The sequence below is a fragment of the Phoenix dactylifera genome, chromosome 3, assembly GCF_051530095.1.
Source record: "Phoenix dactylifera cultivar Ajwa chromosome 3, Ajwa_hap1_PhDact_Kaust_v1.1, whole genome shotgun sequence".
Taxonomy (NCBI): Eukaryota; Viridiplantae; Streptophyta; class Magnoliopsida; order Arecales; family Arecaceae; genus Phoenix; species Phoenix dactylifera.
In genome coordinates, this window is record NC_143192.1 from 37,474,783 (window position 1) to 37,546,871 (window position 72,089).

The 72,089-nt window shown below is 41.7% G+C and overlaps 2 protein-coding genes across 4 annotated transcripts; both read left to right on the plus strand.

Moving 5' to 3' along the window:
• Nucleotides 1-4,340: 4,340 nt before the first annotated feature.
• On the plus strand, nucleotides 4,341-11,105 carry LOC103706099 (uncharacterized). 2 transcript variants are annotated; one of them, XM_088718220.2, is made up of 2 exons: nucleotides 4,341-6,691; nucleotides 6,928-7,155. In XM_088718220.2, exon 1 carries the CDS (start codon nucleotides 4,842-4,844, stop codon nucleotides 6,669-6,671), a length of 1,830 nt encoding a protein of 609 aa, XP_088574346.1. In that variant the 5' UTR covers nucleotides 4,341-4,841; the 3' UTR covers nucleotides 6,672-6,691; nucleotides 6,928-7,155. The 2 variants fall into 2 exon arrangements, with proteins under 2 accessions (XP_088574346.1, XP_088574347.1); XM_088718221.2 differs by lacking the exon at nucleotides 6,928-7,155 and adding an exon at nucleotides 10,962-11,105 and having other exon boundaries at nucleotides 4,686-6,691.
• An 8,226-nt stretch (nucleotides 11,106-19,331) lies between these two features.
• Nucleotides 19,332-53,052, plus strand: NODGS (nodulin/glutamine synthase-like protein). 2 transcript variants are annotated; one of them, XM_088718222.2, is made up of 18 exons: nucleotides 19,332-19,607; nucleotides 22,085-22,336; nucleotides 25,139-25,205; nucleotides 25,332-25,448; nucleotides 25,562-25,667; nucleotides 26,568-26,724; nucleotides 26,801-26,896; nucleotides 29,428-29,476; nucleotides 33,570-33,838; nucleotides 35,845-36,017; nucleotides 37,381-37,501; nucleotides 37,582-37,634; nucleotides 37,711-37,840; nucleotides 38,639-38,784; nucleotides 39,410-39,601; nucleotides 43,239-43,471; nucleotides 46,910-47,052; nucleotides 52,702-53,052. In XM_088718222.2, exons 1-18 carry the CDS (start codon nucleotides 19,443-19,445, stop codon nucleotides 52,762-52,764), a joined length of 2,532 nt encoding a protein of 843 aa, XP_088574348.2. In that variant the 5' UTR covers nucleotides 19,332-19,442; the 3' UTR covers nucleotides 52,765-53,052. The 2 variants fall into 2 exon arrangements, with proteins under 2 accessions (XP_088574348.2, XP_088574349.2); XM_088718223.2 differs by lacking the exon at nucleotides 19,332-19,607 and having other exon boundaries at nucleotides 22,249-22,336; nucleotides 25,102-25,205.
• The last annotated feature ends 19,037 nt before the right edge of the window (nucleotides 53,053-72,089 follow it).

The window sequence follows — 72,089 nt, forward strand, 5'->3', positions numbered from 1 at the left end:
GGTTGTCATGATCTTTAACTCTTGATTGTGAGATCAATGAGTACTATTGGAGCACCTTGCTCTGATACCACTTGTTGCCCAAGGTGACAAGCCAAGAGGGGGGGGTGAATTGGTTTCTTTTAATTTTAACTATCTTACTTGTGTTAAATGATGAGTTAGTGAACTTAAACAAATCACAATACAAACAACAAGAAGTATAGTGGTTCGGTGCTTTCCTTAGCACCTACGTCCACTCCCCAAGCGACCCCTTGGGAATTCACTATAATCCCGCGGATTACAGTTGGATTGTTTTCCGGGCTCACAATCCAAAAACCTTTACACTTTGGTTTTCCGGGTTCACCAAAAATCTATGTTGGTTTTACGGGCTCACCAACGAACCTATACAATTGGTTTTACGGGTTCACCAACAACCTACGTTGGTTTTACGGGCTTACCAACAACCTATGTTAGTTTTACGGGCTTACCAACAACCTATGTTGGTTTTACGGGCTCACCAACGAACCTTTACAATTGGTTTTCCGGGTTCACCAATCAACCTATTCCGTTGGTTTTGCGGGCTAACCAACCAACCTTTACAAGTAGTTTAATAAACAAAGGAAGAAGATTTAAACTCCTAGATGAGCAAATATAACAATATAATCTACAAAGAAGAGTTTAGAGAATATTTATCGCTTGATGTGACTTCTCTCTTCTTTGTCAAGGATGCTTCACTCTTCAAGGGTGGATGGAGCTCTTGATGACTCTTTGAATCTGCTCAACCACTTTCTTTTGATTCTTGAATGAAGCACTTGGATGAAGCTTGCCTTGCTAGGATTCTCTCTTGAATGCACTTGATGTATTTTTCCAAAGCTTGCTTCCTCTGATGAATACTCCCCCTTAAATACTTCTCCAACCTCCAAATAGTCCTTCCTGACCGTTGGATTGAAGAAACTAGCCGTTTATAGCCGTTGGGAGTCCAAAAAGCACTTCTGCACAACTAGCCGTTATGCTTCTGCCCGTGCTTGGGTCGACCCAAACTTTTCTTGGGTCGACCCAAACCACTGTTCATCAGGCTTGGGTCAGCTCAAGCTTTTCTTGGGTTGGCCCAAGCTTTTCTTGGGTCGGCCCTCTCAGAAAATTCAGAACCTTGAATTTCAGCCTTTCTTCACTTGGGTCGACTCAACCTTTCTTTGGGTCGACTCAAGGTTCAGTTGGGTCGACTCAACTTCTTCTTGGGTCGACCCTAACAGGGTTTCCAGAGAACCTTTTCTGTCTTCTGTTCTGTCTTGCCTTTGGGTCGACCCACTCAGGGTTTGGGTCGACTCAAGCTTGGGTCGACTCAACTATATCTTGGGTCGACCCTCTCAGTAAATCCAGAGAACCATTTTCTGTCTTCTGTTTGAGGATCTTGATATTTGGGTCGACTCATGCTTTCCTTGGGTCGACCCAACTCACTGTTCATTTGTGCCATTTTTGCAGAAGTGTGCCAAATGCTTTCTTGATGTGCCGGGGTCGACCCAATCATCCTTTGGGTCGACTCAATCCACACTTTGCTGCATCTCAAGGTTAGATTCATTCAAATAAACAATGAAATGTATCTATATCAATTTATACAAATATACTGAGAGTAACAGACTTATAAATGAAGTATCGATTTAACTTATAACATACTCTTGATTATTGCTTGTTAATCATCAAAATAACACTATCATCCTCAACATCAGCAAGCACGACCTTGACAAACACGACCTCGGCAGGCATGACCTCGGCAGGCACGACCTCGGCAGAAACGACCTCGGCACGCATGGTCTCGGCTGAGCAAAGCCCGATTGACCTCAGGCCGACCCCGACTCCACCAACAATCAAGCGGTCCGCCTAAGAAAAGGACCATCAAATCCTCCATATCTGGGATCAAATCTCGCAATCTCCGCCACAACGGCTGTCAATATTTGAATCCACGCAATCTCAACTGATCGCCAGCTAGCCCGAAATCTTGGACCATATAAAGTAACTCATTTACACCCAGATTTATGCAATCACACCTGATTGCGTGTAACCGCTACACCCCCTCCTATAAAAAAGGAAGGAACTCTAAGGATAACATCTTTTTCTCGGGCCAGAAAACACCTCTTCATTATCTCCATTATCTCTAAAGCCCCTCTCTAACTTAAGCATCGGAGGGCCTTCATCGGAACCCCAAGCCAAAGGCTTTTTGCAGGTCCACCGAAGACATCCGTCCGCCACCGCACTGCAGCAGAAGCTCCTCTTCCTCAGTTCGCAGTCACCCCCGGGTCTATTTTCCAGCAACACAAACCATGATGGTGTTGTAGTACAAATGTTGAAAAAAGAAGGATAAGAGGTGGTTGTCCATTGAAGAGTTCCTGCTTTTTCTAGAGGAGTCAACATCAGGTTCGGGATTGGAGGAGAGAGAAGCTCATGCTGTCTACCTGGGCTACCACATGTGGTTGGACAGGAACGCCCAAGTCATTACCGCACGTAGCAGAGTTCATTAGGATTGCTGAGACTTCACTTACTGGGTTGGCCAAGGACATCTTGGGCCCCCTTCATGCTCTTGCAGTGCCCAGGTATGTGTTTGTATCTTGGATGCCCCCACCTTCTGGCTTCCTAAAGGTGAATTTCGATAGCAGTGTGACGGACGGGGGAGAGGCGGAAGTGCAGGTTTCATCATGAGAGACCATGAGTCCAGACTTGTGGCGGCAGGAAGTCAGCAGATCTTTGATGTCTCGATAGTGTGTGCCGAGCTCAGAGCAGCCTGGGAAGGTACCTTTTTTGCCCATCGGATATTGGGTGCGGACCGACTTATTCTTGAGGGCGACTCGACCACGGTGATCGGATCGACTGGGTCCGAGGTCGGGGGCGTGCAAGTGAGGATAGGCCGCTGTTCCTCGATATTCACAGACTACTGCAGGAATATGATGGTCATCAGGCCACACATACCTACAGAAAAGCGAATGGAGCGGCTGATTGGGTTGAATCCTATACAGCCCACCATTCTGGTGGTTTGGTGTGGAGGGACCAGGACATAGTGTCGGGTTCTTTATTTGCTTTGTTGTTTTCTGATTTTATTAGCCATATCCACATCTGTAGGGTGTGAACCGCCGTTGTACCAAAAAAAAAAAAAAGGATAAGAGAAGAGAATTGTATTTCTGCCTATTGATTACAATGTACAGAAGCAGTCTTTATATAGAACTAGGAGGCTGACAAAATTTGGAAAGGTCGACGAAGCTTGGCACAATCAATCACAAATCAATCAAGATGAAGTTTGGTAAGGCTAACTAAATTTGACACAATCAATCGATTAATGAATTCTAATAACGGAGTTCAAAGCTTGATCTCTGCCACTTAGGGATTCTACGTAACTTGCATGACATCCAAACAGCAGCAAGTGACAAAGGGTTTGCATCAATGCCCATAATACCAACTACAACTCTCCATAAGGTTTTGAACAAGGAGCACTCAAGGAAGATATGATCAACGAAGTCTATTGGGTCGTTGCCAAAAAAAAAAAGAAAAAAGCCTACCAGGTCATATCCGAGCTTCCAGTTGAGATATGCACTAGCATTAAGCTTGTTCTTGAAACATCTACATCCCGACCAATCCATCCCCATCTATATCACGATCAATCCATCGCCTCAGTGATAATCAGATCCAACCACTCCCCTTTGATGTTTCCAAGAGGGAAACAGAGAATATGATACTAGCATGGTAGTGCAACTCTGGTACAACGGCCGTGGAGAAGCGCAGCCTCCAGTTATTATTATTATTTTTTTTTTTTTTCTGAGTCACACGATGGAGAGATTCCACCGCAGGACATTTTTTCTCATACTTACTGAAAATCATAGGTTTGCTCTGGTACTCGTGCAAAAAAATATCGGGCAGGCCATCACAACCCCGTACACAACCCAAATTAGCCCAATCTGATTTGGCCCAGGCTTCGGGGTTTATTTTGCGGGCTCGAACTTGTTAGCTTCAAATGTTGGGCCGAACTTCGAGCTTTTTAGATGGCGGCGGAAGGGAGGAGGCACGATTTTAAGAATTGTAGATTGGGAATGTAATTCAATAAAATTATAAAAATATTAAAAAAATATTATATATATATATATGATATTTATTAATTTAAATAATGGGCTTGGGTCGGGTTAATATAAATCTGAGCCTAATCCATTTGAAAAACTGACTGCAATTCTGGTCCGACCCAGACCATCAGGCTGAAAAATCAGATCCAGGCCTGCCCAAAATGCATCAGTTCCGACGGGCCCTGGTTTTTGAGCAGGCCTAATAACCATTAACCAGGTAGCCATCTTTTAATATAAATTGGTAGTTAAGGAACAGCTAGCATCGCATTAGCAGTACGGAGTCCTAGAATGCATCGTCGCATTTCTCTAAATTTTTCCGCTCCTGAACGGGCATCGTGCAGTAACGGTACAATTGAACGCGAGAGGTGCTCCGCTCAAGCGTAGCGCGCAAAGTTGGAGACAGCTGCCTCCACGCGGTAAACGCTAACCCAAGAAGCGAACTCCACACCCCGCTATCCCCCTCCTCCCCCTCTCTCTCGATGCCGAAATCATGAGGGTGATCTCTCTCTCTCTCTCTCTCTCTCTCTCTCATACCATGTGAAGCCGGCGGTCACAGTAGACAGCAGCTTCCCATAAATAAATCAAGGAGCATCCAATGCACCCAAGAGCACGTATAATAAAAATCACCCAGTGTCAGTGAGTCACGTGACATGCCCCCTCCCCTGTCCTCCCCTCCCCTCCAGATCCAGATCTAATGCACTGAAACCACCCCCCCACCTCCACATTTCTTGCCTCTCTCCCTGGTTTCCTCCCATCGGTAGAGAGATGCTGGGCCGGACGCTAAACTTGAGGGCCGAGCAGCTGGGTCCGGGCGCCCTCCGGGCCAGTGGCAACCTTTGCTTCGCCCTCTTCGTTCTGGGCGTTTTGGTGTTCACCCTCATCGCTGCCACTTACCAGCCTGACGACCCACTCCTCCACCCGTCCTCCTCCCATCTCACCTCCTTCCTTACCTCCACCTCCAATGCCACCTTCAGCTCCGACGACTCCGTTCTCCGCACCGGCGAAGACTTCCTCAACGTCTCCTCCTCCTCCTCTGTCTCACTCCAAGAATCCGACTCCGCCTTCATCCACCTCTCCGACCTTCCTAATACTACCAACACCGCCACCGTTACCGCTGCCGACTCCACCGCTGCCAACACCGACTCCACCGCCGCCGCCACCGACTCCACCGCCGCCACCGACTCCACCGCCGCCACCGACTGCGACTCCGCCGCCCCCATCGACTGCTCCGATCCGGAGATCTTCCACCTCATGATGCGCTACGCCATCGAGTCTTTCCCCGACATCCACTTCTACCGCTTCGGCAAGCCTGTCCCCGCACCCGCTGCCCCCTCGGGCGAGGGCGCCGCTGCCTTCGCGGCCTGCGACATGGCCTGGCGGTTCCGCCCCAGGGACGCCAAGCGCGCCACCTTCTACAAGGACTACCGCCGCTTCGACCTCACACGCAATCCGGCCAACTGCTCCGTCTCCGTCAAAAAGATCGGCGACTTCCACTCCGGCGTCAACGCCCGCAAGAAGCGCCGCTCCAAGGCTGGCGCCTCGCCCGCGGGGGACTTCGCGCCGAAGAAGACGGAGAAAGCATCGGTAGCTGCGGTGGAGGTGGTGCCGGTGGTAGGGGAGGCGGTGAACGACTCCCTCCCGGTGGTCGAGTCCGAGGCCAAGTTCAGCAGCGGCCGGTACCTCATCTACTCCGGCGGCGGCGACCGGTGCAAGAGTATGAATCATTACCTCTGGAGCTTCCTCTGTGCTCTCGGCGAGGCTCAGTACCTGAACCGGACCCTTGTCATGGACCTCACCATTTGCCTCTCCTCTCTGTACACCGGGACCGGGCAGGACGCTGAAGGGAAGGACTTCCGGTTCTACTTCGACTTCGAGCACCTCCGGGACTCGGCCTCGGTAATCGACCGACGCCAGTTCTGGACTGACTGGGGGAAATGGGAGAAGAAGAATGGGCTGACCCTCCGCTTTATCAATGACTTCAAGGTCACGCCGATGAAGCTTGCCGACGTTAAGGACACCCTGATTATGAGGAGTTTTGGGGATGTCGAGCCGGACAACTACGGGTACAGGGTATGCGAGGGGGAGACGGAGTCGGTGATCCAGCGGCCGTGGCACCTCATCTGGAAGTCCCGCCGGCTGATGGAGATTGTCTCAGCCATTGCCACGAGGATGAGTTGGGACTTCGATTCAGTTCACATTGTGAGAGGAGAAAAGGCGAAGAACCCCGAACTCTGGCCTAATCTTGATAGAGCCACTTCTCCGGATGCACTGCTTGCGACCCTCCGGGATAAGATTGAGGATGGCAGGACCCTTTATATTGCGACCAATGAGCCCGATACCTCATTCTTTGATCCCTTGAAGGACAAGTACACCACTCGCTTCCTTGATGATTTCAAGGATTTGTGGAATGAGAACAGTGAATGGTACTCAGAGACTAAGGAGTTGAACAATGGGGCTCCAGTGGAGTTTGATGGCTACATGAGGGTGGAGGTTGACACCGAGGTGTTCTTAAGGGGAAAGAAGCAGCTTGAGACCTTCAATGATCTCACCAACGATTGCAAGGATGGTGTGAATACTTGTCCCGCTTCTTCCTGATCCTGTGATGGAGTTAGATGGTAAGCTATAATTTTGGAGAGCTTCTACAGATAATTGCTTTAAATTCTAAATTATCACTAGCCCTTCAGCATCCTTGGGGAATTCATTCTTGCTGTATTAGTTTGTGGCATGTGTTCCGAGTACTAGAATTGCTATATATCTGTTGCCTAGGAACTCTAGTGAGATTGCTTAGAATAGCAGCATTGTTATTACTAGTTATTGAGTGGCCTCTCTATTTCTTTTGTTGGTGTTGCAGCTGCTGAAGTGTTGGGCTAATCTTCTACTTGATTGTGATGGAACTTCTGCTCTACTTATGTTGTAACAAATGTTTAAGCCTGTTACTTGATAGCATATTTGTAATCCAAGATAGATATTTTTGTAGCCTTCCCTTCATATCTGGTTGTAGTGAATATCTTATCCACTTTTCTGTTTCCACAATTGAGGTCCGAATGAATAAGTTGCAGGAACCTTCTGCTTTGGATTCCATGTCAGTTCCAGAGTTCTGTTTTTATTCACTTGCTCCCTTACTTTGGATGTTTTGGAGCTTCTGAATGCTTATCGATATTGTCTAAATTACTTTAAAGTAAGTTGGATTTTGTCATTTTGTTTAGCTTTGAACCATTCAAGTATTGGTTATATAGATCTTCTTAAAAGACAATTTTTGTTTATCATTTAACATGGTTCACCAAAACTGATTTTCTATCCAAATGTTCGTTTGGTCCACTTTTTTCCTTGTCATTTTCTGGGACGAAAAGCTTATTCTCTGCTAGTGGAAGCTAAATCTATTCCCAATCCATTTTCTAGTTTTTGCAGCTATAGAATAGTCACTTGATATTCTACTGCAAATGCTGATATAAGTGTTAATTTTTTGCCCGAATGTGGTAGAAGCTGAGAAGATTATCAAAAAGGTTACTGGTATGTGAGGTCAGGCTGTTATGCCTTAGAAATACTTTGTTAGCTATCTTTAGTTTTGGCATTGTTTTAAATCTAGACGAGTCATCTAGTTTGCTGCAAGTCTTGAATCAGTTTCCAGCCATAGGCTTACATGTTTGTACTAAAATCTCTTTCAATGCTTCTGACATCAGCATGACATACTTTGTCTATATCTCTATTTGGTTTTATTCTGAGTCCAATGCCCGAAACTCTGGCTTGTCCGATGGTTTTAGCAGCTTAGATGTATTTTCGATGATTGCTGTGCAAAAGTACTTGTGTAATATCGGAGAATTATTTAAGAACTGACACTACAAAATTTATAGCATCATTAATAGAACTAACTGGTTGATATGCCAAACATATGCCGTCATGTTGAAATTAAAAATAACCATCATCTTTTTCCATATGGGAAATTGGAAATGTGACTTTTTTGATATTTATAAATACTTGCCCCATATTTAGATATCTCATGGCATTTAATAAAATCATAAATGTGTAAATGCAAAATTTATGAAATCCACAATTTTCAGTTTTTTTTTTTTTTTGAAATTAGAAACTTACGAATTATCGTATTTTTAACAGTTTTCCAAAAGGAATTGTTTCCCAAGTTTGAAATTTTCTTGAGATTTAAGCAACTCTGTAGTTTTAACCACTAATGTGGCTAAATGATCGAGGAATTATTTACTTGTTTTCTTATAGTTTTTGATGTCTAACACCCAAGTTAATCTAATTCTTTTGAAAACTCATAAAATCCAAGTTTGATCTTGTGATAAATATCCTAAAAGACTTGATCTTAATAGAAAGAAATTTCCATTTAGGATGGTGCATCCACTTCAGAGTCTCTCCTGAAACCCATCGCCACATCTGCTTTCTGAACATTTCTTTATTCAATTTTTGAAGAGGCCAACTTCTCCATTCCCACATCCAGATCCACTCCCTCACTCACATTTATTTTGGACTTCTTCTATGAACTATTTCTCCATGAGCAATTTCATTACTCTCTTATAGGATAAAAGAATATTGAAGACTAACTGCACATGGGAAGTCATTAGCTTACATCCTTTATGTTTATACAGAAATTGACTAAATCAAGACAAAGTGGAACACCAGAACTAGGGTCTGTATCATGCTAGCTTTGGCTGAAACAGGTTAGTTTAGTCTGGAACAATTTGTTTGCTCAGAACTTAAAACCTTAATCTCTGGCCCTTCTGTATGACTAGAGTAACCCACCTACTTTCTTTTTTCTGGTGCCACATTTGTTGTTGCATTTTTGTAAAATCTATTGTATCTAAATCTGGAATGTTGAAGTTTTCTTTAAAAAAATATTTTTGCTTTCCTTTATGATGTCCAGGCTGGTCTTTCTGGGATCTTGTTCATCCTTAGCATTTCTTAGTGGAATAATGTATGACCAGGTTTCCCCTTGATCATCAAAGTTTACTTCCAGTGAGGCTATGACATTCCCAACAGAAACAGTACATAGATGTATGCTTGTTAGGTCCTCAGTGAGTACAATCCTGGGTATCACTTGACTTTTTTTTCATAAGCTATCATTGATGAGATTTTTTTTTTTTTAATTTTCATCCATATGAGGAATGTTTCCTTAAATGCATTTGACCATTTATACAGTTGTTTGACAAAAGGTAGTGTCATCATTAGTGGCAATCTTGTATGTTCTGTCTTGCATTAAAGATACTGAAGCTGCGAATTCTTCATAAATGATGCAAATTCAAAAAGCTGTATAATTCGGAACCTCCCACTCCACATAAGGGCTGTTACTACTCTGTTAATAGTCAGTGTATTTGAGGCCTAAATCTGATATTGATGAGACAAATACATATGTAATTTTAACCGGCAAGCCCCTGTCTAATTTAAATGCGTTAATATACAAATATGCAGGAGTGACATCTCATAAGCACTTGGGTGATGCAGAATTTAGTGCATATATCATTGTTTAGTTTCTTCAAAGTGCCTCTTTTGAAAATATATCATGTTTTCAAGACTTCTCTTCTATTGGCAAAGACTTTTTCAGAAGCAGATCTCTCATTACAGTTCTTTTGATCAACTCAGTCCCTATGCCTTTGCATCTGTTCCGTAATCTCCACCACCATTTCTTTGATGAAGACTATCTATTCCCTTGAGATTCAATATCCTAGACCCTTATTTTTTTATTTCTGCAAACTTTGCCTGTTTCATCAAGTTATGAATTATGACCATTTGTCTCTGCATCCTGAACATATGAACTGATTTTATTATTTCTTGTTAGTGCCCTGTTTTAAAACAGAAGATGTGTGCAATCAGGGTGTATGTTCCAGCTAGCCTTCGCAATTGAATCTCATGCCAGTGCAGAAGCTAGTGCAGCTTTGCCCTTATGCTGACCCAATGCCACACCTAAAATCCCTTTATAAATGACAGCACAAAGACCCCAATCTGGAGGGGAAAAAAAGAGAATGATTTACTGAAATGCACAATGCTCTGAACACCAAAAAGCAATGCAAAAAGCAGCAGTCACTTCCTGCTTCAAACCCTGAAATTTTGTCTCAATAGCTGCTGGTTTCACATCCATTAGCAGAAGGTGCTAAGATGGCCTCTATCATTTTTCCCTTACCCTGCTTAGAACTTGCTCAATTAGTAATTAGGAACCCTATACTATTGTTTTATAACAAGATGTTGCTCCCTAATTTAGATCTTGGTCCCAGCATCTTCACTGTCAACAGTATATCAGTCTTTAGATCTGCTCTTTAGTGCAAGCTGCAGTGTGGCCTCTGGCATAATATTTCTGTGGCAGAACCTGCCCATGAGCAATAAAATGTTGATACTAAAAATGAAAGAAAAAAAGATTAATGTTATTTATAACTAGGAATGAATACGGGGTTTTTCCTTCTGCTTAAATTTCACACATTCCTCTTGTACCAAAAAAAAAGCACACATTCCTCTAGCCATTATATTTCAGGGCATTCTTTTTTTCTTGTCTATTCAATTCTCCTCAACTTTATCCACTGTAATTTCATACTTCTTGATCTTCCTTTGATGTCCAAAATTTGGTGAATAGGTTTATTGCTTTTTTGAGAAAAGTGAATATGGGTCTTCTAGTTCTAGTTCTTTATGTTGAAGAATGTACTCTAGTGCGACTTGCTACTTCCTGTGTATTAGATTATCTGCAGCAAGGATCTTTTGTCATATGTACGATTCATATGAATACAATCCAATAGCTGTTTACCAGGTGTCCAAATAACGCCACTTTTTATCCATGAGAGACTACAAAGTTACTTTTTCTGATGCTTTAACTTTTGCTTGGAAAAGATTGCAGTTCTGCATACTGTTCTAGACATAGTTGTCTGATATCAGGTTTTTATTCAGTTGGTGATTCTTTGGGGGCAAATGGCTATCTTCAAGTGGTAAATGCTGGACTCTGTGATAGATTATCTCGAAGGTAGGTATATAGACCCACCTGCATGTAACTGAGAAGTGTGAATGGAAGAACATAGTGCTTATTCTCTGTGACATGCTGTCCAACACCAACAATGATTGTTTAGAACATTTAAGTTTTTTCTGCAGAGAGAAGGAAGCGAAAATGAAATGGAAATCAAGAGGAGAAAAATAAAAATTGCCCTGTAGCATCTAGCTTTGTTTTTCAAGAATCCTAGCACATCAACTATCATGATCGGATCTTAGATATTTTTTTCGGTAACCTATCATGTCTTAGATCTACTGAATGAATGACTTAATCATTAATACGAAATGCTAAGATCAAATCCAAAGGCAAAATTAGAGCAAGACAAACCTTGTTAAACGGAGTCAGGAGTGGTTTTGGGGAAGATTTGTGTGCAAGAGCATGAACATGGGGCAGACAAAAGAAGTTTAGACAGGGGAAGCACTTGGAAAGCAGCTGGAACAGTGAGATTCTGTAGAGATTTCCATAGATGGTCCAGCACCATAGGTAGATAAAGTTTCTGGCCGCTTGGAGGCAATCGGTTGATATATGTGAAGCTCTCTTGACAGCTCAAGCGCGCACTGGATTGAATTAGATACTCAGTATCCCTTCCTAAGAAGGATGTTATATCCCAAGCTGTATTTATGAAATTTGAATGGTTGATTAATGATTGCGTAGGGTGATTGCTGCAAGTCTGCTGTGCAATGATGTGATCATGAGAGGATTTGGGAAGTGTTGATTCAATTAGGGAAGATGCAAATCCATTCATTCAGGTTCTACCCATGGAGGCACTGATGTCGGTTGAAGTTCGAAAAATTGATCTTTTATAAGAGGAACTTTCCACATAAGACGTGTGACTTGAGGTTGACAATTGTAGGTATATAACCTGTTCCTTTTGATTGTTATGTGAGGGATTCAATTACTGACCATATACAAAAATGATTCGAATGTCTGCCAATTATAGAGAATGCTGCTTGCTGAAGCAGTTGTCTAATGGTCTGATCACCAGAAAGCACCATTTCATTCTCCATGACTCTAGATTAGGTATGTGGAGATGAAGACACTTGGCATGACTTGAAAACTAGACAAGCAGGACAAAAATGGTGATGCAGGTTTGGTGGACCACAGGTATATTTTGTTGCGTTTGTGTTTGTGTATGCAGTATAATAGCTGTGGAAGTTAAAAGGTAATTGTTTTGCTTCATTATTCTTTTAACGACCTATTCCTTATTTCATCTGAAGTCAGATAAAATACTTTGCATGTGGTGCGTTCTTCAACGTTCATCCACCTAATCAATCAAAGCTAACATTGATGAGGCGTAGACTTTGTTATTGGTTGTGATTGTTTAATTGGGATAAACCATGTATAGGTATTTGTATCTCTTCGTTAAAGGTTTTCTTATTTGAATAATTATATCTACGTATTGATCACATAGTGAATTTGTGGCAGAATTCTGAATAAAATTTCCCAAATGTTACCGAATTCGAGGCATATTAGTTGAGGTCAATATCAACAACCAACAAATTTGGCTGTAAAATATTTTTCGACAATCTTTGAACTTCCCATCTTGCTTCATCATCTATTCATCTCATTTTGAATATCTTAGCTTTCAATAGGAGTAACTTTGTAGATCAGCTGGCAGGTGCTTATGCACTGAATTTTATAGTATCTTGTAGTTTGAGTTAGATGAGGGAATCAGTGATGGCTGACTTCCTAAGATAACAACAATCACCATTTTGGTTTGTGTACCGAGCTTTGTTATGGAATCTTCTGTTATTTTAATGCCTTGTCTTATCGAAGGCATGAGATTAGGAGAAACCAACAAAGCATATATTTATAAACAAAATGTTATGATTGGAGGAGGTTGATCCATATATGCCAAGGACGTTCCTGGAAGATATCACATCAGCACGCATTATACGGCAAATTGCTTGATAAAATACTTGATTTAATTGTTTTTCACCTGATACAATTAAAGCCCGTGGAAGATCATACTATCCTATCAAAGGGTCACCTCCATCCCTTCGGCAATGGAAAAGCAAGAGGATTAATAGGCCTTATCTTTTGGCTGCTTATTACAGGTCAGTAGCCTCTCCTCCGTCTCAATCCCTAGTGCCATTTGAATCATATCCTGTGCGTTTAGCTTTTAGCTTCCAAGAGATTTCTCTTTTATAACCAAATACATGACGGTTAATGTGAGACAATAATAAATCCTCTTATATCTATTGCAGATTGACAACTCTTTCTACCACATCAAACTTCGGTTTGTAATTTTTTAATAAAATTTTCTGATGAACGATAGAACGAAATATTGTGAAAAGTTCCTTGTTGATTGTAACAAGTAGACTGCATTAAAAAGTAAATAGGAGAATTTATAAAATTTAAAGTAGCTTTCATCATTTTTTTAATTAAATGAAAGGATCATGGTGCGACATAGTGCCACGCTTTTTTAAGGCCTTCTCAAAGAGAAAGTATTTCTTATGCTATACATGTGGGACTACGGATACCTATTAAATAATCATACATCATACTTCTTTAAAAATAAAGAGGGAAAAGAAAGACAAATAAAACTTGGGAAAAGTGGGACTTCTGCCTGGTAAGAAGGATATTCTTAAATAAACCTGGACAAGAATGAAGAATGCAGCTGAACGAAGTGATGGATCTATGTGTTCATGCTACATTATATTTGGTCGGTTGATGCATACATGTAGGCAACCATAATACTTCAACTGCAATATGGATTTTGTCATTGGTTTGTTGTTAGGAAATTTAGAATTTTAAAGCTTATTTTATTCACGTGCCCATGTTAGGAAATTTAGACACTATTCCATTCTAATGGCTCCCAGACGACGTCTGTGGTAGTTTGATTTAAGCCCCGTTTGGAGGAATTTTTAGAAGGCCAAAAAGTACTTTCTGGCCATTCAAAAGTACTTTTAGATAAAATAGGAATGTTTGGTAAAAATTTTGAGAAGCTGTTTTAGCTTTTTCAGAAAGCTAAAAACAGCTTTTTCGAAGAAGTTTCATTTTGGAGCTTTACGGAAAAACACTTTTAAGTCTCGTCGAGAAGCTGTTATTTTTACCAAAATATCTATAATAAAATAAAACAAGTAGACAAAATGTCCCTTTATAATTCTAAAAATCTACAGGAGGATGAAAAATTAATTTACACTAATAATTATAATATTTTATACCTTTATTATTGTATTATACTATAAATATAATATTATATTATATTATATCATAATACATTAATATGTTATGTTAAATAATTTAATATTATGTTATATTATGAAAAATTATTTTATGCTAATAATTATAATATTTTATATTTTTATTATTGTATTCTACTATAAATATAATATTATATTACATTATATCATATTACATTGATATGTTATGCTAAATAATTTAATATTATATTAAATTATTATGCTATAGTATACAATATTATATTACTATATTATGATAACATTATATTATATTATAATAATATTATACTATATTATATATTTATGTACTAATGTATATTATATTTTATTATACTCTATTGTACAATACTATGCAATATTCTTTATGGTCATTTTATTATACTAAAAGTACTTTTTTAGTTTGTTTACTAAAAACATGTTAAAGTGCCACAACAATTTAGAAATGTAATTACTAAGCAGCAAAAAGTTTTTTTATAAAAATTCTACTTTTGAAAACTCTACTTTCAAAATCTTTACTGCCAACAGCTCTTCCAAATGGGGCCTTAATAATTTTACTGCTTTGAGAATAGACCTATATATTTATAATGTAAATTTCTATCTAGAAGCACTAAGCCAAAATGTAGATTATATTGTATTATGCCAATAGCTATTTTCGTCAAATTTTACTCTTATTATTATTATTATTATCCCTTATTTTCTATTGCAGAGAAAAATTATAGCCATTATAAAAATAATTATGCTATTTTTTATAAAAAATGTAAATAGATTGAGGAAATAATGGCAGTCATATGTCAGTCCTAGTGGTCGGTATTTGACCGTTGAACCTTCTTTTGGACATTGCCTCTTGATCTCTTTTTGGCATGGAAGGATGCATCGTCCTCTTCCGCGATGTCGGTTCTCCTTTTATCGATCCGTAGAGCTCTTGAAGCGGCAATTGCATAATTTAATAGTTAATGTCGTGGGAAAAGATCAACTATTCTCTGGACGAGAGAGGCGGAGATGCCCAGTATGCTCCGTGATGTATTATTTTTTATTTTTTTAACTATATCCGTACATATATATAATATTTTTGTTTTTAGAAAAAAAAATTTGCCTCTAATGTCCATAACGGTAGGGTGGAAAGGGAGATTCTCCATTACCTGACTACGCTGGTCCAGCTTTTTGGAGGGCATCTGGCGAAGAGGGTATGTTCCCTCCCATTACCTATGTGTGTAGGTCCAGACGTGCGGGTTTGGAGCACCTCCACTAGGACCAGCGTCAGGGTGGGCGACCTCTCCCGCATTCTCAGACGGCAATATGAGCCTGGGCCAGATACGCCTGGATCTGATGCTTGGGACTCCACCCGAGGGTAGCACTATTCCTTTGAAAAGTGGTCCGGAACCCCCTTCCGACGAGAGCAGTACTTAGTTGACGAGGATTGAGGATTCCCTTGGTATGTGGGGATTGTGGTGTAGACGAGACGATGGACCATGCCTTGTTTCAGTGCACATGGGATAGGGTGACTTGGCGACTGCCAGGGATCTTGTAGAAGGTTCGGGACCGAAGGGACCAGTTTTTTACAGGCTATGTGCCGATGTTCGGAGTCCCCACTGCTTCGCTAGGAGGCGGCTCAAGCGATTTGCACGTCCTACCATATCTGGCTGGTTAGAAACGCTCGAACCTTTGGCGAACGCCGTATGTCGCCAAGATTTGTATTACAGAGTGCCCATGTGCAGGTGGCAGAGCTCAGTCACACCATATCTGACGAAGAGACCTTGATAGCTCGAAACATCTGGGGTTCCCATTTTGCTTCGGCAGTATCTCGTACGGTATTTTTCATCTGAGAGCTCTCACTCCAGAGTTTCCTCAAGGTCAACTTCGATGGGTATGTCTTGGACGAAGATACGAGAGGAGGAGCGCGGGTTTTGTTATTCGGGACCCATCTGCTAGGGTCGTGGCTGCAGGAGGCAGTCAACTCTTCGATATATTGGTTCCGGTTGCGGAGCTGAGGGTCGTGTGGGCGGGCCTTCGTCACGGTTGGTGTATTTTACAGGCTAGTTCTATCATCTTGGAGGGGGACTCGGCCACGGTCATCAGTTGGATCCGGGAGGCCCTAGGGGTAATGGTTGTGTCCACCTCTTACTGCGAAATATTTGGGTAATAGTGAGGGATGGGAGGGCCGTTTAGACCAAACATATTTTCCGTGAAGCTAATGGGGTTGCGGACTGGATGGCTGCTTATGTAGCCAGTCACTCTGGTAGTACTTTGTGAGCTGGAGATGGCCCCACACTTTTTTTAATGTTTTATGTCGATTGGAGAAAGATCGTGAGTGGGGCCCATACAAATGCGACAGGCTCTGTCAGATGATCCACATCATGTGGTGCATCGAGAGAGGGCGAGGCCATTTATTTCCACCATGTGAGCTGGAAATGGATTGGTTTTGGACCTCGCGCAGGGCTCGGTCTAGTCCAAGGTCCTGAAATGTATATAAAAACAGTGGGTAGAGGCTACCCCACCATTCAAGAATTGTACAATGGCCCGTCTAAAACGATGTAACAAAAATTTTGTTGTATGCTCCTTTGGATGGGATAAGATTTGGGTTAGATGGTCCACCAAAAATAACATTTTGATTCCTTTTCTTAATAATATTTTTTAATTTATTGTAAGGACCAAGAAAGTACAAGTTGATAAATTCTTATGAATTGATATTTAGAATAAAAAATTAGAAAAAGAGATGATTATGGAAGCCTGGAGTCATCTTAATCTAATACAATGAAAATAGATAATTAGAAGCTAGAGATTCGAGCTCGACCCAATTCAAAATTTTTAGATCTAAAATTTGACTCGAGATCGGTTCAACTTTAATATTCTAGCTCAAATTCGACTCAAAAAAAAATATATTTGAGATTGATTCTGCCCACCTTAAATATCAATCGGACCATACACGAGCTTTAATTTAAGCTCAAATTCGAACCTTAATAATAATTAAAAAATATAGTTAAAATAAAATATAACATAATATTATATTTTAAATTATTAAATTAATAATATATTTTAAATAAAATATAATATTATTAAAAATATATATGCTCGTTTTAAAAAATTATTCAAATCGTTCGAGCTCGATAACAATCGAGCCTTAAGCTTGAACTCGAGTCAAACTCAGGAGCTCTCGATCCGGTCCTTTTACATCTTTAATGGGCTATATCACTCGCTTTTGGTCCAGGATTGAGACACCTCATCTCTCAGCCAGTAAACAAGTGGTTCTTAATGGATCTAATGATGGATAGCAGGTCTTTGGAAGATAGGGAGAGAGACCCAACGTACACATAGTTGGCAGCAAGTTACCACTATCCTTATGCTTGGCTTTGATTATGATACAAAAGGTCCCAGATACAACTAACTTTTTGGTATTGAAATGGACAATTAATGAGAATCTCACTTTTTTTTTCACATACCAATCCGAACCATTCGAATTAGATATGCGATACGGTTGTATATTCGTTGAAGGTTAATCCAATGAAATATGCAAAGCCTTAAAAAAAATCAACTAAGAGTATACAATTCCACTAAGTTTCAAAACACCTAAGTTTACAATTCAAAATATAGAAGAACTTTTGATAACTTTGTCTCGTTCATGCTTATGCCCCATGACTGGCATTAATCTCTTGTGATGCTTATGCCTTGTGACTAGGCATAAATTACATGTCACAATTCTAGTTTGTGATGAGCACCAATCTCGTATAAGGTTTCTAGTCTATGATCAAGCATCGATTTCATGTCATGCTTACAACTAGAAATCAATTTCACGAGGTTGGTTATCAAATGCATGTGCATGCCATCAACACATCTAAGGTGACCACAGTCGGCTAGTAATTGTTACAAAGATAGAATTCATAATTCACTTAAAATATTAGTTTTTGAAATGAAGGTTTCATTTTATTTTACAACAATAAATTCTATTATAAAATCATAAGGGAATTCTCCCTATAGGAATTATTATTTTAATATTTTTCTATTGTGGTAAATATATAAATAACAAGAATTATGATATTTGTAAATAAGATTATATTCTAAAATTAAATTTTTTGTTTCAAGGTAAAATGTATTTTTATTAGGTCAAAAAATTAAAAGATTATTTGATGGAGCAATTTGATCAAATAACTTTGTTATTTTTCTACTAGTGACTAGAACTTCTAATGTGATAATAACTATTGCTGAAATTATTGTTATTTTAGTCTCAAAAAATCATAGTAAAGATAGAATTTGATAGGTAGCAACATCATAGCGGCCAATAGTGGTCTCAATGGAGACTACAGTGATAAAATTGCCATTCTAATTTGCTGAGTAGCAGAGGTGTGCTTGATTTGGGTCCAAAGAAAGCCAAATGCAATCAATTTTGGTCAATTCTCTTTTTTTTAACAAAAAATCAGCTTATAGGCATCCATATCAATTCAGTGATTTAATTGGCATTCATTGGATTTTAGGATATTCAAATATTTTTTAAAAAATTAATGTTTCGAATCTAAAAATTCTATTGAATACCAACACGAAAAACATATACACATTAACAAAAACTCGGCATTAAATACAAAACTAATACTTCACTTAACTATATTATGTTAAGTGAATTGGGGTTTTATCCTAGTGGCTGTATCACTGTTTAGCAACTAAAAGTTTGGAGCTTGGGTATTGGATAATGCATCTACAGGAATCAAATAAAAAATGCACTATAAATCTTGGATGGAATACATTAAAGAAAGCAAATTTAATATTACTTGACAAAAACATACGTTTTGTATGTCTATGATATTACTAAATCAGTTTTGGAAAGTCTATAATAATATCTTTCTCAAAAAAGAGATTAGTATATCATATATTAAATCATAAGACAATATAAGTTATATCATAACATTTTCACATATAAACGTTTAATAATATAGTTTGATTTTATCAGCTTAAAAATAATATTATTATTTGATCTGGTTTTGGTTAAATAATTTAAAATAGCAAAAATAGAAGGAAAATAACGGCTATACTAAATTTCTCTCAAATAATAAGGAGTCACAGCTGTAATAACCGCTCGTGTTGGTCAATAATAGCCGAAATCCTAGACTCCGGCGTCAAGCGCGCTTATTTTGTTACCACCAGGCCCGAAGCAGTCTTGCTTCCCAACCGCCCGACGGCAGACCAGTGGGAGATTGAGAGAGAAGCCGATCGATGGAGAAGTATAGAGAGCTGAGGGTGGCGGCGGAGACGGTGGCGGCGGTGGACGCGCACGCTCACAATCTGGTGGCTCTCGACTCCTCCTTCCCTTTTCTCCGATGCTTCTCCGAGGCCGAAGGAGCCGCCCTCTCCCTCGCCCCCGATACCCTCTCCTTCAAGGTTCTCTCTCTTTCTTTTCATCTTTTCTTTTTCTTTTTTGGAAACGTCAATCGCAGATAATACTGTTGTAGGAGTATTAACGGGAAAAGAAAAAGAAAGGAATATTATAAAACCCGCCAAATTGCCTTCTTCTTCTTCTTCTCTCTCTTGTTCTTTTCTTTTCACCAGATGGACATTTTTATCTTCTCTCTTCTTCTTCTTCTCCCATCCACCCCACAAATCTGATGCCAAACATATGTTGAAAAGGGGAGAGAAATTATCTCATCCGCGACCGGTGAAAGTTGTTTGAATAATTCGGCGAAAGAAGGGCCTTCACCAGCCTTTATCCCTTTTCCTTCTCTTTTGCCTCCTTCCCTTTCCGGGTCGGCTTGGAAGAGAGCGTGGGCTGGCTGTCTGATACGCTTGCTCGTGGGGAAACGAGACGCAGCTAAGTCCTAACTTATCTCAAGCCGAAGTTCTCGGATCAGACTGTCCAGATCACTGATCTCGCAGTCGCAGCCGCCTCGCCTTCTGAGCGTCCTGGATCGATGAGGGAGCCTCCGAGGACGACAGAACTTGAAGGAGCTCATCTGATGAAGGGCCGCCGCAATATTCTTGAGCCCTCATTTGGACTGTCCGATCTATTTCTCGGCCACCATTCGGATGTTGGTACGGAAAATTCACTCTCGAAGATAAGGCTGGTCGAGGAGGTCCATCGTTTTTGGACGGTCCGAGCTCCCGAGGGCGGACCTTTCTTGCCGTCGCTGGTCCACCGTCTAAGAAACGTTGGGGAGCATCCCGCCTTCGGGTGAATCGTTCTGCTTCTGCTGTTCCATCGGAGCATGTTAGACCTCGCCAAGTTCGGCTTTTCTATCAAACGGTCTGGAGCACAGCAGCAGCGCGAACGGAAGACAGGCGTTTGAGGCGCTTCCTTATAACTAGGGCTTAGATAAAGACAGCCGCCACCAAATCTCACGTTATAAAGGCTTAGATATGGAGAAGTCATGAGAATTACCCTTATAACTAGGGCTGGAATAGGACGGGGTTGGGTTTCTATGCAGCCTGCCCCCGGTCCAAAAAATTTAGGATTTGGGTTGGGCTGGGCTGTGAACTTTTTTTGAGTACAGAAAACCCCCCGAGGTCTGTATTTATTATATTTACACCTAATAGTTTGTAAAACCTGGACTTACATCCGGTTAAATTAACGACCTTATTGTAACCGTTTATCTCATGCAACAGTCGAAATTGCCCTTGAGTGGGAAGGAAGATACACATGTTTTTTTATATTGTTGACGTTGAGTGAATGCTATGTCACTTAAGATTATTTTGGTTATTTTAAAAAAATTTTTGTCGTATTATTTAAATTCCATTTAAGGTTAACGATTTGACTAATGTTCTATTAAGCTATGGTTAAAGTGTTGGATCTAAGTGCCATTTACCTCTAATCTTATAGAGATTTTGTAATTTATTCTTTTTTTTTTCAAACTTCTGGCACAATCGTGATTCTAGCCCGACGCCAACCTCATCTTGAAACCCGATCAGGCTAGCCTAGAGAGGGAAAAGAGAGAGCAGGGAGGGGAGAGGGACCGAGTGGAGAAAAGATGGATGGGTAGAAAGAGCGGAGAGGGTAGCAGGAGATTGGTGCGGAGGAGAGAGTACTTGAGCCAGGGGGACTGAGGAGTGAGAGAGGGTGGGATTTTTCTCAGGCCATGTTTGGGTCTGGTTATGAGTACGGGCTTCAGGCCAGGCCAAGCATCAACCCGTGTCCAGCATGAATTCCTTTGACTCTATTTGCAGGTGCAAGTTCAAATTGCCTCGAGCCTAGCTCATGGTCCGACACGGTTGCAACCGCGTGACAGGACACGCCCTTCCCCAACACATGGAGCCTTCCGGCCCCGGCATGTGCGTAGGAGGGGTCGCCATTAGGCCGCCGACAATGGAGCACCACCTTGCACGACATACTGAAAGGCAACTTGGCACAACAGGCCTTCGGCTGACCAGAGACCATTTTTAGCCCTACTTATAGTTGGAGATGACCCATGTGGAGTGTTTGGAGATGTATCACTTTCCTAAGTTGGAGCTAGCTCTTGCTTCTCCTGTAATGGAAATTGATGTCTAATATCTTGGTATCGTTTCATTTGATGTGGAGTGTTTGGAGATATATCCTGAATAAAAGTGCATGTGGTAGGCTAGTGTCTTGATCCATAGCTTTGCTAGATCTAAAGTTTTAGGGGCTAAACTCATATAAATTTGACTAATCTTTGGGGGGTCTAAATTTGCCTCCAATTGCAGCTGATGGTTGTGTAGGCATTGACATTTGAAAAAAACATGCTGCATATCCTTTCAGTAGCATTGCCTGCTTATCTGTAATGAACATTTTAATTCTTCAGTCAATAAATAGATTTATTCTGATAAGGTTCTTCAGTTAACAAGCATTCGATCTAACATACTAATTGTTCCATACTGTTATGATACATAGTAATTGATACATGCTGCAGAGGAGCTTGAGGGATATTGCTGGACTTTACAATTGCGAGGCATCCTTGAATGCAGTGGAAAACCACAGGAAGTCTGCTGGATTGCATTCAATCAGCTCAAAATGCTTTGAAGCAGCCAAGATATCTGCAGTCTTTATTGATGATGGCATTCAGTTTGACAAAATGCATGACTGGCAATGGCACAAATCTTTTGCTCCTGCAGTTGGCAGAATATTGAGAATTGAACACTTGGCTGAAACAATTCTTAATGATGTGAACTCTTCATCTTTGTTTTTCCCCTTTGATGTTTCCTTCTAGAATCAGTTTGCATGCTCATTTTTATGTTGTCATGCATATAATATATTTCTTTACTGTCGATTAAGTTGCTGTGTACCTTTCTAATCAAGTTTATTTAGCTCTGCTGCTTTTATAATATGATTGATTAATCATCTACAATCTAAATGAGTTCTTGTAACGAAGACAAACTTTATAATGGCAAACTGTTTTAAGTATAATTATCTGATGCTTCTATTGAAGTTCTTTTTCTTTATAGAAACAAATTCTTTGTTATTACTTTCTGCAATTTGCACAAGCTAATCTATTATAATTCTACCTAGATAACTTAAAAAAGAAATGCTAAATTGCATTTTCTTTTTAACTTGCTGTTTTTATAAAATTAATATATTTGTTTAAAGTTTACCACATCTAGTATGCCTCAGGTTGTCCTATCTAGTATAAGGATTAAGAACCCTGTCCATCCCTGTGGTACCACATTCAGGCCTGAGAGAGATCAGGTCCTGAGATGCAACTGAGACCTGAGTCTCACCTGATCAGGTCATCTTTGTCCATACCCGGCAGGAAGGACTGTGATTGTTGCATCCCGATACTTGGAATGGCTTGGGTTCTAGAAACTCCAATTCAATGATTTATTTTATTTTTTTCTTTTAATTCTTGTTTAGTTATTTATATTGGTTGTTCTGGCCAGCCATAGTTAGTCTCAGTGCCATCCTTGCGGTGCATTGACTCTGTGCTGTTTAGCATGAGCACTGGTACTGGGATTTAGATCAAGGTTCGATGTACCAACTCCTACTGCCCGGTATTGGATGTATAGTACCATATCGATAAGGTATAGGTATCGTACTGTGGCTTTATATGGCTCTGTACCAACAATATGGTACAACTGCTTATCTCACCTCCAGCAGTATACCATGTGCTGGCACGGCGATGTATCATGTCAACCCTTACTGTACTGGCAAGCTACCATTTTTATCCTTGCTACAGATATAGAGATCGTTGATTTAAACTCTTTTGGTAATTATATGTTTATTGCAATTGGTAAAGATGCTGTGATTCTCAGGCTGATGTTTGTATTGTATGCACATTTGGTGTGAGGGCATGTGTCTGTTTAGTCATTGTTATCTTCAAGCATGTTCCTCTAGGAAACAAAAGTTTTCTCAGGAACTTCTAGTAGAAAATGAATCCAATCTACTTTCCTAGAAACATGGAAACATGCTGGAGATGCCTATAGAAATATATTAAATGCAGCAGGAAAACCACTGAAAATATGGCTAAATATATGGAATAACAACATAAAAGACTAGCTACTTGTGCACTTGTTTCCTGGTGGTCCCAATGGTGTCATAAGCATTGCTCTCATGTACCTCAACAATTTCCATAACTTCATATATTTGGGCATTTTCTGCTACTCGTCACATGTTTTGGTTTTACATGTAGACTGCTGTGACCACTTGTAATCAGTGTAACAACTGCTGACTTTTTTAGTAATAGTGAAGGCTATTATCTAGTTGCTATTAGAAAATAAATAATGGACTAAGCATCTCTTTGTCTACTAGCTTCTCCTTGATTGCCTGCTTTAAGATGTTATTGAGGCTTAAAGCTTTTAGGCTTTTTTTCCAAAAGCAGGATTCAATTTTTCGACTGTCCTGTTAATTTGAAATAAAGTTTGGCTTTAAACGAGTGCTATTTGCAAAGCCATAGGTCCCAGGTTTTGTTGAATAATAAAGCAAGCTATCTTCTCACAAGATGCATTTATGCTAAAGTTAAAATTGTTACAATTTTAAGAGTTAAATGCATTTACCTAAACAAAAATGAATTATAGTTAAATAAGATGACACGGTAATAACTTAGATAGTAGAGGAACATCTATAATGATGTCCTTGCAGTCTCTCCAGGTGTATAGAATTTGCATCAATCCTCTTCTCCTAAGATCCAAGTAAGCAGCAGCCCAGCTTCAAACATACAGCCTCAACTTGCCTAGAGTCTCTGAAAGCTGATGATGGAGAGATGAAACAAGTCTTTAATCTCTGTTTAGAATCTTTCTAGAAGGAGTTTCATTTGTGTGTGCATGTGAGAGAGAGGGAGAGGGCAAAATGTATTTTGTGGATCTTAATGTAAAAGACAGTGTCCCATTTTATTGAAATCACAGGGATATGCTCAATGGATAATGGCATCTGCTAGATTTTCGGACTCACACAATCAAAATAACTTATTTGGGAAAGGTACATCCATTAGCAAAAAATCTAACAAAGAAAACAAGAAAGATAACAGAGTTGCCAAGTCTTCCATATACGAGTAAGTGTTTCTGAGAAGAGTCATGACTGAGAAGTGAAAACCATTCTGTGAAAGCCCTATCATTCAAAAGTTCTAAATGATTTATAACACTATCTTGAAAGGAGTCCTATGGCCACTAAGTTTGAGAAGTTCTTGAATTACATAGTTTCAAAAACATTAGTTCCGACAGCTATGATATTCTCATTAGCATTTGATGTATTACACTTTGAAAAGAGATTCAATCATAGCTGATCTCTCGCTCATGCAAGAAATAAAGATAAAACTTTAAAAAAATTTATTACTCACTATTAAGCAATGGTTAGTTGAGTTTAATGAAATGTTGGGAGCATCAGATAGCAACAGTTTTCCAGAGTAGTTTCATGTTATTATCATTTTTGGATATGCTTTTAATGCATTTTTTAAAATTCATTTTCTGATATAATTTGCTTATCTGATCAATGTTACAGTAAATTGTCTTGGTTTTTAAAAATGCTTACATTTCAGAAGAAGTTCAGCACATCAAAATGGACTGTGGATTCATTTACTGAAATTTTCCTTACAAAGATGAAATCATATCCTTTACAGTTCAATGATGTTTCATTTGTTCTACCGATTCAATTATACAACTAAGCAAAATTTCTTGGTTCGAACCCCCACAAAGAAAATGTTTCAATGCATTTCCTTAGTACAACTGCTACAGTTGCTGATGACATTGTTGCCATGAAAAGCATAGCTGCTTACAGAAGTGGTTTACTAATTGATACAGAAGTTACTAAGATAGCTGCTGAGGAAGGTTTTCTTGAAGACTTAAATGGTAAGTGCAGAGAGAGGGTGTGTAAGATGCAGGACTTGTTTAAATGCCCTGAACTTCTTTTTTTTTTATTTTTATGGGCTGAAGATGATGCTTCTGTTAAATATTCTTTTCAGCTGGCAGACCTGTTCGCATCAAGAATAAGAGATTTATTGATTATTTATTTACACGTAGTTTGGAAGTGGCTGTATCCTTTGACTTACCTATGCAAGTTCATACAGGGTAATGGACTCATCCGAAGCTTTCTCATTTAAGAACTTCTTTCTTAGTACATAATGATTGTTTGGTTCAATTACACATCTGCTAGTCACAGGGATATGCAAACTTTGTATTTACATTTAAAGATATATGTTCCTTCTAACTTTATGCAAATTGGGTAATTTGAAGATTTAATTTGTCAGGGCAATCTAAAGCAATTTTTCAAACTTCTGGAGTTCTTTCCTTTCAATTAATATTTATAGATCAATTCATCTTGTTTAGGGTAGGAATTTAGTCTAAAAAGCAAGGTCGGTGGAACCGTCCCGAATCGGGCGGTTCCGACTGTTCTTTGCTGTACCGGTGGCTCACCGGTACGATTCCAACGGCTCACCGGTATGGTTCCGGCAACGGAAACAAGACCCGTTGCAGGAGCCGGAGAAGGAAAGAGAGAGCGAGTGGGGGAGGGAGGGCTGAAGGAGGGTGGCGGACACTGGCAAAGGGCCGGCGGAGGCTGACGGAAGCCATAGGGGGCTGCGAAGGCCACGGGGAGGCTGGCGGAGGATGCGGCAGGCGAGGCCGCGGGTTCGAAATAGGAGAATCAGCCGTGGCCTCGCTTGCTGCGGCCTCCGCCGGCTCTCTGCCGGTGTCCGCCACCCTCCTCCGGCCCTCCCTCTACTGCTCTCTCTTTCTCTTTTCCTCTCTCCTACGGTGCTGTGCCCTCTCGGTACAGGCTCGGCACGGCCCGTATTGAGTCGTGCCGCCGGAAAACCGCTATGGTGCCGGTACTGGTTCCTCCAACCTTGCTGAAAAGTATTGGCCATTACATTTTTCTTATTCTTTTGCCCAAGCAGATTAGCAGACAAGCTATAGCTATTGCATCTGATTACGAGAAGCAAACCAGTCTAACTTTTCTTTAAATTTCAGTTTTGGAGATAAGGACTTGGATTTGAGGCTGGCCAACCCATTGCATCTACGTAAAGTTCTTGAGGATAAGAGATTTTCTAAATCTCGGATTGTTCTTCTACATGCATCTTATCCATTCTCGAAGGAAGCATCATATCTTGCTTCAGTATACTCCCAGGTTTGATCTTTCACATGTGCACTTTGTCATAACTTGAATTTGATTTTTACAAGTTATTTAATGTCTTTGTACATAGGTCTACCTTGATTTTGGACTGGCTGTGCCAAAGCTTAGCGTTCAAGGGATGATTTCTTCTGTCAAAGAACTTCTAGAGCTAGCACCTATGAAGAAGGTGAAGTTATCTTCTTTTTCTAAGCTATTTTTTTATTTACATATTTTTTTTATTGATTGGATGCTAAATTAGATTTTAGGCATTTGCTTCAAAACATGTTGCTTAAATTTTTTTTTTAGCTATTAATGCTTTGTTCAACATCAGATCCATGTATGCAATCAACGACTAATCTACACATCCATTTTTCTCATACCTTTTTCAATTACAATACACTTGTAACTTAAATCTGTCTTAAGTTATCTTGGTCAAACTTCAGGCTTTGCTTTAGCAAGAGGTGCATGTCTTTTGTGCATTCCACAATTTCTTATTATGCCTCCAGTATCCCTCCTTGTTTACTTTGACAAATTCAGTAGTGCACTGCTGGATTTTTGGATTTGGGGGGAAAAAGACATGCATCACAGTCAATATGTCAATTGGATGTCTTACCGTTTGGTTATGCATATAGTTTCTGTAGATGATATTGTTCTCATAAGAGATGATATGATAGAGATAATTGCTTCAAACTAGTTCTTATTAAGGAGATTGAATATAAGCATTTGGTAGTCGGTACAACAACTTGATTTCCTAGGCTTTGCGGTGGCACACTAGCAAAGGAGGATGCTTTTTCAAGGATTTCAGCCTTCTTGGTTGCTGATAGATAAATTGGGCACTAGCATGAATATGTCTTTTTTGGTACAAGCATGAATATGTCTAGGAGACCAGTTGGATAGTTGTTTTGCTTGACTGAAATTTAATTGTCAAGAATTATATTATACAATGCAACCAAAACATCCTAAAGTTTAGGACTATGCAATTTCTGTTTTGCAATCTCTTCCTCTAATCAGAGCTGCATAATTATCAAGATATGCCAGTTGTAGGTTGTCTTGGGCTCAACTTTTTAAGTGCCTAGCTGTATCTCAGAGCCCATGCTTGGTCCCTGCCTAGCCCAATGTTAAACTTAAACATAAAGTTGGACCAGGCTAAATATTTTTTGGGTGGGCTAGGCCCATTGGCCCATCCATAGCTTAAACAAAATTCCTAAGCGACTAGATTCTAAAGGCATGACAATAGCTAGATACAGTGTTAACTTAGGATTACTAAGACTAATGAGAAATAGCGGACAATCTGGGTATTAGTTGTGCCTGGATGGTTTTACATCATGCAAGGTTGATAATGTCTACATTTTGATCATGAAAGATTTCTTATGGATAATCTCTTTAAGAGAAAATTCTTAACATGAACAATGTAGTTTTAATGAGATAACTTGAATTCCATCATTCTAAAACATTTAAGCAAAGGCCTTTGTGCATGAAACCTACTTGGACTTCATACTCTTGAACTTTTGCTTCCATTGACCTTTTATATAATCAACACTATAGATTCAAAAACTACTAAAACGAGATGATACGACCAGTACCGTACTATTCCAGCATGAAATTAGTACTGGTATCGGTACTGGGATGTTAAAATAGCTGTTAGTGATGGCAATGGGTTAGGCATAATTATGGTATGCCGTACCGGCCTGAATCGGACGTACCGTACCGGTTCGGTATCAGTACCGATGGCGTACCGATACTCGATACGCCAAAACAAATTTCGTACCGTACCATACCATACCAACACTATACTAGTGTGACACTGGTACGGGGTCTAGTACCGAGACGGCGAACCTTGCGTATAATCAATAGACCATTATCCGGACCTGCCTTGCACTTTGGGTAAAACCCATCCCATTCAGGTCAGATTGGGTTGGGTATCCGATGGGTGGAGCAAATTACTATCCCTAATAGCTGTATCAGTATTGTACCGGCCATACTGCTCTATACCAGTCGCACTGGTTGGTACCGATGGTTTTCCAATTTTTTGCAATATGGTAGTTTTGGTGTATATCATCGGTATCGATATTGTGTGGTACTATACTATATTGATGGAAAAATGGTATGGGGTTTGGTATGGGCACTTAAAAGCTTTATTAACAAATGTTGTAACCAATGCTTGCAATGGATTCCTCCCCCTAACTTGAATCATTTAACCCATATTGTGTAACAACATTTGCGGAACAATTGATCCACTAGTATATGATATGGCACTTTGCTGGCCAAATATGATGGACATTATACATCTCTATTAGCCTCCATTCAACCTAAGTTTAATGGAAAATTATCCATACGCCTGCCGTGTGTTCTTGAAAATTGCATTTGTGTCGTTAAAAATAATAATACCATAGTGACCACATAGGTCAGCCTCAAAATAAAATTGGCTCTTTATCTTTAGGATTCCAGTGCAAAGTTACTTTGATATGCCAAGACATTTTGAAATTTATGATCAATCAATTTCAAAAATATAATTATGGCGCAGATCTTGTATTTGTGTGTTTGTAGCACAAAACCTATTACACACATTTGAATTCAACTAGAAACCAGTGATGCATCTCCGTTTCAGTCATCACATTTGCTTCTTCTACTGAATATGACTCTTTTTGTGTGGACAGAGGTCTGCCGTTGTTTGTTATTCTTGCAAGTTTTTCTTTCTAATGACAATATGGCTTACAGGTGATGTTCAGCACTGATGGCTATGCATTCCCTGAAACTTTCTATCTAGGTATGTTTCAAAGATTGTTAGTTATTCTTTCAAGGCTGTCGTATTTGTTGTTTAATCTGATATTGATTTTTGCATAACTTAAATCCTACAACTGTTATCGTGCATATAAAAATAACAATAAGACACATTATTATTCTAAATGCTCATGTTTCCTAGAGACATATCAAAGTAGTAAGTTAATATATTGTATCTTTTGCAGACAAAAAAATATCCTTTAGAACAACAGCATCTTGATATCGCACTAGGAAAAGGCATTACGGTCAATACATGCTATCTGTTGATAAGCTAGTCTTAATTCTCTGGTTGGTTTTTAGGTTTTAGTTTTATTATGCTGTTCAGTTAATAGACATCCTTCTATCTGGTTTGTTTGCTCTTCTATGTATTCTTGACTGTTTTAGCAATCAATTTGATCTATTGGCTCAAGATCTGCAGGGCTTCAAAAAATTTCCTTAAATGACTGAGATGGACCTTCAAATAGCTTTAAGAAGTTATATTACTTATATACCTTGTCATAACTGGTTATAAGAGGGTCTATAAGAATAACAACAAATTCTATTTTAGCATGTGATATGGTGGGATGTTATGCGGGAACCTAGGAGGTTCATGATTTACTTTAAATATTCTAGTGCGGCTTATTTAATAAAGAAACTTACCATAACTATCTAGCTTTTTACCAATTATTTGGGGTTGGCTTTATGGATCCTCATTCACCAAATATTCCTATTTAGGGCCAAGGTCCGCCGTACCGGTACCGGTCGGCGTATCGGACCGGTCCGTACCGGTCCCGTACCGGTTCTTCAACAATAAATTACCGGTACCGGATTTCACGCTGATCCGGTACCGGTCCCAGGCCGAACCGATACGTACCGGCCCGTACCGGCCGGTACGGCTGACCATGTTTAGGGCCATAAATGATGGTATATCACGTTTATCCATATCCTACCTCACAATCTCCATCTATGTTGTAGTTCTTCCGCTTCTTTTCTGACGACCTTTAACACAAACCAAAATACTTCTTACTGGAGCCTCCTCAGTTCTTTGTTGTTTTAAAGTTTAGATAATCTAGATTCTGGAGTACTTAATATTGTTCTAGTACTTTAGGCCATTGGTTGCATGCTGTTTGTGCCATTCTTGTCTTGCCAGAGTAAGTTGTAAAATCGATAAAAGCTGAAGACTTTCCCTATATGACCAAACAAATTTGTTAGCAAGTTACAAATAATCCATGAAGAGATGCATGCTCATTTATCTTCAGTTTTTGGATTGGTGATCAAGATTTTGGGTTCAAGGCATTTAGCAATGCTGATTTGTTAATAAGGTTCTTTCGTTAATCCCCACTTGCACTAAGTTATTTAAATCTTAAGTTTGTCCACAATGTTCACATTATATGCTTGTCCAGATCTCTTTACTTGTGGAAAGCCTAAACCTGGACCATGATCAAATAATCGAGACCTTTCTTTGATGATAATTTTAGCTCTCTCTGCGTATGTATATCTATAAACTAGAAGCTCTTCACCAATCACTTTTTCCACTAACATGCTTATTTGGATCTTTTTTAATTGTTCAATTTTTGGGTTGGTGAAGAGCTTTAGTAAGACGCCTTTCCCTGTATAAGAAAGAAATTTATTCAATTGGTTTAGCTATATATGCTTTATGATGCATTTTTCTTCATGCATTATTTTAGTCAGTAGTCTGGCCATGTAGCATATACAGAGCTTGTAGATATGCACTCCTGTGTGTGGTGCAGTCATCTTGCTGTGACTCCATATAGCGTTGGACTGCTCACTTTCCATTAAATCTTTGAGTGGAGTAAATGGTGGAAAATCCCTGATGGGTCAAGTGGAAGATCCTCCATTAATTATTATCTGCAACATGAAAATGCCTTCAAACAAGAAAATTATATGCTTCAAACAAGAAAATTATATGCTTTGGAGGTCTCCTATCTATTTATCATGCGCTAAAGGAAATGACATCTTCATTTCAACTTCTTGACTTGGGATTATATTGTTAGAATTCTTGCCTGGGATCTCGTGTGAGGCTTCAGAGACCTATTGTTGATTAGAAAGTAAATGGTGGAAAATCCCTGAGGGGTCAAGTGGAAGATGCTCCATTAATTATTATCTGCTACATGAAAATGCCTTCAAACAGGAAAATTATATGCTTTGGAGGTCTCCTATCTATTTATAATGCGCTAAAGGAACTTCATTTCAACTTTCTTGACTTGGGAGTATATTGTTAGAATTCTTGCCAGGGATCTCATGTGAGGCTTCAGAGACATATTGTTGATTAGAATTCACTTGCAGTGATCTGACCATTGGATGGTGCTAGAATAAAGTTCCTTTTGTTGGGAGTTTCATCAAGATTTCATGGCAGTTCAGCAATCTGGCTCCTAGCTAGCTCCTGAAATTTTCTGGATTTCGGCCACACCTTGGGGCTTCTAAAGCTCTTCTTAAATTTGCTCCAGCTCTTTTGGTCTATCATTAAGTGGTTACCAGTATAAGGCAATTCAAAGAATTTCTTAACTTCATGCGAATAGACCATCTGGCAACTATTTTGTCATTCTTCATTTTTGGAGATTTTTTCCTCTGCTCCACCACTCTTCTGGATTTTCTGCAACTCTTTTGGTGGTCCTAGAGATTTTTTCCTCTGCTCCACCACTCTTCTGGATTTTCTTCATCTTTTCTCCTTTGGATTAATTTCTGGTTAGGGAAAAAGGGTTTCTATAAGTGGTCCTCACAGACATTAAATTAGTTATAACTGCCATCACATTATTGTGTGGGGCATTTAGGCCCCGTTTGGCAAATCTTTTGGTGGGCTAGAAAGCACTTTCTGGCCCTTCAAAAGCACTTTTGGATGGTATAGTGGTGCTTGGTAAAAAATTGGAAAGCTGTTTTGGCTTTGCCAGAAAGCTAAAAACGTTTATTTGAAAAAAGTTCTATTTTGGAGCTTCTCTCCAAAAGTGCTTTCTGGAATGTCGGAAAGCTATTTTGGTTTTAATGAAATTTTTTTGATGACGAAAATGCTCACCAACAAATCTCATGATACGTCCTATATTCTATAATATCATATCATAATATATTATTACATTATAAATATAATATAATAATAATAATAAATTAATAAAATATTATGTTATATTATATTTTATTATTACATTATAATAGAATAATATAGCAATACAAAATTATAATATAATATATAAGCATAATATAACATATCAATGCAATCATAATATTATATTATTATAATAATAATAGTTTTTTATGATGATATAATATATTATTATTATATTATAATATAATATTAATAATATAACAAGATAATATATTATATTATCTTACATTTATTATATTGTATTACATGATTATATTATTATAATATAAATATATAATATAATATTATTATATTACAATAATGCAATCTAATATAATAATATTATAATAATAATATAGTATTATTATATGACAATATAATCCATTATTAGATTAGATTCTAATACATTATATTATATTATATTGTTATATTATATTACAATATTATTATCTAATATTATATTTTATATTGTCATAATTATAATAATATTATATAACATTATATTACATTGTAGTAATATTGTACTATTAATAATACATTATTATATCATATCATATTATGTTATATTATCATGCTATAGTATTCAATATTATATTATACTATATTATAATAATATTATACAAAATAATAATATTTTAATATGTAATAATATGTAATATTATATTGTATTATACTCTACTATGTAATATCTTTTATTGTCATTTTATCATACCAAAAGTACTTTTTCAGTTTGGTTATTAAACATATGTTAAAGCTTTACAGCACTTTAAAAATGTAATTACCAAACAGCAAATAGTTTTTTATAAAAACTCTACTTTCGGAAAGCTCTATTTCTGAAAAACTCTAAAAGCTTTATTACCAATAGCAATCCTAAACAGGGCCTTAGACTGTCTACTCCATTCATATCTGTATGACAATCTGGCAATATTTCCATATGTTTACGAGTTGATTCTTGTTGTACTAATCTATGTTTATTAATCATGTAAAAAAAATTATTCCGTAGGTGCAAAGAAGGCACGTGAAGTTGTTTTTAGTGTTTTATCAACTGCATGTGATGATGGTGATCTTACAATTCCTGAGGCCGTGGAAGCTGTTTGGCGCATCTTTAGACAAAACACATTGCAACTTTACAAGCTAAATGGTATTGTTGAATCTCATGATCACTTAAGAGCCATATCTTTCAACAGCACATCCAAGGTTGGTTCATTAGAAGAGAATTTAGTATTTGTCCGAATTATCTGGGCTGATGCTTCAGGCCAACACAGATGTCGTGTAAGTTCGTCTTTCCCTCAAAAAAAATCAGAGAGACACATGTATATTCTTATTAGGATTCTTAACATGTCTTATTTTCTTGCATTATCTTTCATTGACAAAACTGAAAAGGTCAATAATTGTAAACCAAGAGAACATACTTCTAGCAACAAATAAAGAAATTTTAGAATAGAAAAAAATGACTCTTATAGGGGAGACATCTAAGAATTGTTTACAGCATGGTTATATCGTGAAATAGACCTAAAACTTAAGCTATTGTTGCTGATGGAATGACATGCAGGGGTACCAAAATATTAATTAGCTTTTCATCTTTATGTCACGTGATGTCTTTATGGCATGGAATTGAGGTCTTTAGTAATCTTTTGCACTTGGCAGAATCAAGCATGCTAATGTTGAAATCATTACATCAGCAATCTTAGGGGAGCAAAATATTACAAATCAATACTGATATTGATGCATATGCGTTAGAAATGCTCATGTTTATCAGGTTGTACACAACTTTCTTCTAGGCACTTATGTAAGTTATGCATTCATTGTTGTGCATGTACCTATGTTTGTATATATGTTTATCTTGTCTATGCATATTTTTTAATAACCTAGGACCTCATCCAAAAAGACTAGCTGGAAGGTGCTATATTTGGTTTCCTTGGTCCTATATAAGTACCCAAGATCTACTCAGTGCATAACCGATATGGGACTAACACACACCTGTACAAGTACTCACATACTCTCCTTATTTAAGCCTTGCATTTTTGCTTGGCTAAGGGTCTAAATCAATTCAAATCTATATACAAGTACCGCAACTCTAAGCACAAATACCACAATCATCTCATGATCAGCCTAAATGAGCCCGTGTTGCAGCGTATCCTATTCCACATGAGCCATAGGTCGGGTATCATATGTCATAATCTAGGATTTCACCCAAAAAAACTAGTCAAAAGATGTTATTTAAGTTCCTTGGTCCTGTATAGTACCCAAAATCTATCCAGTGCATGACTATTGTGGGCAAGGTTGGCCGCATCAGTCAATACTGTACTATATCAGGCGTATCATACTAGTACTGAACCAAGAAGCAGTCTCGTACTGTACGACACTCGGTATGCCTTGCTGTCTTGTATTGTACTGCGCAAGATTTGCTGTTTCGGTACCCAAACCCCGTATCGGTGCCATACTAGCATAGTGTAGGTACGGTACGATATGAATTTTTTTTAGTGTACTGTGTCAATACGCCACTCATGCTGAGTACCGGTATCCAAGGTTCGCCGTCTCGGTACCGGACCCTGTATCGGTGCCACACTAGCACAGTGTTGGTATATTACGGTACGGAATTTTTTAGCATACGAAGTGTCGGTACATCATCCGTATCGGAGAGCGGTACCAAATAGGTATGGTATGGTATACCCTGTACCGCTCGGTTCGGATCAGTACGACATACTATGCCGGTATCGAACCAGTACGGTATGCCACATACCGTCCGGTTCGGGCCGGATAGCGTACCGCATACTGATGTTGTAATAGGATGGTATCGGTATGAGCTTTGGTACTGAGATGACGAACCTTGATTATGGGACTAAACATATAGCTGCATGGGTGCTCATATATACGAGGAACCATGGTTCGTTGTAATTATTAGCACTTAGCATGGGTGTGTCTACATCTTTCCGAACTTTTGTGATTTGTGACCTATAAGTTTTTCTTATGATACATAGAATTAGACTAATTGAAACATCTTGACTTAAAACCAGACCTGACTGCCTCTGGACTTTCATTTTTCACAACAATCAATGCAAAATAACTATAACAATGTAGGATAGTTGCTTAGAGTACCTTAAACTGCATGCCTGAATGGGATACTATGAATTATTGACCACATTCTATACCATAATACAGCATGTACATGAATAGCTTTTGATTTTTCTCTCCACTTTTTCAATTACATGATGCTTGAAAGTTGAGCAAAAATTTTCATCTTATAAACTGATTAACTTTATCTATTGCTTATTCAGGTTGTCCCAGCAAAGCGTTTTTATGAAGTTGTTAAGGACATAGGTGTGGGTTTGACTCATGCATCGATGGGAATGACTTCATTTTGTGATGCTCCAGCAGATAAGACCAATCTGACTGGTGTGGGTGAGATCAGATTGATACCAGATTTATCAACAAAATATAGGATCCCATGGTATAGATATTTTTTTCCTTTGACATGTTTCTACTATAAATTATTTGCCTGTTTCTTTAAATTTCTTTTTTAGTTAATATTTCTGTCCCTGTCATTATTTTTATTAAATGCATTTTCAGACTGAAAGAATATTATTCACGTACTATCATTCTGATGAATGTTATGTTGCTGCTAATCTATAAGAATGCCAGCTTGAAACCTGAATTACATGAAAACATGATTAAGGCCTCGTTTGGGGGAGCTTTTGGAGGGCCAAAAAGTAGTTTCTGGCCCTCCAAAAGTACTTTTGGATGAAAAAGAGTGTTTGGTAAAAAGTTCAAAAAGTTGTTTTAGCTTTTTTAGAAGACTCAAAATAGCTTTTTGGAAGAAACTCCATTTTGGAGCTTTCTGAAAAAGCTATTTTGAGTTATCGAAAAGTTATTTTTTTGACCAAAATACTCATAATAAAATATAACAATTATATATTTTGTCTCTTTATAAACCTAAAAATCTGTTGGAGCCCTAACAAGGAATCCTAGTCGTGGATCAGGCTCCCTTCTATGCAAGAAAAGGTATTCTTGTTTCCTATTATTATTTTATACCTTTATTATTGTCTTATACTATAAATATAATATTATATTACATTATATCATAATACATTAATATGTTATGTTAAATAATTTAATATTATGTTATATTATGAAAAATTAATGTACGCTAATAATTATAATATTTTGTACCTTTATTATTGTATTATACTATAAATATAATATTATATTATATTATATCATAATACATTAATATGTTATGTTAAATAATTTAATATTATATTAAATTATTATGCTGTAGTATACAATATTATATTACTATATTATAATAATATTATATTACATTACAGTAATATTATACTATATCATATATTTATATATTAATATATGTTATATTTTATTATGCTTTGTTGTATAATACTATGCAATGTCCTTTATGGTAATTTTGTCATACAAAAGTACTTTCTCAGTTTGTTTACCAAATACATGTTAAAATACCACAACACTTTAGAAATGTAATTACTAAACAACAAACAGCTTTTTATAAAAGCTCTACTTCAGAAAGCTCTACTTCCAACAGCTCTACTTCCAAAAGCTCTACTACCAACAACTCCCCGAAACAGGGCCTAAGCTGTAATATTATGATCTGATTTATGTATACCGATATTACTTGCATAATATTAGGGCATGTCATTGCACATCTATGTCACATCTATGTTACTACACATGGTTCTAATATTATTGAGTGTGTAATGATTCTAAAATGATGCTTTTTGAATGAGAGATATTTTGTTAGTCATTTTATTCAAATTCAAAGCTATCTTTCGGCTTAATAGGGCAAGACAAGAGGAGATGGTATTGGCTGACATGCACATAAAGCCTGGTGAAGCTTGGGAATATTGTCCAAGAAATGCCTTACAGAGAGTCACAAAAATATTGAAAGATGAATATGATCTGGTGCATATAGAAGCTTTTCAGTCAAATATGCACTTTAATCTTCATTTTGCTTATATTACCCAGTTTTTCTTAATGTGTAGGTTGTAAATGCAGGCTTTGAAAATGAGTTTTATCTCCTCAAAAATGTTGTAAGGTATATTTTTCAGTTAGTTCTTTTACGCTCAAATGTTTGCCCTCGTTCTGGGTCTTAGATCAAAGAACATGTGCAGAGAAGGGAAAGAACAATGGGTCCCATTTGATATGGGCCCCTACTGTTCTACTTCAGGATTTGATGCTGTATCTCCTATTTTACAAGAAGTAAAATCTGCTCTTGAATCCATGGATATTTCAGTTGAGCAGGTAACAATATATATCCATCATGTTTATTTTCTTTTCTTTGCTAATAATATGCTATGTCTACCTCACAAATTGTGCTTATAGCCTTTCAATTTCAACTGGATAAGTTAAATTCTTTGAACTTTAAAGGATAAATGGAATATTTTCTTGGCAACTCAAGTGCTTTAACTGTCGAGTAAAATTTGCACTGTGTTGAGGGTTCTTCTGAAGCACGATTGAATCATTTCTAAATTCTATCATGCATCTTGATTAAGCCAATGTTGCTCAACAGCCTGAGTAAATTTATCTTGCAGTTCATTTTGACAATTGTGATATTCCAACCTAATGATGAACTCTAGCTACAGAATAGCCCAGGATAAGACCTTTTGTTAGGGCACAAAACTAAATGAAGGAATCAATGGGAGTTATTGGGAAAAAAATTATACAAAATGGTAGTCACCTACGAAGAAAGAATGACTATTATGTTTTGGTTATATCAAAATTTTTTATTACAATTAAGAAGCAAATTCATGATTCATATGCTAATACGTCGTTTGTGCGGTTATGTTGCTTCTGGTTCTTGCTGGTGCTTCTTAAATCATATAGCTTGTATTCTGATAATTCAATTGTTCTTTGTTAATATATGTGATCATTAATTATCTTAATTGAAGCAATCATATTCACTATCATCTATGACATTTTGTATATGCTTGAAGTGTTGTTACCTTTGATATTGTATCTGAAATGTACCTTTTCTCCCTGGTCACTTAAGGTAGCCTATTAGTGTTTATATATTTTATTAAACCTTTGTTGTCATGACAGCTACATGCAGAATCTGGAAAGGGACAGTTTGAAGTAGCATTGGGGCATACAACTTCGAATCTTGCAGCTGATAAATTGATCTATGCTCGTGAGGCTATCAAGGCTATTGCTAGAAAGCATGGATTATTAGCAACCTTTCTTCCAAAGTAAGTTTGTGCTCCCTATCATTGTTGAAGGGTAAAGGAAAGAAATGATCAAATTATAAGGTGAATCCTGTTCTGACTTTTTATGCAATAGGTTCTAGCATATCACTATATAAGTGATAAAAATAATGTTAATATGTTGCAGATGCTAAGATAATGTTAAGGGACCATGCAAGATGACATGGGTATAAGCAAGAAAGATTAGAGCATTGTTTGAGGAAAATGTAAAATTCAAATTGAAGGTAATGCAAAGAACCAGAGATGTAATCAGTAGCAGACTGAATTGTATTATCTGGAGTCTGGACATATGACACTGATGTCGAGTGTTAGCGTCCAGAAATGTTTGGATAGGGGATCTTTCAAAAGATCGGACATTGTGACATGCCCATATTATATTAGATGTGTCCTTAAGAATGTATAAATAAATGTATAAAATAAATATATATTTTTTGGATCAACTGCTTTGTAATTTCATAGAATTCATAAAACCTTGTCCTTGTCAAATGTTATATTAGACTTGAAAAATTAATAGGTATAGGTGCCTGTATTCTGAAATTTCCGATGGTAGATTTCCAAATTATAACTACTAATCTTGGCATCTTCTTTTCATCTCTTGCTATTCCCATAGGTACTACTTGGATGATATTGGCTCTGGATGCCACGTGCATTTAAGTTTGTGGCAGAATGGCAAGAATGTTTTCATGGGATCCGAGGTACCGACTACTCAATATGGAATGTCAAAAGTTGGGGAACAGTTCATGGCAGGAGTTTACTATCATCTTCCTTCAATCTTAGCATTTACAGCTCCACTTCCAAATAGGTGACATTTCCCTTATTCAATGATTTTCTTAACCAGGGATGATATATTTTTAGTAATACGAATAATTGATGTCACAGTTGTATGGTGATATACTTAAGTGCTTGTCGAGCCTCTATGAGCTGTTCTTTACTGCTATTGAAGATTACATCTTTGAAATATATTTCTATACACTATTTATTTTTGTATTACTATTTCTATTTAGAGCAAAAAATGATTGGCGATTGGTTGATAAGCAATGGGCAGTGCTTTAGTTGGTCCGTCAAGCATTGATTGCATTCGTTACGCATTCATCGTGAAAGTAAAAGTTGACTTCGTAAGGCTATTTAGTTAATGTGTAGATTACTTGAGGAATTAAAAACAGTCCCTACGATTATTAAAGATAACTATAAGGAAAAAGAATAACTAAAAGATAAAATGCAATTTAAGAAAAGATAACTGAAGGATAAAGTTATTATTTATAAGAGGCAAAAAGACCTTAAAGCATCTGGATTGTGGGTTGGATGGGTTGTTGGGAGGGGGTACAAAAGATAATAGTTTTCTAATTTCTTTTCCAAGATTATTTTCTTATTTTCTTTTTATATATAAAGGGAAGGAAGATCATGCTTGTGAAAATTTCCAGGTCCAAATTATTGAGTAGGCATATTCCAATAATTGGACCAAGAATCTCCTCCAAACAAAGGAGATGTATGACCATTGGGGATTGCCCGGTGCAACCAATGTGTTCACTTGCTACTTTTATGTCTACTTACTACCAACTTTCCGACATAATCTCCAATTGCCATGTACCCTCTCTAAACATTTCCTTATTTAATCTTCATGGACCACATATATTTGTCCATCGCTCCTTACCACATATTTAGGGGAAATAACGTGCTTTGAACAATTCTCAACTTCTATGATCTTTCTAATAAAATTTTATGCTAGGTTACACCCATGCATGCGATGTAAGCCACTCTTGTTGCCTCTCTTAAAGACTCTTTGGATTGAGATGTTTATCAGTCAATGTCTTAGAATTAAAGAAAACATTTCGTTTTGCTTCATGAGCCTTCTAGGTGTTATCTAAATTATGAACCTTTTTTTTTTTTGCATATGGGCTCTCAAAAGTTTTGATTTGCGCGCATGATTCTGTAATTATGCATTTTGCCTGTAAGCCAGTTCATATATATGCACTAATTCTCTTTCCATTTGCTACCATTAGTGGTTGTCAGCCAAACAGTGAACAGAATCATCTTATCATGGTTAAAGGTTAAGTTTGAATGGTATGTTGGAGATGGTATGTGTCATTTTGCCAGTAAAGCTAGTTTAGCAGCTAGTTAACCACAAGGGCATTTGTGCAAAATAAAAAATATTTGAAAAGGTAATTATGCCGAAGGCAAAGTTCCAGGGCCATCATGCAAAATTGAAACTCCCGTGGTTAAACATGCAAAAATTCATATAGTCCTGAATGGGAATGCTTGATGAATGAAAATCCATGTAGCCGAGCCCATATAGTTGGACCAAGGCCTGATGGTTATGGTTATGACGGACTTTTATTGTTGTTTAAAATTTAAATTGGTGGTGGTGCCTTCTTATAATTGCTTCTATACTGAATTGAAACCTTCTTTTCATGTTTGTCATAGCACATTGTTCATTGTAAGAAGTGTTAGGGGTGTAAAGGGGGGCCACAAATCTTTAGTCCTATACTGCTTGAGTAGTGGAAAGGATTGTGCTTATAAGGGGTCTCCATTCCCTTTCTCTTGTGAGATGCCGTTTGGACAAAGCCATGAGGGATATCTTCCGTCCTGGAAAGGCAGGGGGACTCTCCAAAGCGGACAATACCTTGTGACGGGACGCAACCCCTTTTTCTGCTCTAACAGATAGGGCGCCCTGAGTGCGTGGACCTCCTCCCGCACAATCCGTTCCACTCGGGGGGATAGTGTTAGGGGTGTAAAGGAGGACCACAAACCTTTAGTCCCATATTGCTTGAGTAGTGGAAAGGATTGTGCTTATAAGAGGTCTCCATCCCCTTTTCCTTGCGAGGCGCCTTTTGGACAAAGCTGTGAGGGGTATCTCCCATCCTGGAAAGGCGGGGGGGACTTTCCAAAGCGGACGATACCTCGTGACGGGACGCAACCCCTTTTCCTGCTCTAACAAGAAGCATCACGAAAATTGCTTATATATCTTTTAATAAAGGCGAAACAAGATAAAAGTACATTAGAGACCAAATTTCTATGAGTAAAGCTGATCTTCAACAAGTATATATGAAATTAGGGCATAAGCAAAAAAATATGATGGGTAGAAGGAAATTCTACTTGATCAAAGCACTAACAAATGAAAATTAGAAGCTCATTACATTAGGCTCATCCAATAGGTATGTGGTAAGATAGCAAACCTCAATGTATCATCGACATAACTTCTTCCATCTTGAATTATATTTCCCAACAATGTTAAGTCCATTTTATATGGCGTGATCTTTTATTTTTGGTCACCAACTTGAATGAAGCCATCAACAAGGGCATGATGAACTAAGAACTTAGGAGAATTTTAAAGGATAAGGTTCTAACTGTGCAATCAGATAATTTGCATATAATGTTAGTGGTTAACATCTACATGTCAAGGTTGAGGTAGAATGACAATTACATGATACCTTCAGCTTCTTTTGATTACATTAGATCTATTTTTCTAAGTATATGATCATGGGACAATATGAAAATATTTAACGTAGCAATATTTTAGAGCAGCAAGTACAAAAATTGATTTCAAGTGGCATCATGTGATAATGTTTCTTAGTACCAGACCTTGTACTTGTAAGATACTGGTATGGATTAGTATGATACGGTAGACCCCTATACCAAGTACCAACACATGGTACAATGTTGGAGTCAGTACAAAACCTGTATCATGTGTTGCTATAGCATATGCTAAACCTCCAGCTGTACCAGTACCATACTGAGTTGGTATGGTATTCCCCGTGTCTGCTAGCATTGGTCAATGCTTAAAACCTTGTTGTATGATACTTCAAATAGGGGTTTCCGCCAGAGTCTATGATGCATCTTTGAAGAATTTTCTGTTTTTACAAGTCCTGCGTGGAGACTTTATATATAACAAGACTTGCTCGTCTGTTCATTATTTACTAATTTTCTCATGTTTCAGGCTTTCTGTTATCATTATTTACTATTTTTCAATTAACCTTTCAACTCTGACTGGATCCATGGACAGTTGTCCGTGATTTGTTTAGAGCACATTTTCGTTATGTCATATATGTCCATGAGATTGTGAGCACAACATACATAGTATGTTATGTATGTGAATGTTTAAAGTGTGAGTTTGTGCACACTTCTATTAGAAGCATAATATACAATTTACTCCATGTAATTATGGTTTGCAGACTGTGTTGAGAATAATTTGAGTCTGCATATGTGTATTTTGTTTGTTTATATGGCACCAAATGCTTTTATGGGGTAATTTTATTTTAAATGTAACCTTCTTGGAAGATTATATCAAACAGGAGTTGTATATGGTAATTTTGGTGGATATTAGATTGCCTTGTATTGCATGCTTTTGAATTTCAAAATTTGTTGATTTTCTTTATGCTGGGGTATGTTGTATTACATAGTTTATTCTGATGCTTTAAATAATTTGAATGTGTTTTATGTAGTTATGACCGGATTCAACCAGATACATGGAGTGGAGCATATCTTTGCTGGGGAAAAGAAAACAGAGAAGCTCCATTGAGGACTGCATGCCCCCCTGGTGTGCCTAATGGGCTTGTAAGCAACTTTGAAATCAAGTCCTTAGATGGGTGTGCAAACCCTCACTTGGGTCTAGCTTCAATAGTTGCTGCTGGGATTGATGGCATTCGGAGAAGTCTTACCTTGCCTGAGCCTATTGGTATGAGTTTATCACAATGCATACCCAAAAAAATATTGTGTTGAGACCAAAATTATCTTGTGACAGTGACTCTCTCTCGATACACATGACAAAAAAAGTGGCCATTGTCTCATATTAATCATAAAGCATACAATTTTCTTTGTCCTGCTTACAATAAGATTACCATATGCATTTCATGCATCCTAAAGAAATTTGAATACTGTTACTCAAACCAAACCGCTCTCTTGATCCTAAAAGTGTTTTAGGGTTTTCAATGACGATCTTTACTAGTAAGAATCCTATTCAACTATTATGGATATGCGCTCATGAGCATGCGTTAGCAAGGAGAATGTCCACTGGAACTTCTCTCTGTCGTTCTCTCTCTCTCTCTCTCTTCATGGGTACACCCCATAAGGGCCTCCCCTCAACCCTAACATCAAGTATGGATTCTCAGCTATATGTTTCTTCCAGCTCCCCACCCATGGTGTGGCTTGCAAGCAGCAGCAGCAGCAACAGCTGAGCCTCTCCGCAGTCTGTGGCATACAGCAGGGAAGCAGGCTGCAAGTTTACTGCCTCCCAGCCTCAGATGGAACCATTTCAGCCAGAAAAGATAATAACAGTAGATGAAATGATCAGGAGAAAAAAGAGTAAAATAAAACATTGGTCTCAGATTTTTCTTCTTAAATAAGAAACTTGAAACTATGTGAGAGTGGTGAAGCCAGTACTATAAAAGTAGCTGAAAGCCAGGTATAACACACGATGGAAAAGCATACTGTGCACCTTGGTGGCACATGCAGGTGCAATTTTCTTTTACAATAAAAATAGCATATACAGGAATTTGGGGTCACTTGGTGCATTGATTTATTGCATTAGTCTCATCTTTCAACTCCAGTCAGTCCTCTAGTCAAATTGTGCTTCACCTAGACAAACCCTCCCTAGAGTTTCTCCCACACTTCTAAAATAAGACTACTTTGATGCGACCAAGATAGGATGGCTCCTACTACTAACAGGTTTAAACCTTTGGGCATGGCCCCAGGATTTCTTGTCCTACAAGGAGTAGTGGCTGGACTATAATGAAATGTGGACCTAAAAAGTCATGCCTCACAATGTGAGATGTACGCATTGGGCATTCTCATAGGTCTGGGGTCATAAATAGCATCCAGAAATCATCCAAGTTTGTCCAAAATGTTTGAAATAAGATGGTTCACATATAATTGAACAATCATTTGCACTCGGGTTCCTTCATTATAAAAACATGTAGCATCGGTCCTTGATAATCTGTTGTGAACCTTATCTAACTTGGCCAAAATATCTTATGTTTATGTTAATCAGATACTGAGGTTTGATTATATACTAGAGAAACCAAGGTTTGTCATCTCGGTATCAGACCCTATATTGGTACCATGTTGGTATTGTGTCGATACGCTTGGTACAGAGGTCGGTTCGGGGTATTGAGATTTGATATGCCCTCTGTATCAAGTATCAATTCGGTACTGGTGTGGTGCATCATGCCTGATCTACTAGTATGGCAAACCTTGGGAGAAATAGTGGATAATCATAATAATTTGTTTCCAAGGTTTGTTTAGACATTCTAGACACATTGTCTAAGAAAAATGTTGTATAGTACAAATATGCGCCATCTTTTACCCCTTTAAGAATCCAGTCAGAGTACATCTGTTAAATTATTATTTTTTTAGAGAAGGATATAAAAATTTTATTTTTCTAAGCAAGGTTTGCTATACTAGTGCATACCTTCCTATATTGGTTCGGTGTACTGAGGCTTGATATGAGGCCTGAGTCTCAGTACACCGAACCAACCCCCATACTAGCAATACCAATACAATACGACATGGTGTTGGTACGGGTTTCAATACTGAGATCGGAAATCTTGGCTCTAAGCATTCCGAATTACTGATAGAGCTTCACTACTTGAATATATTTGAGGATGGTAATGTTATCATTCTCATTTGACAACTAGCCAATATTAGATTTTGATTATTTTATCAATTATTTTGACTATTTTATCAATTATTTTGACTTATTTAAAAATTATCCATAGTTAGGTCATGGATACCTTATTGAACGATCTTGCAAACCAAGTGGGCCAATTCAAACATCATGACTTGCTGCATGCAGCCTAGCCATCAAAGTGTCATTGGCTAAAACTGGCACCCAAGAATCCCTCAGGTTGACAACTTGGTAACCACAATCATTTAGATTAGGTGCCACATCTTACTCCTACAACCACTTCCTAAACATGCTTAACTTTTTTGATAGTGTTGTCAACTTCCTCGCTCTCCCATGCCTGCTTCAGTTCTACTATCACACTCATCTTAACTCCAATAACTAAGGTCAACAGCATGCTGAGGACCATACACGAGAACTTAATCTTTCCTGATAGTGTGGTTTCAACCAAACTTGCTCTCAACTCTGGTTAATGTGTTACAAAGCTTCCAAGTGGTGGTGCAGCTTTCTAATCTGGCAACTGGACATTCATTACCATCTTATCTCATCACCATAAACAGCAACAGACGAGACTCCCAATTCTCTCTAGTGAGGATAGAATTAAGGAACAGCAAAATGTTCTCTTATGAATTCACAATTCGATCAAGAGGGTTTCCTATAATGCTCGTCTTATGCTAGCGTGTCATTCAATTAATTAACATCTAATTGCTAAATCATCCTATTGGTACCATATAAATGTCTCAAGCAACAAATGGTTGTTGGCTTTTCTAGGGTATTGTCTTCAACAGTGATGAAATATATTGGGTATACATGCATACAATATGACAAGATACAAGCAGGTCTCTGAAAACTTGTTTTCTTGCACGCCCACATTCTATTTTTGATACTGTTTTTGCAAATTTATGTTACATATTCCTAAGAGATGTTGCATACTTTCATGAGTACTTCTAGTTTCTATTATACTTTATTTGTTTAGCTAAGTTTGCATGATCACATTTACTAGTAGTTTACATTTTCTTGGATTTACTAACCATTTGTCGTTTGAGTTTCAAGAGGATATAGCTAGTGAACATTATTTTCTGTTTAACACTTAGTAATTAAGAGGCCCAGCATGAGAATTTTTTCTATATTATTTTATGGCTTGTTCTACTCTTGTCAGTGCTTGTGTCTTCAAATTTTTGAAGTTGTGATTTCATTTCCATGATAGAAGCCTCATATTAGATATGTTGAGTTAAGAACCACCTCTTTTATTGCATGTGGTGGAGAAAAAAGGGTATCATAACCTGAAAAATGGTAAAACTACATTCCTCTTAGACTAACAAATTGTTTGTACTTGCAGATGTTTTTTTCATAAACTTAGTGAACATTAATTTTTGACTTTTATGTCTCTCTCTTATGCAACCTCAAACATTACATTTATTGTCAGTTCAAAAGGAGAATGACAATAGGACTATCTTATTAACTGACAAATTTCTTTTTTTACTGATGGAACAGAAACGAATCCTTCTTTTCATGGTTCAAAACTTAGAAGGTTGCCAAAAGAATTGGGTGAATCTATAGAAGCACTTTCTGGGGATGAGATTTTGAATAAATTAGTCGGTGAAAAACTTGTAACTGCTGTTATTGGGATTCGCAAGGTAAGCTCTTGGAAGTATTTTCCTTCATCTATTAATAAGCTTTTCAAGCCAAGTATTAATCAGTTTAATGTAGTCAGACTTATAAACTAACTCAAAAATTAGCAGACATTGCACAATGTAATGCTATTCTTACATGAACGTATATCAATGTTAGACATTTGTCCAAAAAAATTAGTCATTTTGCTTTAATTGATCCCAAAATAATCATATATTTGTAACAAACATAAAAGTTCTGTCATGGATCATAAAGAGATGTGCTCTGTGTAGGACTAGGTGGCATGAGATTTAGCTTGGATTGGTGTTTGGAGAGGTCCTAAAGGAAATCTCATATGGGGATAATTAAGATTTGATGAGACCCACAGTTACATGGTTCAATTGATTGCTTGTTTTGGTTGGATTTGAGATTTGAGTTTCAATTTTTGATAAATCCAAGTTCATGATGGGGTGAGCAAGTATTCTTCCATTCTATTGGCTTATTTCTTATAACTTTTTTGTTTCCATAGAGGAAAGAGAGGGGGGGGGGGGGGGAGGGGGAGGGAGAGGGGGAGAGAGAGAGAGAGATTGTCTATTGCCCTAGCTGGAAGATTCATGGTCCGTCATGTACACAGAAAATCAGCACGAACAATCATAACATACAACACCCGTAATGGTCAGAAACAAAATTTTGAAGTTTTGCAGGTTTTTAACCATCCATCAAGTAATCACAATTCACATTTTTTAGTTACAGTATTAGTCATCGTGTCAAACTTATGGTAGGCTATATAATTAAGGATCCCAAGGGCTTACTTGTTCCTCACATTTCTGTCATTTTGAGTGTTTCCAAACCATAAATCATATCAAAACATTTCTTTACCATTGGAAAAATGGCTTGCGGAAATTAGTGCATAGGAAAGTAACCGCAGAACATTGTTTTATTTTTTAAAAAATATTTTTTAAATCTTTGGAGTTTGGACTATAAGTAATGGTATGGTTTATTTATCCAGCAGGCACAGCATATATTTTCATCAAGTTGGAGGCTTTAACTTTTTTCCATAGATTTGTAGATCTGTCTTCTCTCATTCTTTTTCTATGTTTTCCTATCATCTTATAATTCATAGCCAGTATTAGGTTTTATAGAATGCATTCAAAATAAGGTGAATTGAGTGGTGAGTGGCCAATATCCCCGTAGGATGGCCTTACATGAAGTTATGAGTTTCAAAGTTGCCATGGTAATCATGTTGCTCTTTATTTAGAACTCTGTGATAAGCATCAATTATGAGACTGGATTTTGGACAATTATTACCATTTCAACTAGCATGCTTCTAATTATTAGGAAAAAAGACAACATGCCCTTTGTTGTTTTCTGTCATAGTGTGCATCTTTTCTGGACTACTCCAGTAACATTGAAACCGTTCCCAACCCAACAAGTTCTTTTCTTAAGTTGTGTTAGTACAACATCTTCCTTCAAATATCCATACAGAAATCAAACAGTCCATTTATTACAGGCCCACCTCTTTGTAATGACTCAGTTAGTTAATGCTGACATTAACTGGAGGATGTTATCTGGAATATGATGAACTTAGAAAAAAAAGTATGCTTCTGAATAATAGAGATGTGACGGACTTCAAAAATACAACCATAAATTTCACTGCAAGTACCATTTATATTTCCTGGACCTTTACCTAAAGCCCCCTCTGACACTTAAACATAGGTTTTTAAGAAGAAACTTTTCGATATTTAAAAGATCCACACTATTTTGAGGAACACAAGATTTCTCGTAGAAACTCAAAATCAAACTAAAAATAGTGCAACAATGAATTTATCACTGTGATGATAAATTTGATACACGTACTGATAAAGATGTCCTATCTTCCAAGATTGTGCTCTCTCTCTCTCTCTCTCTCTCTCTCTCTCTGAGTGCATTTTTTTTCTTTTTCTAAGCAACGGGAGGTAGCCCTTCCCACAAATACCCCAGCTTACCAAGCTGGTAAAGGCTTTGATAGTTGGATCCTGGGGTTCAACGTTCAACTATCAAAGCCTTTACCCGCTTGGTAAGCTGGCACCTTTCCAGTACTATGCTCGATGGATCCAATATATCATGTTGAATCATGATATCTAGTTCCAAGTAGTTTATGACATTCTCGTGCCCTTTCATCAAAACCATGTTCTCCATTGCTTTCTTAGAGCCATTTTGCGTGATGAGTTCATCAACTGCGTAAATGTACTAATGGAGTTTCCTATTTCATTAGTTTTCCACCTTTGCTGTTATTATGGTTTGTACTCTGTCCCTGACCTGATCTTGATGCCATTTTTGAGGTTTGATTTTTATTTGCTACTATAATGAGGACTTCAAATGTGAGATGAAACTAGTGGACAAACTTTTAATGCCTTGATGTGGAATCTGAGGTAAACTTTTTATTGTCACACAATGCTGATATCCTATTTAATGATTATTTTTAAAGACACTGCAACTTTTTCTCATCAACAACTACTGATATAATCCTGTTCTTGCCAAATAATTGTCCCATTATAATTATATTGTGGAAGTTTGGTTTGTGCCTTAACATATGCTAATCTTTCTCCATCAATACTGTCAACTTCGTTACAATCATGGTAGAAAGCATGAATGATTGATTTGACAATTTTTCTTAGAGTCTCAAAACATGTAATTATTCCAATGCCAAATGGATACTATTACTTCTTGATGTTTATTAACTTAGTAAAAGAAAAGGTAGCAAAAAGATACTAAGAAAATAAGCGGTAACTATTTGGTCGAGCTTGTTCATCTTTTACACTCAATGTATAACCTTTTCCATTGCAAATTATTTTACATCTGTTTCATTTAATCTTTAGAATTGTACAATCATCATTCATATATGTATTGTTGATTTCACCATTAATAGGTAATTTTATATCAAGCCATGATTTGCAAAACTTGGTTTTGGTTTAGGCTGGGTCTCCTGAGTGTCCTTTTTGTTGAATTTAGTAGTTCCGGCTCCAATTTCTTCATTTCAGCCCAAAAAAGATGATTTAGTACTGTTAATTGGTCATTAGCAGTCCAACATGGTCATTCGGACCACAGGTCAGGTTTGGGTTTGAAAAATGACTTGCTCAAAGAACCAAGTCTGGTCGGGGTCATATCCATTTCTACCTAACCGGTATTGGCTGATTCAACTCTGCCAAATACTCATGACTGCTTCTGTAGCCCCTTAATCAATCACCCCATTCTTGGACCTTGTCAATGACTTTAGTAGTGGCATTTTGCACAAACACCCTTTTTAGTTCTTCACTTGATATTTATATTACTATTGGGTTTCCTTCTGTTAAGGCCTGATATACATTGTTAACCTCTTCCCAAAGTGCTAGAGCTTTTGGGTTCTAGCTGTTAGATAACATGGCATCAAAGCCAAAGGTCATTGGAAATCCCCATTTAGGCCATTTTTTGTTTTTTTGTATCACCCTATCGTTATCTTGAGTCTTTTGTTCTCTTAAATTGTTATTTGAGGCATTCTTGATTTGTTATCTCAAGTCAGTGTGTTATCCAGTTCCCACGGCGGTTGGAGGGAGGGGGCAGGGTTGTGAAGGCTTGATGCACATTGTTGACCTCTTCCAGACATCGGACAAATGGTGCATTTTTCTTGTCTTGCATGGATACATACCTAGACCTGACTTAACCCGAACTCAAATGCATCAAGTTGGGTCTATGCTTGACTTAAACTAGCTCAAATTACTTGATAGACCTAATATACTTGCTTGGAACTGTCCCAACCTAACGGGTTAGTCAATGTGCTGATCCAGGTCCAAAATCTTGACCGGAAGGAAAATAGGTCACATCTGGGCCATGCTTGACCTGGTCTGAACCTGGCATGGTTGATCGCCTAGAAAATCAGAAATGAAAAAAAAGGAGAAAAAAGTCAAGAAAATGACCAGACATCATTTTAGATATATCATACTGTGCTCCTATTTATGGCCACAGGAGGCATCGCTTTGATGGTTTAAGAAACAAGTTTGACATCTTGTTAAAATACAATACATGATTTGCTTTTTGGTGACAAATTTGCACATGACAGCTCGATTATCTATGAGATTTAAGCTATAAGATACCATACCTTATATCAAAAAGTTAGCTTTCTCTGAGAATTCAAAATCAGCAGTTTTTCCAAGACATGTGAATCTGTGTTTAAACCTGACAGAATGCTTCTTAGAATTCACAAAACTTTTGGTATGGATATGCAAGTTTTTGTCCTACTCCTATCAATTAGTTCCAGGTGAAACTTTGAGAAATGAGCAAAACTGGAACATTTTAGTTTTGATTGAAGCTTCACACCTACGTTTATTCTTTGATGCATGCTTTTTAGTGCTGGGCCATGCTAGTCCATTGTAGCCGGCACATAAGACCAGCCATCACATATCGTGCTTGGTCGGTACAAGCAGTCGGCATGAGTTGGTATCACTCCTATTAACTTGTCTTCTTTAACATACTTCAATTCAGAAAGGGCTTTTAAATCTTTTTTTTTCTTGTTCTGGCATGCTGTGGTATGGCAAGACATGGCATGTGGCTAGCTGACCACTGGTCAGCATGCCTTGTGCCATTGGCAACTAAATCCATACTTTGATGCAGTAGCAATTGCTTCGCAATTGTGTTGTTTATTTTTCCTGATGTGCAATTACAGATAATAATTATGATATCGCCAATACCTTGCATTTTCATGTAGCTATTTCTGTCAGAAAAAAAGCTAGTAATTTTGTAGATTATCTGAATCACAAATGTGGTGTCTAACAGGTACATGATGTGTAAAATTTTATGTATATTATACCAAATTAATCAATGGTAAACTTTAGAAATAAGAGCAATCAAGAGATAAATAGCATATAAACAATATGAAGCTTTTTGTGGAGGAATCATATGAAGGAAGCATATCTAGCAGAAGCAATTGGTCTTCAAAATAAACTGATATCATCACTCAAGACAGTTGTCACTTTGTCTCATAAGTCATAACTATGTCAGTCTTTTTTAAATGCGCTCAATGTTTACTTACATATGTTATGGACTTGGTCATAGCAAGAGACTTTAAGAAGGTTTTGGATTCTCATAATTGAACATGTAGATTTTGTAGGATTTTTCTAGAAAATTAGGATTCCTTATGTATGTATGTTTGTGTGTATGTATGGAGACACATCTCTGAGACCAACACTTCACATTGGAAGAAGTCAGTTCTCATAGTTCATATTCTTATTCAAATCCTCACTCCCATCCTTCTATAACTTTAACGGTATAGTGTGTGAAGCCTTTTTCTTTCTTTTTTGTTTTTTTTAAAGGGATTGTCGTCAATGTTCATGATAGTAAATGCATTTCTTTGGGATGTTCTTGCACTGCCCATTTGTTACAAACCATAGACAATTGAGCTGCTCTTCCAACAAGATGAACTGATTTTGACATAATAGCCAACTTGACCATGTCAAATTTGCTGAACTGAAAATGAAAGACTCAAATGATTTTGATGAATCTAACTTGGCCTTGTCAAATGAGCTACAATTTGTTCCTATGAGAAAAAAAAAGAAAGAAGAGAGATCTAATTCCGCGGATTTTCAAGTACCATGAGGTGAAGTTTTTGACTGATGTTTTCTCAGTATTTCTAATTCCATGCCTTCTCTTTTTCACTGATGCAGGCAGAGGTTGACTACTACGGAAAGAATAAAGATGCATACAAAGAACTCATTCACCGATACTAGTAAGCTAAATGTTTCTAGGTTGAGTAGTGGAGAAAATATCATTTATCTTATGAATCACTACAGTCCTGGCCTAGAAGACAAGTCAAACGCATGCATAGTTTTATCTGTTTAACTTGCATACCCAGTTAAAATGTTGTCACTCTCATTTCTCCCATTAATTTTGTAATGGTTATTCAGCAGTGGTGACTGTCGAGATTCTGTGACAACAAGCATCAATTTTCCAGGCCAACTTTTTGTTTATTGGATGAGAAAAATCATCATGAATGAAAACAAATTCATCTTGCATCATTTCCTTTCTTGCTCCTTGTCACAACTAATTCGCTGAACTGTTTGCATGCATGCTTTCTTCTAGAAGGATTATAATCATGTTCTCTATGATAGAAGAGAAGCAACCTAGTTTTGACATCCCTGGGTTATTCTCATAGTTTTCATTTTACAGCCCTGTAGCGGCTGTCAGACTTAATAATTGAAATTGTTTGATCCATAATATATCCAAAACTTTCAAGCCAAAATGGTTTGCTTGTTGGACAAATGGGTGTGGGTGGTTGCTGGGTGTCATCAATTTGTTGGGATCCAGCATTTAAAAGCTCCATTTTTTTTTTCTTTTTATGGTCCCATGTGCTTCAAATCCATGAGCTAGAATAGGTTTGAGGCTGGATCGGGTAGAGTCCGTCCAAGCTTGAGAGTAAAGTTGCTTCGAGGTCAAGCTGCCCTGCCAAAGTAGGTCCAAAGCCAGACCAAGCTTGAGAGTAAAGTTGTTTCGAGGTCAAGCTGCCCTGCCAAAGTAGGTCCAAAGCCAGATTAGGCCGAGCTTGAGCTAGGCCATTGATTGCTGGTGTGGATTCTGCCCGAGTCTGGTCCGCTGGAGGTAGTTCAACTACTTTTAGTAAAATTTTTATGGGTTGGTACCAAGATTCTGGTTCGAACCCTGTGAAAAAGGCTCTAGTGAGAGAAACTCTCTCTAGAGAGAGAAAAGACTAACGGCTAGTCTTCGGGGGGTGTTTCGATGTCCAACGGCTTGTCTCCGGTTGGTCCAGGAGGTGCTGCGACTGCCGCGTGGGGTGCTCACGGCAGCTGTGGTGGTGGAAAGGCCCTGTTTCGAGCCTCAGGGTGGTCCGTTGTCCATCGGCTGGTGGGCTCGGGGTGGTTGGAAGGGGCGGCGGTGGTCTGGTCTCCGGGGTGCTGTCTCTGGTGGCTAGGGCGGTGTTGCGACTGCCACAAGAGGCGGTCAGGGCAGCCGTGGTGCAGGAAGGCTCTGGTTCGAGGCTCCGGTGGACTGTCCATCGGCCGGTGGGCTTAGGGCGGTCAGAAGGGGCAGTGGGGTTCTAGTTTCGAGTGCTCCCGGCGGTGATCTATGGGGAGATATCCATGGGGCAGCCATTGCGGCGGTTTGGTGGAGTGCTCACGGAGGTCGCGGCCGAGAACGCTCTGATTCGGCTGCTTGCTTCGCCTAGTTGGGTCAACACTTTTGTATGGTTTTCTCCTAAGCTTTTTGTGTGTCCCAAGTGCTTTAGATCATACCGATGGCCAGGGGGTCCAACATCGGAGCAGACGATGGGGAAGAGGGTGGAGGTGGCAACTCAAGGCAAACGTACGGCATCGGGGAGCCGGGTGGAGGGATCTAGGGCCCGAGCGAGATTAGGGCCCTGGGTGACTTGCTGACCCACGGAAGTGGAGGTGGCTCGGTTGAGCTGCCATTTCTCGATAGGAACTCCTGGAGGAGTCTATCAAGGTTGCCCGCCAGGAGTGGGAGGGACTGGCGGTGATGGGCCACAGTCTCAGTCGGCGGGTGCCGGTCGAGTGGGTGGCCAAGGATGTGGCCGCCCGGTTGAAGAAGGCAGGGAAGGTGGTGGCAGTGACACTAGCTGACGACCATTTTGCCCTGCATTTTCGGTCATCGACGGATCAGGACTGCGCGTTGTTGGAGGGGCCATGGGTGGTGGCGGGGTAACTCCTCGCCATGGAGCCATGGGCACCGAATTTTCTGCCCAGGGAGGCCCCCTTGGAGACCGTGGTGGTCTGACTTCAACTACTCGGGCTGCCGTCGGAGTACTGGTCGACCTCGACCATTCTCGACATCGCGGCTCGGGTAGGGCGGCCATTGGCCGTGGTGGGGTGACCGAGGAGCGACGAGCCATGGGCTTTGCCCGGGTGAAGGTGGCGATCAATGCCACCAAGCCCCTCCTCTTGGGGGTCCGGATTCATGGGAAGATGAAGGTGCTCTTGCAACCCTTCGTCTTCAAGAACATCCTGGATTTCTGTGTCCAGTGCGGTAGGATCGGGCACACAGCGCCCATCTGCCGGTTCTCGGAGCCAGCATAGACGGAGGAGGGAGCCCCCGTGGTTGTGGATATCGGGGACGACCCTGGGGCACCGAAGCCATGCCCCGTGGAGGGTGACCCTGGGCCAATTTACGGCCCGTGGTTGGTGGCGACCCATGCCTGACTTCCACGGAAGAAAGGGCTACCACTGCCGAGGAAGACGACTGCGCCCGTGGCCGAGTCATCTTCAACTCGATCGTCCTCCCCGATGGCTTGCCCCAGTCCTCCTGCGTCCCCGCCAAACCTGGAGGGCTGGTAGAAGCCAACAAGGTGGCCCGCCGCCGCTCTCTGCCAAAAGGGCAGCCAGAGGTGGTGGTCGGGCTCTCGGGCTCCGGTATCCAGCCCGAGGGCTTCCGAGTCGACCCGGCCCCCGGCTCGATCGTAGGCCTGGGTGACTCAGTGGCCCCGGCGGAGTAGTAGGTTGGCCCAAGCATTGCACCAGTGGGCCAGTCCACGGGCCCATCCAACAAGTGGCCTAGGAACCCTGGGCTACTATTGGATTTGGGCCCCGCTGTTGTGGGCCGGGGCTGGATGGGGGGACTGGGCCGCGGCCCTGCTAGGACACAGCTGCATGGGGCATGTGTGCCTTGCGCGGCACGTGTGATGGGCCAGTAGGCCTGTCGCGGGGTTGTGGACCGCGGGCCCAAGAGCCGGGGCTGCACGTGCGTAACAAGGGCAAGGCCCCTGTGGATGCGAGCCTTCCGGAGGGGCGGATTCAGCTGGGCCCAAGCAGGCCCGCCGGTGGGCCTAGGTCAGGCCGTCCCACGAGTGGGGTTGCAGGCCCCGTTGGGCCCAGCTCTAGTGTGTGAGGCTCAGCCACAGGGAGTGGACCTGAGGGGGGGCCTTCGTGACTCTAGGTCCGAACCGGTTCAGGATATTGGACGAGTTGGGTGACTCAGGAGTGATGGGGCTCTAGAGGGCTCAGCTGGGGGAGTGGCTGCGGTCTTCCAGTTTACCTCTCTGGCCTTGGTGGTGGATTCGGTTCCCGAGATCCACACCTCTCGAGGCCCTGCAAGGGTGTCTGCAATGCAGAGGGAGGCTGTCTCGGGCGGGTCGGGTTTGGATGGTGAGACCCATTTGGCCGGGGACCAAGTCATGGTGGGTTGCCCCGAGGGTGACGCACTGGTGGATTGGGATACGTCTGCACCTTTGCCGCCCGGTGCAGGTGACCCAGATGGTGATGAGGGGGCCACGAGCAGGCTAGTGGTGGATTATTCTATGGTTGTGCAACGGGTTAAGGCGGCTATTATGCAGGTCATCTCCGGAGCCATTGTGGATGACGTTCAGTGGGGTGGCATTTATCCCGAGGTGGAGATGGATCCTGAGGCCCGGGGGATGGACGTGCCTGTGGCCGACCTCTCGGATTTTTCTCCATGAAGATTCTAGCACTGAATTGTAGAGGGGCGGCAAAGCCGTCTTTCGTGTCGTCTTTCAAGAGGTTGGTGCAGATTCACGAACCAGAGATCCGCTTCCTCTATGAAACACGTCTGTCCGGTAGAGTGCTTCGCCGAGTGCAGCGGCTCTTAGAGGCAGACTGGAGATCTACGCAGTAGAATCCCAAGGACTGTCCGGGAGTATTTTGGCAATGTGGAAGCGGGGTGTGGCGTTAGTAGACATTTTCCACAATTGTTCTCAACAGGTTATTATGGTTGTCTCAGAACCCAACGCAACACCGTGGGTTTTAAGCGGCGTGTATGCGAGTACTGATCATAGGACTAGGAGAGTCCTGTGGGATGAAATCACCCATTTAGTTGCCCAAGGGTTTCTGTTAGCGGTGGTGGAAGATTTCAATTGTATCCAGGATGCTAGTGAGAAGAGGGGTGGAAGGGCTTTTACTGACACAGTGGATAGGAGGGAGTTTCGTGACTTTCTATCGCGGAACGGCCTAGCGAACCTAGGCTTCTTCGGACCGCGGTTTACCTGGTGTAACAACCAGTCCGGTAGAGCCAGGATTTAGGGGCAACTTGACAGGGCCGTAGCATCCATTGATTGGATTATCCGGTTCCCTTTCTATCAAGTCAGCCACTTATCTCGGATTGCCTTGGATCATTGTTCACTGCTGATCTCGACGGCATTCGACTCTAGTTACCATTGCCCCTTCCGCTTTGAGAAGGTTTGGTTGTCTTACCTTCCGTCCCGGAACATTGTCCGAGGAGCTTGGAGCTTGCCAGTGCACGGCAATGCCATGCAGAGGGTTTCTTGAAAATTGGAGCTGACTAAGAGGCGGCTGCGCCACTGGAACCGTGAGGTTGTGGGTGATATTTTTAGAAAGTTGGAGGAAGTGGAGGTCGCAATAGCCGACCTTCAAAGGAAAGAAGATCTCAAGGGTGCACTCCCTGAGGCCGACATGGTATGCCTTTGGGGGCTTCTTGCCACTCATCACTCGATCTTGCGACAACATGAAATATTCTGGAGACACAAGTCCAGAATCTAGTGGGTCAGAGAGGGAGATCGGAATACTAGTTTCTTCTGTTGGACCGCGGTCATCAGAAGACAGAGGAATATGATCCGGTTCCTGCTAGACGGGATGGGTCAGCAGGTGGAGGGGGACCTTAGACAGGTCTTGCTTGATTTCTTTCGCTCTAGATGGACAGAGGATAGTGAGGGTGATGAGGTCGGCTAGCTCCCAAGGGTTGACACGTGAATTAGTGGTGTGGAGAATGAGTTACTGGCCGACATGGAAATTGCATTACAGAGAATGCATTATTGGTTCGACCGGTGGTGGAGGGGGACGTGCGGGAGGCGGTCTGGGCCCTAGAAGAGGATAGGGCTTCTGGTCCAAATGGGTTCCCACCCTTCTTTTTCCGAAGATACTGGGGCATCATCCGGAAGGCTATGGTTGAAGCGGTTATGTGTTTCTTCAGTCGGGCAGGGATGCCTAATGATTGGAAGGCCACATTTGTCACGCTGATACCGAAGTGTCAGAATGCGGTAGAGCCACACCACTGTAGGCCTATCAGCTTGTGCACAATCTTATATAAAGTTGTGGCAAAAATATTGGTGGAGCGGATGAAGCCCTTGCTTTCCGGAATTATCTGCCAGGAGCTAGGAGTTTTTGTAGGAGGTAGAAGCATCTCCGATAATGTCATGTTGGCCCAAGAGATGATGTAGGATCTTCAGCGGGCCTCGAAGCGGCGAAGCCTGATGGCTGTCAAACTGGACATGGAACGAGCTTATGACAGAATCAGGTGGAGCTTCGTTAGGTGAGCCTTGGAGAGTCTTGGTTTCCATGAGACCTAGATTGATTGGGTGTTGGGCGTGTTTGGGGACCGATATTTTCTATTCTGGTCAACGGCACACCGCCCTCTTTCAAATCCACCATGAGACTTCGGTAGGGATGTCTTTTATACCCATACTTGTTCATCATTTGCTCTGATGTCTTGTCTCGGGGCACTTCGGACTGCATGCGCCGCCAGGGAGCTAGAGGCTTACGTCCCAGCTCCAAGAGCCCAGCCGATATCTCACTTACTCTTTACTAATGACTGTCTCCTCTTGATGAGGGCACGGGTAGCGGACGTACGGGCCCTCATAAGGGTGTTGGCCGACTACTGCGCTGCGTCGGGGTAGAGAGTGAATGCCCAGAAGTCCACCATCTCCTTCAGCCCTAGCACGACGCTTGGGGTTCAACGGGAGATCCGGAGGATTTTGGAGATGCTAGAGCATGACAAAACCTGGAGCTACCTGGATGTACCGATCACAGATAGGAAACTGCGGGTATCTGAGTGCACCGAGCTAGTGCAATGGGTCCAGAGTTGGCTGGAGGGATGGCAGGCAGCGTTTCTATCTATGATGGGTAGATTGACGCTGATCAGATCTATTCTTGGCTCCATGCCCATCTATCTCATGGCAAACATGGTGGTGCCGAGGACAATGCTACTGAAGATTGAGCGGCTACTTCGGAGCTTCTTATGGGGCTCGCATGGAGGTGGTTGGGGTGTACACTTGGTGGCATGGGAGAGAATCTGTCTTTCATTTAGTGAGGGTGGCCTTGGGATTCTGTCTCCCCTGAAGAGACGGAAGGTGCTCATTACCCGGCATGTGATCCGGTTTATTTTGGAGCTGCAGAGAATCTGGAGCCGAACCATAGCAGCCCGCTATGGACAGGTGGAACCTGAGGCATTGGCCCGAGGGCGGAGATGTTCCTTCTTGTGGCGAGAGATTGTGAGGTACCTGCCTACTACGTTGGTTCACACTAGATGGCTGATAGGCGATGGGCGCAATATTGATGTGGATGGAAATCCATGGGTAGATGTTCTTGTCTTGCGTTATTGGCCGACTATGGTTAGTGTCGAGGTTACGGAGGGCCTGCATGTCTGTGATCTCCTTGTCCCTGGGGGGTTGTATAGGACGAGACTAGGCTAGTTCGGCTTTTCGGGGGGCATTTGGCGAAGAGGGTTCGATCCCTTCCATTATTTGGGTGTGCAGGTCTAGACGTGCGGGTTTGGAGCACCTCTACCAGGACCAGCGTCAGGGTGGGTGATCTCTCTCGCATTTTTCAACGGCAGTATGAGCCTGGGCCAAACGGCACCTGGATCTGGCTCTTGGGACTCCACCCGAGGATAGCACTATTCCTCTGGAAGATGGTCTGCGACCATCTTCCGACGAAAGCAGTACTTAATGGACGCTGAGGATTCCTCCGGATGTGGGAATTATGGTGTGGACGAGACAGTGGACCATGCTTTGTTTCAGTGCACATGGGCTAGGGCGACTTGGCGACTTGCAAGGATCCCGCGGAAGGTTCAGGGCCGAAGGAACCAGTTTTTACAGGTTATGCGTCGATGTTCGGAGTCCCCACTGCTTCGCTAAGTGACAGCTCGAGCGATTTGCATGTTCTACCAGATTTGGCTAGCTAAGAATGCTCGAACCTTTGGCGAATGCAGTATGTCGTCGAGACTTGTGGTGGAAAGTGCCGTGTGTAGGCAGCGGAGCTTAATCACATTATACCTGTCGAAGGGATCTTGACAGATCGGGACATATGGGGTTCCCATTCTGCTTCGGCAGCATCCCGTATGGTGTTTTTCTCCTGTGAGCATCCACCTCGAGTTTCCTCAAGGTCAACTTCAATGGGTCTGTCTTGGATGGAGGTATGAAGAGCGGCGCGGGTTTTGTTATTCGGGATCCGTCTGCTAGGGTTGTGGCTACAGGGGGCAGTCAACTCTTCAATATATCGGTTCCGGGTGTGGAGTTGAGGCTGCTTGGCAGGCCTTCGTCACGCCTGATGTGTTTTACGGGCCAGTTTCATTGTCCTAGAGGGAGACTCGGCCATGGTCATCAATTGGATCCGGAGGGCCCAAGGGGCAATGGTTGCGTCCACCCTTTGCTCCGAGATATTTGTGCAATGGTGAGGGGTGGAGGAGCCTTCCAAGCCAAGCATGTTTTCCATGAACCTAATGGGGCTGCAAACTAGGCGGCTGCTTATATAGCCAGTCACTCCGGTAGTACTCTATGGGCTGGAGATGGAGAGTTACCCCTGTCACTCCGTATTTTGTTTTTTGATTTTATTGGGTGCATTCATACTCGTCAGATTTGATCCACCCGACTTAGCAAAAAAAAAAAAAAGCCCTGCCGTGCTTGTTCTGAAACATTAAGTCGCGATATATTGCGACAGTAATTCCTTTCTCCATGTCAAACTTGTGGACGAGAAAGGAATTCAATATTCGAAATAAATAAAATTCCAGCAAGCTTAAATTTAAGTAGGTATCGGTATCAAGCATGGAGTGGTTGTGATTGAGAGAGTCCTAGAATTAAAATCCACATGTTTCCTAAAAACAGGGGCACTTTTTCCTGTGATAGATGGCTCTTTCGCATCTCATGCGCGTCTTCTCTATCTCATGCACCTCACGGTGGTCTCATGCGCTCGCAGGTAGGTTCACCAGCTAATCCCTTCGTCCTTTCTACCTCACTCGCATAAGAGAAGAGCCCCACCTGATGGTCCTCTCCCTCGCTTAGAAAAATGGAAACCGACTCTTCCTGTGTGGATGTAACAGCCCCAGGTTTGCCATCCAAAAGCGCGACTTAATAAATTAGAATGAAATATCGGAAAAAGGTCTCTACTCCCACATATTGGTCTGCTTCCATCTTAGATTGGCTTTCAGATGGTTAAGATCCTATCTAAAAACTTGGACATTTCGATTGATGAGCACAAAAGTATATAAATACCATAAAAATTCTAAATCTATCCGATTCAAGACTATTATTCTTTAACATTCTCTCTCATATGTAGGGTCTGAGATAAAGAACTTAGAAAAGAGACGACACATGGATTAGTAACTAGGAGCATAAAAGGATTGGTAGGCTCTGATACCATATTAAGATCCTATCTAGAAACCTAGGCATTTAAATGAATAGGCTAAAGAGCAAAATTTTAAATCTCGTGGGATAGAGGTGATCCGGTTTCTCCATGAAATGGAATGCCTCAATGTTCTGCCACATCTCGACATCAGTTCCAATCGAGAGTCTCGGAGGTACACTCCATTTCTCACATCTTTTTTCTTTTCTTTTCTTCTTTCTTTTTGTTCTTTCCTTTCTTTCTTCTTCCCCCCGTTTTTTTCACTTTTTTTTTCCTTTTCTTCTTCTTTCTTTTTTTTATCCCTTCCTTTGCTTCTTTCTTTATTTTCTTTTTTTTTTCTTCTTCCTTCTTTTTTGGATATCCTTTCGTTACTTTTCTACTTAGTTTCTCGCTCTCCTTTTTAATTCTTCTTTTATTTTATCTTTTTCTTTTCTTCATCTTTTCTTCCCTTCTTTTTTTTCTCACATGGATGGGTTCCAAAATTCCGACTCCATTCTGATTCTATTTTCTCATATAAATAGAATAGGACGGTTGGTCTCGGAGAACTTAAATCCTATATAGAAATGCCTATTCTCGTTACATACATCGAACCCAACATTCATATCGATCACATCAAGCAATTTTTTTTTAAAAAAATACATAACAAAGGTCTGAAAGTAAGTAAAGCACGGAATGAGAGAGACTATCCCCCAGCATCTATAAAGCAAGTCTTTGTAATTTCCAACCATACCAAATCAAGCTTGTGCCAAATAGAGATGGTTATCAGCAATTTCAAGTCATCAATAATGGAGCTAAACCATATACCAATTGCACTAGTTCATAACCGCAGATGTTGCATAATAACGCCACTGATAAATTGCCCACAATATGCTTCAAACTCCAAACTTCTTCCAAGAAAGAGTTACCAATTACTACTATTCCTTCTTCCAGCCCCAGTTGGTATGTAGTGTAACTTCTCCCAACTTCTCTCATAGTCCAATCCAAATGACCCAGCTAGCAACTCCATTGCTTGTCTACACGTCAATACTTGTTGAGATTCATTGTTAAGTCCTAATTCTATTAAGATTCTTATTTAGTTGATCATTAGTTTTAATGACTTTAAGATTCTATTCTTAGTTTTTCTACTTAGTTATTCCTTATAAAATAGTCATCTAGTCTTATCTTTTAGTGGGTGTTGGTTTTTGAATTTAAGTAGGAATCAAACATCCCACCCGTATGAACTCGATTAAAAGGGACCTTTGGTGTTTTCTTTAGTGTGGCATGAGAAAAGAGAGATGAGAGAGTGAAAGTTATCCTTCTTAGCCAGAAGTGAGAGAGAGCCTTTAGTGTGGCTCAATTTTTTTAATAAAATATTTTTTCTCTTCTAATTATATTTTCTTCTAGCATCTCTTTTCTATTTTTTTGTTTGGTGTTTGTTCTAGAACTTGAGCCAACACAGTCGATTTACTCCATGCGGCGTATCAGTCTATGTGGTATCAGAGCCATAAGCTTGAAAATCGGTTATTCGTGTGTTCGTAGCTTAGCATGGTTGAAGAGCTTCTAATAATTCGCTATGTGGCGGTGCAAGCGTGTGGACTATTGTTTGGTGATTCAAGAGGTGAACATCATGGTTGAAGCTATTACCATCTCTAGCATTGGGATTAAAAAATCGAACAATGCCAATTCTGCATATTGGAAGGCCTGCATCAAATCTTATTTAATCGAGTAAGATCTATGGAAGATTGCGAACAGGACAGATACGGTGAAGCCACCAGAAACTCCTAACAATACAAAAGTGAGAAAATTGTGGGAGATCAAAGCTGGAAATATTATGTATATTTTCAGGACTAATATGGATTAAGAAAATCATCAGTATATTCAAGATATAGAGGAGCCGAAAATAGTATGGGCTATTCTTGCTGCTCTCCACTCGAAGTCTAATGAGGCTTGGCTTCAATTTTTAGAAAACGAGATTGGTGTTCTCAAACAAGGTAATCTTATAATCTCCTAATATTTTCTTAAAGAAAAAAAATTGTTTGATGAGCTTGGTATGCTTGATCCAAACTCTTATTATGACGAAAATAAACTACGTAGACTGTTAGTTCGTGGTTTGAATAAAGAGTATAGTGCTTGTATGCTTGTTATTTCTGGATGGGCTTAACAACCAACATTGGCAAAGTTAGAAAGTATACTTGTTCAAGAAGCACTTAATACTCAAATGCATGATTTGATTATATCTCCTCAAGAGAAGAAGTCTATTTTCTAGAAAATAAGAAGTGGAATAATAAATTTAAAAATTCAGAAAAAAAGCTAACTAGAGAATTTGAGAAAGATAAAAATTCTAATCAGAAGAAAAATTACAAATTCAAGAAAAATTACTATAGATGTGGAAAATTTTGCAACAAATTCAAGATTGCAGGGTGAAGCTCAAACAATCTAATATTGTGTCCTCTACTTCAGAGCATGGGGGAGAAAGAAAACTAATAGTTGGGATCTCACTACTACTATTGTTGATTCTAGTTGTCTTGATAGCCAGCATGCTAGATTGGCTTATGTGAATTATAACAGACTTCAAGGTTTGAATCAGGGGAAGCTTAACTAATTAAAGACTAGTTCGTGTTTGGAAGATTTAGAATATGGCAAGATTGATTAGCTTGAAGATCAATCAAGTCCAAAAAAAAATCTAGAGCAGAAAGAGCTTGATCACATAGATGTTGTATTAAGTTTAGAAGAGATCATGACTGAAGTTGCTCAAAAAGAGTCAAAGGATGCTATAGCTGACCCATCTATAGGGATCTGTGCTAAAGAATCAAATAATATAGAAGAGTCTTGTGTCAAAGCTATCTAAGATATGGACATTTTTTTGGAGATTTAGTCAGCTATAAGGTTGAAAAGCTAACTAATTTTGAAGTAGTTTCAATGATCAAATAGGAAGAAGATATGCTTGATGGGGATGATTTATGTTATGCCTTGGTACTCGACAAGATTTTTAGTATACCAATTGATTTTGAAGTTACTCCAAAGTTTGAGCTATTAGAAAACTCTATGCACGAGGATTTGATTTTATATGTAGGAGCAAATTATATGTAGATACTTCAAGCTGCTTAAGTGGAGGTGATGGTCGATGCTCACATTGCTAGCAACTTGATGTTCACGTGCTATAGAATCTCAACATCGTGACCGTAGAGTCAATGCTTGTGAGAGCCCGGTCTGTTAATCAGCCCATGGCCCAATACAAATTTTCCAATACAAATTTTAAAGTGAGATAGGACCCATAAAAAAAGGAACGAAGTTCCCCTATTTGACTCTAAAAGAGGAGACTGACTCTTGCTCCTCTTCGATTGCATTGGAGTCTAGGAAACCCTATCCTACATGTCTATTTAAGTGAACCCCTACTTTGAGCCTCACCGTTGATCACCCAAGTTTGCCGCTGATTTGAGTCTATTTTCTTTGAGATTACTCTCGGGTTATTTCATGGGGATTGCTCAAAGATTTCGCTATCGATCCAGCCGGGAGAGGTCACCGGAGGCAAGGTAAGGTCGTCAAGCTTCCTCTCTTCATTTTTCCCATTTTGGGCCACCACCATGACCTTAAATCCAGCCGGCAAGTCACCGGAAAGGTCATGAATAGGTTCTCCTATGTTTCACGTTCTTTTTTTTTGTTTTGCTGGTCATCATCAGGTGTGGCATGCCGCCGCTGCTGCCATGGGTCGTCAGCCGCTAGGGGGTTGCCGACTATGAGCCCGGTCAAGGGCCTTCCTCTATTTTAGAAAGGAGAAAGGAAAGGAGAGAGGGCCTCATGGCTCTCTTCTTCTTCTTCTTACAGTATTTTCTCTCTCCTCTCTCTAGTTTCTTTCTCTTCTTGTTTCTCTCTTTTTTTACTTCTTTTCTTTCTGTTACGGGGGAACTTAGCCACCATGCCCCACGTGACCGGCACGCGCGCCCAGGAAGACTACGGCTGCCCCTTGATCCAGCAATCCGACCTCGGGTCGGATATCTTCGGCTCCGCAGCCCGACCCCGAGTCGGCTGCCCCTTGATCCAGCAATCCGACCTCGGGTCGGATATCTTCGGCTCCGCAGTCCGACCCCGAGTCGGTTGCCCCTTGATCCAGCAACCCGACCTCGGGTCGGCAATCTCTTGACAACAATAGACTGTTCCCCTGAGGCACGCCGCGGCCCCCTGCTCCACTACTCCCTGCAACGGCCGAATCCGGCGCTGCCCCACGATCCCCTGTAACAGCCGTATAAAGCGGAGCTCCACTACGCCCTGCCATGGCCGTACCCAGCGCTGCCCCACGACGCCCTGTAACGGCCACGTCAGTGGCAACCCCATCGTGCCACACGATGACCAATCCCCAGAAAAACCCCCCAGCCTGATATATATGGGGCTGGGGGGGGAAGGAGGAGGGTAAGAAAGATTTTCCAGAGTATCATCTTACCTGCTACCTCTCCTTCTCCTTCTCCTTCGATCTCCCCTGACTTGATCGTCGGAGGGCCCCCACTACCCTAGTGGTGGTGCGAGGCTTGCTTGCAGGTTTCACGGCGGAGGGCGGAGCGCAACCAAAGCAACTCAAAGGGAACCCCGTTCACACCGCTGTGCCAATCGTTCTCGGTTTGGACCCCCAGCAACAGTTGGCGCTAGAGGAAGGGCCCGGATCTCAGAGCGATCGTAATGGCACGGCGAGGTGGTCGTGGAGCTTCCAATGCTTCCGGTCGCGGGGCCTCTCGCGCCTCTGGCCGGGAGGCCGCTGCATCTCCAACACACTCTCAGCAACACTCCACCGCCCCACCGCCCATTCAGACGGTTGAAGCCGCCCAGTTCGACCGGCTAGCCCAGCAGGTTCGCACCCTCGCGGAGGCGGTGCAGAATCTGCAGGGTGCGATGTCCCGGGCGCCGCAGCGGGCTCAGGAGCCGCTGCTGCCTGAGCGTTCGCCCGTCCTCCTCAACCCGCGCTCCTTCCTCTCCCATGGGGAGGAGCGCCGGCGCGAGGAGGATTCTCGAGCACGCTCCATTCTGCCGGGACCTTCCCACCGGAGCTGCGCGGGGTACGAGAGGCGGGCCCGAGCGCGTTCCCAGACCCCCCAGTCCTCGAGGAACCCGCGCTCCAGTCGGTCCCCCTCTCGCCGCTCCTTGTCTCCCACCCACCGGTCGCGCTCCCTGGACCGGCGGGTGGACGATCTCCACCGACAACTCCAGGTCCTGAAGGGCCATTCCAAAGATCCCTTCGCCGACTTAGAGATCTCCTCCCAGCCGGCGCTCGCCTCGAGGATCCTGCGGACCCCGAATCCGCCGGGGTTCAAAATGCCGGCGATCGAGCCCTATGACGGGGCGGCGGACCCGCGGGATCACGTCGAGAGTTTCAGGACCCTTATGCTCCTCCACGGAGCATCAGATTCCCTTGTCTGCAAGGCTTTCCCGGCAACCCTCCGTGGCCCGGCGAGGGCATGGTTCGCCGGGCTGGAGGCTGACTCAATCCGGTCCTTCGACCAGTTCACTCGCCTCTTCATCACTCATTTCGCCGTCAGTAGCCGGCGGCGACTGGTCTCCGACTCCCTCTTTGATGTCCGGCAAAACGAGGGAGAAAGCCTGCGGGATTATCTTACCCGCTTCAACAGGGCTACGCTGGAGGTCCGGAACCTGAGTCAGGAGGTAGCTCTTTCAGCCCTGAAGCGTGGCTTCCGGAAGGGCAGACTCACCTTCTCCCTGGACAAACGCCTGCCGCGGAGCTTCCCAGAGCTGTTGTCCCGGGCGAACCAGTATGCGGACGCCGAGGAGGCGGCCGCCCACCGGAGCAAGGAGGCCGCCGAGATCCCTCAAAAGCTTGGGAAGAAAAGGCGGAAAGAGGCACGCCAGAGGAGGAGCCCGACGCCTCAGCGTCGGCGCAGAAGCCCGTCGCCGGCGAAGAACCACGGCGCCCCACGCCCTCGTTCTCCGCCCCGACGTTTTCACCGGTACACCCCTCTCCTGACTCCCCGGGCCCAGATCCTTATGGAGATCAAGGGGCGGGAGGACCTCCCGGCCCCGAGACAGATGCAGAGGATCCCTGGGAAGAGGCCCTCCCGGGCGTACTGTGAGTACCACCGAGACCACGGCCACGACACGGAGGACTGCTTCCAGCTTCGGGACGAGATCGAGGCTCTCATCCGCCGGGGGCGTCTCGGTCGATATGTGAGCGACCGACGTCCCCCCGCAGACCCGCGTCCGGCCGACCCGGCCCCTCCGGAGCCTCGGGAGCAGAATCGACCCGTTGCGGGCGTGATCCACACTATCACTGGGGGCTGCCCCCGGCCCGTGAGGAACGCAGGGGGCCCGACGGAAGCGTCAGGGGCGGCCGTCGCAAAGAGACAGAGGGTCGGCAATGTAATCACCTTTTGTGATGAGGATGTAAAGGGGGTTCAGACCCCCCACGATGACGCCATGGTGATCCCCCTCACTATGGCAAACTATGATGTAAGGCGTGTTCTTGTGGATAGTGGAAGCTCAGCTGATATCTTGTTTTACGAGGCCTTCCAAAAGATGGGCTTGTCCAGACAATTGTTGCACAAAATATCCACCCCCCTCATAGGATTCACCGGTGACGCTGTCCCGGCGGAAGGTGTCGTTGAGCTGCCCGTGACTGCGGGCGTCGCACCCGCAGAAGCCACGGTGCGACTCGGGTTCTTGGTCGTCCGTGTTCCCTCGGCCTACAACGCTATCCTCGGACGACCCGGGCTGAACGCCCTTCGCGCGGTAGTCTCTACGTACCACTTGCTCATGCGGTTCCCCACGGCGGTCGGGATCGGGGAGGTCCGAGGCGACCAACCGACCGCACGGCAATGTTTACTAGCGACCCTCAAAGGGAAGAAGCCCGCAGAAGCCCTAAGCGTCGAGTCCCTTGATGCCAGAGACGAGGTGGCTTTGCGGCAGGGGGAGCCGGCCGAGGGTGTGGTCGAAGTTCCCCTCGAGGAAGGCCGCCGGGACCGGGTGGTCCGGGTCGGCGCCAATCTCGACCCGGGAGCTCGGGCCCGGTTGGTGGAATTCCTCCGAGCCAATGCCGATGTATTTGCCTAGTCGGCGGCCGATGTACCTGGGATCGACCCGGAGGTCATTTCTCACGCCCTCAACGTCGACCCGACCCACCGGCCAGTGAAGCAGAAGAAGAGACACTGTGCCCCGGATCGGATCCGGGTGGTCGACCAGGAGGTAGACAAACTCTTGGAGGCAGGATTCATAAGGGAGGTGAGTTACCCCGAGTGGCTGGCAAATATTGTACTTGTCCGGAAGGCGAGCGGGAAGTGGAGGATGTGCGTCGACTATACCGACCTGAACAAGGCGTGCCCTAAGGATAGCTTCCCGCTTCCGCGGATAGACCAACTGGTTGACGCGACTTCCGGATATCAGCTGCTGTCTTTCATGGACGCCTTCTCCGGTTACAACCAGATAATGATGGCCCCACAGGACGAGGAGAAAACTGCCTTTATAACGGACCGGGGGCTGTACTGCTACAAGGTAATGCCCTTCGGTCTGAAGAACGCTGGCGCCACTTACCAGCGCCTCGTCAACAAAATCTTCAAAGAGCAAATCGGCCGGAACATGGAGGTGTACGTGGACGATATGCTGGTGAAGAGCCGCCAGGCAGACCAGCACATCGTGGATCTGGAGGAGACTTTCACCACCTTACGGAAGTTTCGCATGAAGCTGAACCCAGCGAAGTGCGCCTTTGGCGCTTCGGCCGGGAGGTTCCTTGGTTTCATTGTCAACCAGCAGGGTATCGAAGCCAACCCGGACAAAATCAAGGCCATCCAAGGTATGTCCCCTCCGACCAAAGTAAAGGAAGTTCAGGAGCTCGCTGGAAGGGTCGCCGCGCTCGGACGATTTATGGCAAAATCGGCCGAACGCTGTCAACCATTCTTCAAGGTGTTAAAACGCCCAAAAGACTTCCTCTGGACGGCCGAATGTCAAGCAGCATTCAACCAGCTCAAGAAATACCTGGCGTCTCCTCCCCTACTGTCCAAGCCGCAAGAAGGGGAGATACTCTACCTCTATCTGGCGGTCTCCCCAACCGCGGTCAGTGCGGTGCTGGTTCGGAAAGAGGCAAAGCTCCAGAAGCCTGTGTACTACATCAGCCGGGTCCTACGGGACGCCGAGACGCGGTATACGAAGGCTGAAAAGATCGCCTTCGCGCTGCTGACCGCGACCAGGAGGCTCCGCCCCTATTTCCAGACCCATTCTGTCACCCTCTTAACTGATCAACCGTTACGACAGATCCTCAGCAACCCCAAGAATGCGGGACGGCTGGTGAAGTGGGCAGTAGAACTCGGAGAATTCGACATCCGCTACCAGCCTCGACCCGCCATCAAGGCCCAGGTGCTCGCGGACTTTCTCGCTGAGTGCACGGTGCAGGAGGCGGAACCTAGACCGCCGGAAACGCCCAGCCTCGACCTCCCGACCTGGACGCTTCACATCGATGGGTCGTCGAACCCCGAGGGTGGAGGGGCCGGGCTGGTCCTTACCAGTCCTGATGGAGTGATAGCCGAGTATGCCTTGAGGTTTGGATTTCCAGTTACCAACAACGAGGCGGAATACGAGGCCCTAGTCGCAGGACTCAAACTCACCGGGGAGCTCGGCATCCGGCGTTTGAAGGTCTTCACCGACTCCCAGCTGGTGGTCGGGCAGGTCCGTGGGGAGTTCGAGGCCCGGAGCCCGACCATGCAGAACTACGTCCGGAAGGTGCAAGCACTCATTCCCGACCTCGGCAGTGTCGACATCCAGCAGGTCCCCAGAAGCGAAAATGCCAGGGCCGACAGGTTGTCCCGTTTGGTGGGCGCAGAGGCGCACAACTTGTCGAGGGCAATCTACCTGGAGACCCTGGATGCCCCGAGCATCGGCGAGGCTGGAGCGGTGATGGCGATTGATCCGGAGCCATCTTGGATGGACCCGCTCGTCGCCTACCTCGCCGAAGGGATCCTCCCTGAAGACGAAGATCAAGCTCGGCGACTTGTCAGAAAGTCCGCCCACTACGTACTCTATGAAGGGAGGCTGTATCGGACCTCGTTTACCGCCCCCCTCTTAAGGTGCCTCCGCCCCTCGGAGGCGGCCTACGTCCTCGGCGAAGTCCATGAGGGCGTCTGCGGATCGCACTCGGGGGCTAGGTCCTTGGCGCACAAGATCATGAGGCAAGGCTATTATTGGCCTACCTTGTTGGAGGACTCAAAGGATCACGTACGGAAATGCGACGCCTGCCAGCGCCACGCCAACGTCCAGAGAGCCCCTTCTGTCCCCTTGGCACCAATCACCGCACCCTGGCCCTTCGCACAGTGGGGAATGGATATCCTCGGACCATTTTCCGTCGCTTCCGCCCAGCGGAAATTCTTGATTGTTGCAATCGACTACTTCACCAAGTGGGTGGAGGCAGAGCCGCTGGCCACTATCACGGAGGCGCAAGTCCGGAAGTTCGTGAAGAAAAACATCATTGTCCGATTTGGGGTACCCCGGGTCCTCATCTCGGATAATGGTCGACAGTTCGACAACAAGCATTTCCGTGACTTCTGCGAGGAATTCGGTATCGAGCATCGGTTCACATCTGTGTCGTATCCCCAAACTAACGGTGAGGCCGAGGTGACAAACCGGACAATCCTCCAAGGAATTAAGGCGCGAATCGGTCGGACGGGGCAAGCTTGGGTCGAAGAACTCGAGAACGTCCTTTGGGCGTATCGGACCACTACCGGGGAGACGCCTTTCAGCCTAACCTATGGCACGGAAGCGGTTGTCCCCGTGGAGCTCGGACTCCCCTCGCCCCGGGTGGCTACGCACCAACCCGAGGCCAATTCGGAGCAACTCCGAGGAAACTTGGACCTCTTGGAAGAAGCGAGGGAAATGGCACAGGTTCGGATGGCGATGTATCAGCGGAGGGTGGCCCGATATTATAACTCCAAGGTCCGACCAAAATTTTTCAGAATCGGAGATCTGGTGCTAAGGCGAGCCAAAGCATCTCAACCCACGGAAGGTGGAAAGCTGGCGCCAAATTGGGAAGGCCCGTATAGGGTTCGCTGGGTAAACCGACCTGGCTCCTACCAGTTGGAGGCCCTAGATGGTCGAGAAATTCCAAGGAGCTGGAATTCCGCTAACCTACGGGTGTATTACCAGTAGAAAGACAAAGCCAGAAAGACAGTCCAAAAAATGTATAGTCCTTTTCATCTCAATAATTTCTGGTTACAATGGCGTGTTCGTGTGATTACAAAGAATTCTCAGAGGAGAATTGGGGAGTAAAGAAAGTAAGGAAGAGGTGGGGACTCCGTTAAGCTGAGGATCTGGGATCCCGAGCCCTCCATCCGAAGCAGCTGCAATCCCACCGGGCGTGGGTGCTTCCCCCCGGAGGCGCCATCGACGCCTCACACAAAAGACGAAGAGCCGGCGCGGACGAAGAAGAAGTTCGCACTGCTTCTAGAGGAACGCCACCTCCAAGGGATATTCCGGTTCTCCCCAGGAGAAGGGGAGGAAAGGAATACAAGGGAGAATAGCGCGAGGAGGCGCGATCCCGGATGAAGCGTCTAGCGCAGAGCTCAATCGGGAGGTGGGACTGAAAAGAGGGGGGATGTGATCCCGGATGAAACGCCTAGAGCGGAGTTCCGCCGGGAAAAATCTCCTTGTTGATCCCAGATGAAGCGGCTAGTTGGCGGAAGTCGCGAGGGGCGCGCCTCCCGTTCCTCCGGCAGGGGTTTCCCAGCCACGCACCGGAGAGGAGGTCCACGATCCAT

Bases quoted from the DNA above. Each gene is read 5' to 3' on its own strand.
- LOC103706099 (XM_088718220.2), top strand. From the start codon at position 4,842: ATGCTGGGCCGGACGCTAAACTTGAGGGCCGAGCAGCTGGGTCCGGGC.
- NODGS (XM_088718222.2), top strand. From the start codon at position 19,443: ATGGAGAAGTATAGAGAGCTGAGGGTGGCGGCGGAGACGGTGGCGGCG. The intron at 26,897-29,427 runs GTGAAGTTATCT...TATGGCTTACAG, and splicing joins AGCTAGCACCTATGAAGAAG to GTGATGTTCAGCACTGATGG. The intron at 38,785-39,409 runs GTAAGTTTGTGC...CTATTCCCATAG, and splicing joins TTAGCAACCTTTCTTCCAAA to GTACTACTTGGATGATATTG.